The following is a 60,948-nucleotide window of genomic DNA, read 5'->3' on the forward strand; positions in this document are numbered from 1 at the left end:
CACACACACACCTCTCCGGCGTAGGACTAGGGGCGCTGTGTCCAACAATTTCCGAAACCAACAATCCGACATTCACACCCACTCCAAGCAGTGATTGGCCTGCAGCCACGGGAGGTGAGAAAGCAGCAATTTGAACTTCTCTCTCTCTCTCTCTCTCTCTCTCTCTCTCTCTCTCTCTCTCTCTCTCTCCAGCTCTTTAATTCTTTACACTTCTGTCATTTTTTATGTGAACAGCCAAGTACAACACTATCAATGCCCTCTAGGAGACACTGTCCAACAGACATGTTCAGTACATGTACAAATTAATTTTAAAGTGAACTGACCATACTGAATCACCACTGAAGTTTGTACCAGTTAGCATCTATGGCCCCGACCACGGCTCTGAAATAGCAGTAGTCTAACTGTGTGTAAATCCATGGCGGTGTCCGTGGTGCTGAAGTAGCAGACAGATTTGTAATTGCAATAATCTGAGTATCACCTTTCTGTCAGTTTCGTCTTGGATTTATAATATTCTCTAAACTATAGTACTAACTGAGTACGTTACTTGCTTGTTAGAAACCTTAAAAAGACTGTGAAACAATCATAATCTGATAACTCTGCTGTAACTAATAGGCTGCTGAGATATTAACCTTATGCACAGTGCTTGTATCATTTACTGACAGACATACATGAAGTGCATTTGAATGGTGAAGCGACCGTGATCTTTGAACTGAACTGAACAAAGTGATTCGAATCAGCAACGTAATTTTTGATTTCTACTTCTACTGTCTGAAAATGTGTTATCCCCAAATTTAAATGATATCTCGCCGCCCTCCTCTTCTACTCACTCCGCCTTACGGTGTGGCCGTTCGGAACAAACAGTTTTGATTTCCAACACATCTCGTGAACCGGTCCTGAACGAGACCCTGTGGTCAAATGGTCACATTTAACACAAGTGAATGTCTTTAGCTGCAGAGGAGGGGTCTGACAGGCAGATAATAGAACTGTGGGAACTTTGAAAGAGAAATGGATGACAGTTTGACCAGTTGAAATGTTCTGATTGTACTTGCATCAGATCTGCTGGCAGAGACTTCTAACGGTGCGGCTGACGACTTCGGCTACCAGCTTTCTGTGGTGTAATATCTTTGATATTTGACTGCTGTGGCTCACTTTTGTCAGCGCCTCCTTGTCAAACTGTCAAATTCTTAAGCTTTTCACATGAGCAGTGGAAATATATTCAACTTGTAATTCTGCTCATAAGACTGACAGGTTAATTAGTATTATCTTATTTAATTTGACTTAAACACAACTAAAATGCAGGTTCATTAAACTGAGATCTGTATCGTGGCCTATCCTCCCTGTATGGTGAGCTCAGGCAGTAGGTTTTAACAAAGGCAAGAAACAAACATTATTTAATGAACAATGCAGTTTTTCTTGATAAAATAGTCTGGGTTTTTTTTTTCTAACAATTCCACCCTGTCTTGGCAAAACACTGATTAATTCTGTGAACCTTGTTTAAGATTTTGCCCGGGGGTCTAGAAATGACTTTAATCCTCTTCCTTTAGTCTCTTTGAAAAACAAAACAAAGGGACTGATTTGCAGCCTTTGAGATGCAATCCTCCCAATCAACAACAGATTCCAGTGAGTATCCTGGCCTTTTTGATAGCATCTTTCCTCAGTAGAAAACAATAAAGTACTCCAGTTGTTTGATCAAAATGGCTGGTCAGAAACACATGCACACCCACAATTATTTCAGCCAAGGTTAGCATGGTAACAGACAGATTTCTGTGAGCTGCTTCCCTTCAAATGTGCTGTGCACTCCACATTTGTTTTAGACCCGTCATTTCTACTGGAAATGACCGGATTAACCGGACACACATTATCTGCTTGAATTTCAGTGCAATTATTCACATTGAAGACACAAACCAGGAAATAAAGTCTACATGCCGCCGTCATTGAAGGCGCCCTTATCACCCCGTTCAAACCAGCTCGAGCTGCAGAACCGGGACTTCTGCTGAGCACCCCCCTCCCGCTAAATGAAAGAGAAAAGGTTTTATCCGTCCTCACAATTAGAAGGAGACACTGAGCTGGGGTTTGGCTCTATTGCCTGAAGTTATTAGCTCATGGTAATTAAGTTTGCATTATTCTCTCCCCAACATCAAAATGATTTTTTACAGTGTCATTGTAGGCCGGGCGTTCGCTGGTCTGACTCGTGGAGATACCCGTGAGCCGACCCTGCGAGAGCATGAAGACATAGAGCCAGGAGGAGGAGGAGGAGGGGATGACATGGAGACATAGAGACTGTCCTCAGCAAAGTGAAAACCATGTCAATGACTTCAAAGGTCTGTCAGTGTCTCGGAAAGATTTTGATTGCAAGGGTTTGGGATTTGAATGGTTGAACCACTCGGAGAAGAGTTGAATAAAAGAGGAATTGTTTTATGGTGACTATGGCTCCTATATGGACTATGCATTATGTAAAATGTAATTTGACTTATATAATATATATTAATTATTGATAAGTAAGAAAAATAGCTCATGATGGCTTGTAGGTTACAGTATAAATGGTTTCTTATGCTTTAAAATTCAAATTCATTTTTGCTAAGAAATCAGTATTTATATCCAACCCAGTCGCTAGAAGAAAAAAATGTGTATGTTTCTGCAAACCACAGGATATGTTAAATGTCGACCTTTCTGAACCTAAAACTAATTTTCATAAATTTCAGCCATGTATCTCGCTTGCAGAAACTAACAATGCAACATGGTTAACATTGTGAAACGATTGGTTAGGTTTAGGCAACAAAACTACTTGGTTAAGGTTAGACAAAAGGATCATGGTTTGTGTTAAAATAATAAGGTCACAACGGAGCATAACAATGTAACAACCGTAACTAGCGTAAATAAATAACAACCGCCCTTAGTAGACTTTCTTACGTAACGTCATGTAAGAAGCGTAAAAGTCAACGTTTACTTTTGGTTTCACACAGGACATGAACAACAGTCTCCTGGCGCAATAGTCCTGTGTTTGTTGACCCATCCACCACCTCTCCCACCCAGCTTTAGTGGACTTTTACACCTGTTATACTCGTTATTATACCACGTAACTTTCAATAACGGTCACTCAGTATACTACGTCACTTGCTCTGACTGAATGCAAAAACGTCAATATTCAACGAATCTGTTTCCGTTTGCAGAAACGTACAACATTTTTTCCTGGTGACTCAGCTGATATATCCTTGATGTTTGCTTTAAGTTGTGTACTTATATGGTCAAACTTGTAATTAACAAAAAAGAGACAAACAGTTTCTGCAATGTGATTGATCCAATATCTGTGTGGGCGGGCACGACAAATTGTTTGTTATATCACTTAATTTCCAAACATCACACCGGCAGTTAATGAGATTGTTAGCCGTTCTTTAGTCCCATCTGTGATTTGAGCACTCCTTTTTTTTGTATTAACAGAAAACAATACTGAAAATAAAATAATAAAATGTTCTCTCATACAGCTACTTTTACTTAAAGAGGACCTATTATGCTTTTGTGTTTCCCTTTCCTTTAGTGTGTCATAAAGTTTTTTGTGCATGTAAAAGGTCTGCAAAGTTATAAAGCCCAAAGTCCACACCAGAGAATTACTCTCCACCACAGAAACACTGCTCCTGAACTGCCTGAAAAGCCTTGTTGAAGTCCCGCCTTTTTGTTCCGTAACATGGTGATGTCACAATGCAAAACATTTGCATAACGGCTAGTTTGGCACGCCCTAAAACAAAGCTAGTCAGAGCGGAGCTGAAGCGGAGTCCGAAGAGTTTGGATCGGTTGACCAATCACAACAGAGCGGGGCCAGCTGACCAATCAGAGCAGACTGCGCATTTTGGGAGTGGGGAGCAGGAGCTCCAACAGAAAGAGGGTGAAAAGAGGTGCTGCAGCACAGTATATGAGAAAAGTAAAGTATTTTTTTTAATATTAAAGTATGTAAACATGTTTAAGTAAAAACACCAAATACAAGTATGCACTTGAAAATAAGCATTATAGTTCCTCTCTAAATAAAAGATCTGAGTATGTATTCCACCACTACTTAAATATTATGACTGAAGGAGTAGAGAGGGGATGTTGATGTTGGCAGACAAAAAACAACAACAAAATGAAAATACATATTTTATCACTATCCATATATTGAAAATGTTCTATAATTCATCGCTTTACTCTTGCAACAGCAAAACTCTTTTTCCTGACAGCAACAATGGTATAAAACGCATATGTCTCACAAAAACAAACAAGCCCAGCACAGGAACATATGTACTGTAAAATGCACCGGAGCCGCCGTGGGACCGAACAGGCTCTACTCGTTCTGTCAGAGCGGCAGTGAGTCGGCTGAGAAGCCAGCTAAAATAAACACAGCCTTCTCTTCTCACAACTCTGGTAAAAGCTCATAGCCCTTTATTAATTCAGCGGCCTTTACTGCATTTTTGGATGACTCTAGGTTTGCCTGTCAGTATGTCTCAGAAAATAAATAAATTAAAAGCAGCTCTAGACGCTGATGACTGTAATGTAGCCTGAAATCCCTTTTTCATCCCCTTATCAGTGACTTTAGCTCCTGTTTCCACATGAATATATATATATATATATATATATAATCATAGTTTTCATTTGATAAAGACAACTGAACAGCTATTGGCTACATCTACCTCCACATTACTGGCTATAGAGCTACATGTCAGATTTGTTCCTGAAGTGTTATTGTAGAAAGCAGCATGCAGGATGGAAAAAAAAAACAGCAATTTAAAACTTAAGTGGGGCCCACAATTCATCTAAGCGTCTAATGCATCCTGATTTACCTCTGATGGATCGCCGTCTGAGTCGGTGTATGAACTGCAATCATACCTTTCACATTAATGCAGGTGAAACAAAATGAAACTGTCTTCCATATCCATCACTTTGAGCCAATCAACACCAGCGCAAGCCTTCGCCCGGGTAAGTGACACTCTTTGCTTCCTGTTTTGCTAAAAGCTAAGAACTTTGAGCAGCAGAAGCAAGACGGCAGTGTGATTTGGATTCAGAAAATGAAGATATTATGTGAATTTTGTCCTCTATGTACTGTAGCCTATAAAGGCTTTTGTCCATGTGGGAGCAGAAGCCAGATGCATAAGATTACAGTGGCCCAAAGGTCAGAGAAGCAGGCTTCTAGGGCCCCTCACTCATTACCCACCGGTGACGCACTCTTGTGCAAGAAACTTACTCCCACTCAGAAGCCAAGACTGAGACTGTGGTTGTACTGGGAATCGTCCAGGTGTGACCATTTGATTGAACAGCAGGCAATTTCATGCTAGCAGCATGGCTCTGGACATGTCGGTCTGTCAGTCGGTCCACCAGTTTGGGCCAAACTGAAATATCTCAACAACTGTTTGGTAGATTGCCATGAAGTTTACATCAGATATCTATGGTGCTCAGAAAATGTATCCCATTGACTGTAGTGATCCCCTGACTTTTCCTCAAGCGCCACCATGAGGTCAAAATTCCAATTTGTCTCGTCTTGTACTTGACGAAGTACCTGCAAAACGTATGTCATTCATATCAGCCTCATACTTTGTTTAATGCTAATTAGAATATGTTAGCATGCTGACATGCTAAACCGAGATGGTAAACATTATACCTGCTTAACATCAGCATGTTAGCATGCCAATTTTAGCCAATGTGTCTAATGCTGTATTCAAGACAACTCAGAGGTCGGAATTTTCCCAGTTGAAATTTCCAACTTCCGGCCTCCATGCGGTCCAGGTGCACGACGCCAAACAGAAACAAAAACCATGGCTGACCGTGACAAACTCATGTTACTTTGGCAAGTGTGCACACAATTGAATTCTCAGCAGTGCAGCCTCCCCATTTTTAACGTTATACCCAGTAACGTTTGTGCAGAGAAGATAACTTTCAGAAATTGTTTACCGTAACCGGTTACGTAATGTGACATATTTTGACATCAATTCACATGCAGAACATGTTTTACTATATAATAGGATGTATTATTTGAATTAAATATATTCAAATATACTTTACGTTGCCTTTTCGTTGATGATTTAACATTTACAATGATAGGTCAGGGTAGATGGATTTGCCCCGAGTTCCCAAGTAGGAACTTCCACTCTGAGTAGAGTACTATTGTAGTTTTTCTAGTAGGAGGTCAGAAATTTTTCGAGCTCCGAGTTGTCTGGAACGCAGCATATAGAGCTGGTAACGTGGCTGCAGACTACTGGTCTCATTATTTTCAGAACAGTCTTCAAAGGAATATTTTTCTATTAATAATTGTTTCAGTTTTACTCTATTTTTATTTTATAAAGTTTGGTGAAAATAATCTCAGTTGGGCTCAGAGACATTTCAAAACAATGTCAGTGTGCATCACCACTAAAGTTTTGTCAGATCCAGTCTTTTGGTGTTTTTAAAGCCCTTGTAGTTTTTAAAAATTTCTGACTCTGGCGCCCCCGAATGGACGCTTAAAATACTGCTCTACATTGTCATTTTCAGAATATTCTTTGAAGAAAACTTTTGTTTGGAGATGTATGTATAAAATTGTTGTCAATTTGTTTCAGAGAAAGCAATGTCACCCTGCATCATCTCAAATACACTTTCTGATTTTGGCACCCCCTAGTGGTAGAATGAAAAACACTGTTTCAAACAGCAAAGGATTTTCTCATTTTCTCAATGATTTGAAAGATACTATAATCACATAAAGATACTCACATGTGTTTTACATTTTTTTAATCGTTTTACTCATAGTGCTCCTTGTACAACTCTGTCTTCCAAAGATTGCGTTCCCATACAACTAAACTGCATTGTCAATTATGTTAGGATGTTTTCTCACGGATTACGGTTGCAGTTTTAAACACGGTTAATGTTGTGAATTGAAACAAACCCCAAAAAGCAACAAAGCTACTTGGTTATGTTTAGTAAAAGATCACGGTTTGGCTTAAAATAAGTATTTTAGTTACGTAACTGAAGTTACGCAATCCTTAACTCAACGTTAAAATGAGTCGACGTCGACCTCTCGTTTCAAAACGGGACACGAACAACGGTGCCTGCTGTTGGGACAATGCAGTTTCGTTGTCCGGGAACGTAGTTTTTAGGAGACAAGCTTGCCTTGTGAGACAAATAAATATTTATCTAAGTATGCAAATATAACATTCCTTATCAAAATAAGACCATCTGAGATATCATGAGTTAAAAATGTAAACTAAACAATTGGTGTCATTATCAAACACTCTGAATTCAGTCCAAAGACGAGAGCCATCGTCCTTCTAGGTCCATATCACATCTGACAGACAGACTTATGACAAACACACACATCATTAATTATTAGGTTTAAGGTTGTTAAGCTGCTGTATCACAGAGAATCCTAACAGATTAGTGTACCAGTTGTTTTGTTTCCTGTTCTGTCGAAATCCCTTTTGTCATTCACCTCAGCCTCCGCCTCACTCGACCTGCTGTCTCTCTGGCTCAGACTGACTTGGCTAAATTAGTCAGGCAGAGTTGGCTTCCCAGATGGATTATTGTGTGGATAGTCGTCTGTAGCCCTGAATGCATTTTAAAGCTCGACTTGTATCTTTTGATGCCATTGCTCCGTGGCCACAATCTGATCTTTAACTTGTTCCACAAATCTCGCCCACAAAAGTGCGCTGGCATTCTCCGACTACTTCACCGACTTCTTTTCAATACTGATCGTATCCTGTAACAATTACAGCTCGCTGGCTCTTCTACAAACGTTTGACTGTGTTGTATTGCTATTGAAATACATCTGACGTGCGGGCTGTGTTGTCATTCTGGCAATTTTCCATTCTCACTATCCAACAGCGACAACAATTGATAAGAAAAGGGCGACAGATAGTGATAACAGGATCCAATCTTAATCTGTTGAAATACTTTTGGCAGAAGCACAAAAGGGTCTGTGGCTCTTTAACAGTTCATTTGATATGGTTGAAAATCCCCTCCAGAGCTCAAAGCTGACAATGTGAACTCTTAACATCACAGTCACTGTCTCATTTCACAGTCAAAGTACGACGAGAATGAGGCCAAAAACCTCCCGATATGCTGCAGTCTGAATACTCAGAGCTGTGTGGGTGCCTGAATCCTTCCAGTTATTCAGCATGAAGTATAGAAGTGCTGAAAGAGAAGCTGACCTTAATCGTGTCAAACAATCAGCTGTCGTCAGTCATATCTGCCATTGTTTCTATGAATCCAATGAACGCAGCTCCATCCTGCTCTCAAGGACAAATTACAATACTAACATGTATTTATTAGCACACGTACGTCAGTGCAGGCATCTCGGAGGACGGCTCTTTCGCTTTAAGCTGTGCAGGTTTGAGAGTATTCTTGTCTTCCATTGTAAAGACACACAGGCTGTAGAGCTTGAGGAGCAGGTAGCTTTGGCAGCGTGCAGCGGTAGAGCTGAGTGGTTCAGGAGACAGGCATCCACCCAGGCATCATATTAGGGCTGGAGGATATGGAAGATCATATTGCATACATAAGATATATATTGTGAGGAAAACAATAGTACTAATCCAAGAAAACATACATCAGTTTGTTTTTTGTTGCAAAAATTATCAATTAACCAAATTTGTAAATAACATTTTTAAAACTAAGACAGACAAAAATAGTTTTAAGTTTACTTATATGTATCTAAGTACGCTTGTAATGTCAACACTGTCAACCAATTATGGTTATGAACAAACTGAAATTATGTGCAACACTATTCCTGGATATTTAGTGGTAGAAGAAGTGTTCAGATGTAAGTAAACATAACAATATAAAATGCTCCATTATAAGTAACTGTTACTTAGGTAACAGTATTATTAGAAAATGTACTTAAAGTACATACACAGAGAAATAAAACGTAATGTAGGAAAATGCTGTCCGTGAGTGTTATACTATTATATGTATTATGTTATTATGGATGCATTAATTTAATGCTTCAGCCTTTTGACTTTGTAGCAGGTCGAGTTTATTTGATCTATTCTATATACTGTTGGGTATAATTTCCATAAATAACATTTATACAAGTTATATGTTATCTATATAAAATATTAATTTGTTCATAGTAACTACTTCTGTCAAATACATGTGGTGGAGTTAAAAGTATATGTTCTTCTGAACTCAACTATGTACAATTACAATTACAGTTCTTGAGTAACTGCACTAAGTAACATTCTACTACTGGGAATCTATATTACAACAACTCATCTGTCCAATATTGAGATTTTTCTTCCTGCATTTTAATCCTTTTATGTTTATTTGCTTATAAATTTGCATATGCTACATTATTTGTTTTTTATCTGTTTTTCAGTTCATCATTTACTCACCCCTTTAAGAACATGATCAGTGCTGTTATCTGAGGGTCAGTGTCTTATCAGCTTTGTTTTACATCAGCCACTCTCAGCTAGACAACATGGATTGATCAGGCCTTGGAGTGTGTCCAGGCTACATGTATAATCTACGGATGATTTCTCTTAATCCACAACCATCATAAAACCCTGCCTGCAGCCTGTGCTGATATATATGCACATCTGTGATGCCCCCAGGAGACTTTCACAAATGACCCTGCCTCGTGCACCCTCCTCCCTCTTGGTGGTCCACCTCCCCGGGGAGAGGTGTCCTGAATGCCTGCTCGGTTCATCCTGACCTGCCAGGAGGCTGCGGGGGTCGTGGAAAGACAACTGTGTGACCTTCCTTGATGAGCACATACTGTGTACATCACTCCTAGCTGTGCCGTCAAGCCCTGATACTCTGTCATCCTCTCATCATCAGGCATCCTCTGGCCGCCTCTCCCAGGACACAGTCGGCTCACTTTTTAGTACCTGTGCTGATACTTTCGACAGCAGCACATTGTTTGCACTAAGCATGGTCACAGTGATGTGAATTTGAGCTGAAAATACTGCTATGCTTTGAACTGTCTGTCTTAAAATGCTCAGTTGACCCTCTCGACTGCGGCTTCTCCCCCTGCTCTGATGAAAGTGGAGCCACGCCATGCTGGTTGGAGTATCTTGCCTTCAGCACCTGGCTGTCACACCAGTGATGACTCTCTCCTCCCAGCGCTTACAGCTTAAGATGTCTTACAGGCTTTCTTTTTGGAGACACAGAGGGCATACTATTCGCTCAGCAGAAGAAGTTAAAGAGGCAGAGGAAGACAATATAGACCGAATAAGGAAGTTGACACAATGAGGCCTGCATGGCCAACACGTTCTCATCCCATCTCGTCACACACTGACACTTTGTCAGACCCCCCTCGGCGTCACTTTATCCGTCGCACTAAACATGTCCTTAACGACCCCACGGCGTCACATTTACGGTCAGAGTAAACACATGCTTAATGTTGTGAATTAAAGTGGCAGTAGGCAGTATATTCTTTGCATTGTTGGGCAAAAATTCCATAATAATTTTTCAGCATATTGTAATTCAAGTGTTCTGAGAGATAACTAGAGTTCTGCACCTCATCATGGCTCTGTTTTCAGGCTTTAAAAAATGTAGCCTGTGATGGGAGACTTCGGCCAATCACAGGTCATTTCAGAGAGAGAGTGTTCCTATTGAGCGTTCCTATTGGCTGCTCTCCGGCTGGTAGGCGGTGTTTGGTATTTCCTCAACTCGTCTCAACATGGCATTTTACAGCAAAACCGTGCACTACAAGATGTTTCTGAAAACATTTGAGGCGAGAAATAGGTATTACAGTAACAGAATATTGATTCATATTTGATCAATGCTGACTAGTTTGACCGTTTGATCGGAGTTCACGAGTGATTGACAGCTGCTCAGAGACGGCAACTGGACGGCAGACTCCATATCAGCTCTGACTGGTTGTTTTCCTCCTGTCTGTTAAATCCTGCAGATGCCGTTAGGAGCACCGGAGGACATCGGGGGATCATTATGTTTTTCAGATTACCTGTCTCATGCACTATTGACAAGATATAGTGACATTTTTTTTTTAAAATGTAATCATATTTGCTCCATTTCTACCCACTGCAGCTTTAAACAAAAACACTTGCTTAGTTTTAGGAAAAAACAACATGGTTGGGCTTATAACTACTACGTTTTTACAGTGCAAATGGGACTTGACGTTGTGAACACGGGACACGAAAATAACAGCTGATTGTAAAGTGTAATGCACGGGACACGAACAGCGGTCTCCTGGATGAAAGCCTTGTGTTTGTTGGACCCATCCACCTCCCACAGCACTTTCCCTGAGCGTTTACTGTTGCCGCAAATGGGTTTACATTGTAGTTAATGGAAAACCTGGTGCGTCTCATACCGCCGTGAAAGGGTGCCCGTTGTGCGGCGGTATTGAACACTGATGGCCGTGACAGAGCGTTAGTACTTGACGACATGGGAATGGGAACGGACTGGCCTGGCATATATCAGTTTTAGCACTTCCTCCTGGACCAGTTGTCAGTGGATAGCATCGGCATCATACAAATATACATTTAGCTGAATGCCGTATACTATCCACAAGATTGCTATGTGCTCTGGAGGGCCTCTTGTCCACAAGTAATCACAAAATTAACACAAAATGCAACTTTATCTTGTCCTCGTGTTCGATCAAGTGTAGACGGCAGGATTTTGCAGACAAATCCAGGTCTTGAACTCGCCTTGATTTTCCTCACTGCCACCAAATATGGGTGTAACACCAAAACTAATCATCACGATGGATGCTGCGCCCTTCAGGTTGCAGTCAAAGCATGGATTGGATGATGGATGGAATCAGTGAAAGCACTTCCCGTCTTCAACAGCAGAGAGCTTGTTTTGCTGAGGCTCATCTCCGCCCAGATGATGTGAATCTTGAGGTTCTAGATCACCAGTTTTCTGAGGCAACAGTCACTATAAAATGACTTTTTCATGAGCAGGTAACAACAATTCACAACAAATTCCCTCCAAAACTGTGTAAGTGCTCATATCAAAACATTGCTGCGGCACATTGCGAAACAGGCAAATGTGTAATTTAGCCTTTTATAGATCATTTTTTGCTGCATTTTCAACATTATTTCTAACCCTACATCTCTACTTTCAATTACATTTCGACCCTTTGCATGTGTGAGGAAGAAGTGTTAAAAGACGAGGCATTACCCACAAGCGTTTGAACATAAAGTCATCTTTCTTCATCGAGAGACAGGGGGGAAAAAATCACATACACATAAATAATGCATTGTTTTGAGTTGTTACAGAGCACTCAGCGAGAGGAGAGAAAAGCAAACGCGACATATTAGAAAGATTCCAGTTTGTACTTGTTCTTGCTCGGCTCTCACATCATGGAGACTATTTTCACACATCTGCTGCTGCACAAGAGGCTCCTGTCAGAGTTATGATACCAAACAAGTTCAAGCAAAACCGTTCCGAGGTACAGTACGATGAATGGTGTCCAAATATGCAGCTTGGTATTCACAAACAGAGACTCTTCCTTTTTCTCACATCGCCCGATGTGTTGCTTTTTCATCTGAATCAATACACCTTCAGAGCCGGCATGGTGTCAGTGTGCAAAACTACATGAAACAGAAAAATGCCATCGCTTATCCTTGATAGTTATGGCCTATTTCCTGTTTACTATCAGGGGCGGGTTTAGAAGCCTTTGGAAAATTAGTACAAATGTGTTAAGACTCAAATTTAAAGCCCTGGCTCCTGGCAATGATAAACTACATTATTAATAGTTACATTGTTTACTCTGCGTGATAAATGAATGCTAAATAACTGCAATTTGTAACATCAAATGCCATGGATAGATTATGAGATAACGGGCCCCTGGACACGGACATGTAAAAGGCCCCCACCCGTCCTATATAAGAGCAACACACCCAGACGGAAAGAGACAACATGGCTGTGTCCTCTGCAGTCGTTTTGTGTATCTTTTGTAGTCATTTTGTCTACCTTTGTAGTGATATTGCATCTCTTTGTCGCCGTTTTGCATCTCTTTCTGGTCATCTTGTGCCTCTTTCTGGTTGTTTTGCATTATTTTCTGTCTCTTTGTAGTCATATTGCATCTCTTTGTGGATATTTTGGGCCATTTTGTATCTCTTTGTAGTCGTTTTGTGTCTCTTTGTAGTCGTTTTGTGTCTCTTTGTACTCGTTTTGTGTCTCTTTGTACTCGTATTGTGTCTCTTTGTAGTCATCCTGTGTCTCTTTGTTGTTGTTTTGCATCTATTTTTAGTTGTTTTGCATCTTTGTGGTTGTTTTGTGTAATTTTGCATGTCTTTGCAGTTACTTTGCGTCACTTTGTGGTTGTTTTGCGTCATTTAGCATCTTTGTAGTTGTTTTGTGCCTCTTTGTGGTTGTTTTGCATCTCTTTGTTGTTTTGCGTCTCTCTGTGGTCCTTTTGAGTCGTTTTGTGTCTCTCTGTAGGTGTTCTGCAGCTTGTGCCCACCCCTCTCTTCATACACATCATGCCAACATATATCACTTTCTCTTCTTCATGAACAATTATGAAAAAAAGGATGAGTCTGTATATACTATGTCAGGTTTTGTCGTGGTCCAAACAGAAGTCTCTGCCTGTGTTGGGCAGAGCATTAAACATTTGTCTGGATTTCTAGTCACAGCAGTTTAAGCTCAGGGCAGGGAGCCGCAGCCACAGTGTTTATAATGGATGTGGTTTCATCCACATGCTATAAAGCCGATACTCACTCACTGGTTTATTGCAGCATTTGCTGCTTTCTCGAAGAGTGCATCGAATGAAGGAACACTCTGTGTGAGTTAGATTTGCTCAGTGACCCTCTTTATAACACTAATGTTCATTACTGGCTAATGTGAAACTTTGAAGTTCCCCAGATGGTGTTGGTTGTTATTATTCATGTTCAGTGTTCTGGCTTCATGACCTGTAAATAATACTCTAAACTGTGCTGTTTTCAAAGCTGGAACTACATATGGGAGTCGCTTTTTGAAATTTCCAACCGTCACTTTTACTGGCTGTTTTAAATAAACAACCACACTGCTGTTTTTTGGGATTTCTTTGGGGGAATTGTGTTTACAATTTCTAAAACTTAATATTATTCTGAGGCTGCTGAGAATAAACTAATGATTCCATGCTGAATCACGGCAGAAATCTGCAGTCACAAAACACCAGCGTGCAAACAACACAACATTTATACATTAATAAACAGAAGTGCACCAGCAAGCCAGCGTAGTGTAATAAAGGGAACACACTGCATTAATAAAGTAAGCTTAAATGAGCTGCATAATACAAATGAAACAATGACATTTCTTTAATAAAATGACAAGAGAAATGTTGAAAATTAGAATTTGGTGACAGTAAAAGTAAATTCCTGTTTTACACACATTTTGATGCTTAATGTCTGGCAAGACGAGGTGCAGCCTGCTTATTCACAGACACCCATTAAGCCTTGAACAACCACGTCTATAAGCACAACATTTAAAACTGTAGCACACACAAAAGAGCTATTTTGAAAATACGAGGTGACTTTCAGATTAATTGACCCGTAATGGCAGCAGCTAAATTGTAACTTCATCATAATTGCATGGTTTCACAGTCATATTGCACATAAAAGGAAATATTCAAGTGATGATCGTGCAAGAGATGTAAGGGGAGAACCACAAAAGTGGGAATAAAGAGATGTAAAATCAAGTGCTCACATTATATATTTGTGTGCATATCTGAAAAAGGCTCATCTCCTAAAAGTGTAATTCTACTAAATCCAAGAGTGTTTCCTACCTTCTAATAACATAAGTCCTGAGCTTTGCTTTCTTTGCCTAATAGAAATGGGACTTGGCTTTAATGTGAGAACCTCCCATTTAAAATTCCAGTAAAATTGAGATAGACCGAGTCTGCATATTTGGATTTTTCTGAAGAGGATAAAGGTTGAAGAGTGAGCACTCATTTCTTATCGGGGCTCGTTGGTCATGCTATCCGTTACCTTGGACCTGGTCCTGCCTGTTTAATGGATTACTGATAAATCAGATATGTTTTGGTTTGCGTATTTAGCTTATCACTCACTGCATATTTGAGCTGTGTGAGTGATATTTTTGGATTCCTCTGCACAGTAATTTGGGTGAATGAGAGAGTCTCTTTGGTATTCAGGTGTGGTTACGGTGGCTATTAGAGCAGCTTTACACCTCAGGAATCAGAAAGAGAGCTCCTGATCCTGACTGATCCTGTGCTCAGGGCAGGCATCAGCTACCATCCTTTCATAAGATATATTCATGTTAAGGATAATATTTGAAGATATAAATCTGCTTTGAGTGTCCTTAAACCTACAGTATCTTGTGCAAGGACCAACCTTCTCTCTTCTAGCTTTAACTAACTATACTTGTATCTGCCTTTTACTGGCTGTTCATGTTGTGTTACACAGATTCTGAGCTTTTCGACAGATATATAACAATTCACGGTCAGTAAATCTGGTTTATAGAAGCCTAAAACTGAACGAATTGCAAACGCCCTTGTGTCTATGGAGGACCAAACCTGCAAAAATAAAAAATAAATGAATAGATAAATAAATTACTTAAATGAATACATGTCATTAAATGTAGCAAAAATAGTATAAAAAATGAATGTAGTCATTAATTAATTAATCAAATGTGACATAAATTGATATTTCTGTTTTAATTTTCCTTCTTTATTTATTTATCTTTGTATTGATTCCTTTATTTCTTTACCTTTCTGTTTAAGTTTGCCTTTTATTTATTTATTTTGCTGTTTTTATTACATTTAAAATTTATGTATTTATTTATTTTTGCATTTATTTATTTTTGTTTTTGCATTTTTTTTAATTTTATATTTATTTTTAAATGTATTTATTTATATATTTATGCATTTATTAATTTCTGCACAATTTTCTCTTTGCATTTAACCCCTTATTTGTTCCCCCAAATTTGTTTAGTTCTGTATTTCTTTTTACATATCTTTATGCATTTCTGCTTCATTATGCAAATGAGGGGGCTGTCACTCAATATGTGTCATCATGGGGTCTATCAATTAATTAATGGCTACTATTGATATTATGTTTGGTATATTTAATGACATATTTATTTATTTATCAAGTCATTTATTTATGTATTCATTTATTTTTGATTTGGGCAGGTTTTTCGTCCCCCATATATTTCCTCTATGTCTCATCTCTATAAATACTGCACATCCATGCACCGAAGTGGAAATCAAATTTAGAATATCAAACTGGTTAACATGACAAAAGGAAACATAATTGAAATCAATAACATAAGCTATTAATAATTAACCCTTTATATTGGCAAAATGAAGCTTTAAGAAGTAAGCTATATTGGATATTGTATTGCGAGGCTGATACGTTTGCAACTGGTCAAATATATTGATTAACAACATTTCCTCATTATGTTAATAGAAAATATAAACCAGTAGGCATTACATTTCCTTTCAAACACATTTTCTGTTGCTAGTTAGTTGTGTAAAATATGGAATATCTAGGAGAAAATAACCTGATTCTGAAAATGTGCAGGACATAAATGAGTTTGACTTGGTGGCCTGTGTTCAGGCTGGCTGCTATAGATGCAGCCTGACAAATCCCCTGTGTAAATTATGCGCCACACAAAACAACACTGAGGTAAGTCAAAACTATAATGCTCGTGAAGACCATGTCTGATGAGCCAAACCAGTGAGTTGGTGAGTTGGATTTGTTCAGTCATCTCATTTTAACCCAAATGAATCTGTTTGCTTTCCAGCTCACAGACTCTTCATTCATTATGTCTGACCATCTGCTACATGAAACATGGCTGATTTCAACAGTGGGAGGACACCGATGATTAGTGTCGTACCCCACCTCGTTCATCCATCCATCCATTGTTTATACCTGCTTTTTCCTCTCTATTCAGGCTCCAAATGTGGCTGCATGCATTGGGAGAATTAAGGCCGGAAAAGCATCTGGGACGGGTCAGCAGTCTATCACACTTTCACACTCACATTCACACATGTGGGAAAGTTAGACACTGCTGCAGTCAGCCTGACCTGCATGTCTTTGGACTGCAGGAGGAAACCGGAGCACCCAGAGGAAAAGCCTTGTGAAGTCAAGTCAAGTTTATTTGTGCGGCTCAATATCACATAAAATGTCTCAATGGGCTTTACGGGCTCACAACAGCAACTGTTCCCGACCCTGCCCGAGCCCTCTAAAGCAGACGAGGGAAAACTCTGTAAAAAAAGATAACCAGTGAAGAAAAGAGGAGGAGAAACAAGTCAATGAGAGATTTCCCCCTTCCACTGACAGCTGGGTGCAATGTGAGGTATGACAGAAAAATTGTAATAGAAATATAAATGCAACAATGAAAACCCAACATGTGGGTTATATCATGTTTATAGTGTGGATGCTCTCTTTGTGCTACGTAGTCTTTACATAATGACGTCATGACCACCCACATACTTAGACACCTAGTGGTAAAAGACCGTAATTATAAAGTTGATTGCCCCCCCCCACAGTGCAGTGATTGAGCATTCACCTGTGGGATTATGCCCATTTGTAAAGTTGATTTATGAGGCTTTTTCTTCCTCATGAATCAGTTCATCATGTAATTTTCTGGCTGCGTGACAATAAAATAATCTGAAAAGTCCTTTTAAATTGTCCGATCTGGGTGTTAACGGGTTCTCAGTTTATATGGCACCGAACATTCACCATAAATGTTATGATTTCGAATTGCGGCAGTGACTTTAAAACATAGTAGTTGAGTTTTAATTAGAGTTCACATTGTATTCCAGACTGCATTACATCCTAAATTCATCACGTTTATCTGTATTATTATTAAATTGTTTGGTATCATTGAATAAGTTAGAAAAGTCGTGTGCACATTTTTTTTATTGCAATACAAGGGGTACCCGCACACATGGGGAAAATCTGTATATAAAGATTATTTGTAATATTTCACATCTGTCAAATGCAATTTTACTCATTACATGTTACATATGTTTTTTTTCATCTCTCTTGTTGCCCCGTAGTGTCTTGTATAATTATACCCACTTGTTTGATACGTCTATTAATATAGATATTCTTCCTTTTAATATCGGACTTGCACATTAATGTAATTACATGATTATGATGTCACTGGTCATTTTTCTATATACTAAAGCTGCCTACACATGATGAGCGGTCAAATTGCTCTGCACTGGATGTGTCATTTTGACTTTTGACCCCATTGACATCCCCATTATAGTTCCTCAGAAGTGGTCAGAACAGCAGGATGAATATTTCCTGTCTTTATATGAAACCTTGGTTCGGGGTTAAACTCTAAGTCCTGATTAGCTTGGTGGCTGTTCTTATGAACAACTATAAACAGCAGCATTAGATTCAAATATCATCTGGATGTTAATGTCCCGCTGTGTAATGAATGCTGTTGTTTACACAGCTGGAGGTAATATAGTAAATGGAAGAGGAAATAAGAACTGGAGGAAAGCAGTTTAGTGTATGGACCTGTGGTATTTATTCACTTTGTGTTTAGTATCTTACTGTATGTGTGCATCGAGTGCATATGGATAAAAATAGCAGTGTTGTGCTGCCAAATATCATAAAAAAAAACAAAGTAGTTTAACTTGTGTTCAGTGTCATGACAACAGAGCTAGCAGATATTTATCTGGACACAAATCTCATTATGAAAAAGTAGGGAGAAGAAAACACAATTAAATTAGCCTGCAAAAACGGTTTCATATCAACAAAGGAAGGACACAATCTGTATCGTCATTTTAACAGAATCATAGTGTTAATATAGCTTTTAACTTATATTCTTGCTTTATTATGTATGGCACTACATGCACTTAACAGCCTGTGAGTGCATGCAGAAGATATTAAAGGGAACATATCATGAAAAACTCACTTTTTCAGTGCTTGTGCTCGTACATTTAGGTATCTGGAGTGTCTACCAACCTACAAACTGTGAAATAAGACAACCCTGTCAGTTTTCTGTGGGCTGCTTGGATCAGAAAATATGTGATTCAACAAGCCATTCAGATTTGGCTCCCCTTCCTATGTCACATGCAGGCTCATTAGAATATATTGCCCACGGCTTGAGAACTACCTTTACAAAGGATCAACATCGGGACCTTCGTTTGGTTTTGGGTATCAAAACGGACCCCAAGCTGGCAAAATTCCTATTGGACAGGTAAGCAAACATGACTGCCAAGCATGTGAAATAGATAGTGATATTGTGGTTTTAGGTACCAATCACGTTTAGTGTCGCCACTGTTTTGACCGACGCTCGGTCGCGTCTATGTAGTGCAAGCAAAAGCGCGAGCAACGGGATGTTGACTGTCGTTGACTTAACGGCCACAGGTGTCACTGTTAACAAGCTATTTCCGATTCTTACATAGAGCCCCTTTAAAGCATGTAAACAGGTTTTAGTAGAAACCAAAAATACAAGTATGAACTTAGAAATGAGAATAACATGTCCCCTTTAACTCTTTCTTTGACCTCTGCTAGATATTATGTAATACCAGTTGTTTCTACAATGCCATTAAATAATATATATATATATATATTTGATGATGATGATGATGTGACATTATTGCATAGCAGGCTGGGGACTACTGTAGGATGAAAGGCAGAGCATCAGTTATGTCCTAATTTAGGTCACAGCTATGCCTATAGCTGGAAGCAGCAGTGTGCTAATTACATTCAATTATTCTGATCACACCTGTAATATTCTCCTTTGATTAAAAAAACATCTGCAGCTACTGAAAAAAAATACCCTTCCCGACTTGCCTTTATCAGCACCTGCATGACCCATAGGAGTCTTGCAATTATGCAGGCTGTCAGGTACAGTCAGGGCACGAGGGACTACATGTACAAAATGATTGAGATGGCCTCACACGGAGCCCCGCGGACGTCGACTGCTCTGGGTGTAGGAATACAGGTGGAGGTGGAAGTATTCCGGCACGTACAACACATGGTGCACGTCGAACAGCACCACAGCACAACGACTAACTACACATTGAAAGTCTAAAGGCCCAAAAATTTGATGCAATTAGAAAGTTAAGTTGATCTGTTCAGGCACCCGTGGATCAGTGCGACAGACACAGCAACCCGTCTCACGGCAAGGCGTATAAATAGCACAACATTACACGGACATTCTGCGAGTCATGAGTACGCATTTTAGCCTTTTCAAGTGTCATTTGTACGCCACACAAACGTCTGCAGTTAGGTTAGGCAAGAAAACCACTAACTTAGGTTCAGGCAAGAAAAAACACTTAGTTATAGGTTAAAGGAAAACAATATGGTTGGGCTTAAAATAAGTACGTAAACTAAGTAAAATACATATGGAAACAATGTAACCCAACTACATAAAAAAACATTCAATTTTACAGGTCCACAAATTTCATGATAATTAGGAGATAATTAGAAAGTAACCTATTTGAAATTTCTTAAGAATTACTGCCAAATTACCCCAATATTAACATCAAAATGTATGGAAAATGACTTTATTATAAACATTATTTAGGGCCCCTATAGGCTTGAGAAGCGTCGTTGCTCTTCATCGGAGGTGGAAAACCAAAACTAATAGAAGATACTTCTGATCAGGCACAAATCTCCCCATTGTGTGACTTATTGTCTACACAAATGTAACCTGGTAGCTAATGTCATGATTCAAGGAGTTTTTTAAGAAATTTCAAATAAGTTATTTGATAAATATTGTCTATTTACCAGCAGACATGGAAATAAAGCATATCTATTAACTTTGTATTCTTTTCCTGGAAATGTATTAAATAAATGACAAGCTATTTATCACTGCTTATTGGGAAATAGCGGAATATAATTATTAAATAATGTTTATAATAGATATAAAATAATAATAATAAAAGACCAGTGTTTAGCTAAAAGTAATTCCAAAAAAATTTCAGGTAGGTTGTTTTCTAATTATCACCTAATTACCATGAAATTTGCGAACCTGTAAAATTAAGTGTTACCCGAAAAACACGTCACAAACGTCATCCACCTCCACACCCGCCCATCATAAGTGGTCTTTCTTGCTTTTTATACTACGTCACTAACTCTTACCGTAGCATTTATACGTGGATACATTTACATTGCAGTCAGTACAGGACATACGGCGTACAAATGACAAAATCAAGAAAGGCTTTCTTACTGTGCACTAAACGCCTTACGTATTATGTTGCCATTTATACGCCTTTTCGTGCAAACAGGCTGGGCGCGGATCAGACAAATATCCCTAGATGAGATTCATCTTGCTTGTTTATTCGAAGGAGCAGAATGAGGTGCCAGAACTAGAAATTACCTCAAATTACATTTGCGTCTTTTCAAAGAATCACAACCACTTAAGATAAAGGTAGAAGAGATCTCAGTGAGAGCACGATTGTTTCAGCAGTCAGCTCTGGAAGAGATCTACAGCCACTCATCTCTCATCTGAGGAAGACACTCCTCCAACAAAGCATGTCTAATTTGAAAAAAGAATGAAGTGGGGGGGAAAAAAGCGTTTTCAATGAGCCAGGAAATGTAATGCATCTGGCCCAGCAGCTTTGATGGGAGTCTATCAACTCCAATATTAAAGCGAGGATTTGAGTGGCCATTCATGTGTTGTGCTCTCGAGCTGGGAGAGAACACAGTCGTTCTATTACATGGGTTAGCACTTCTACAGAGATCACCTGAGACCTGCTGGACATTTTCCCTCCACGTCCTCTCCCCACCTTGTCACTGCTGTGCCGAGTGAAGTGAAGTCAAACAAATGGCACTTACAGTATATGCAGATGAGACAAGCCTGGAAATGGCCAAAGTATTGTTTGTTATTTGATTCACTTCAGAGCATCGAGACGCAAATTGTGGAGCTCTTTCATGGTCAGTGAATGGGCGACTGATTTGTAGACATGGTAACAGCACAAGGGTTGATTTGTATCACAAAAATACGGGAATTATTTCTGGTAACTATAATAAAATGAAGCAAATGATAATGTCTAATGTTGCCTCTTTATGACTTATTTTACCCTTCTTTGGATAACAAGGTTGTTCATAATCACTGCTTGTATCACAGTCTGGATTCTATATTGTTTCCCGTTTTGTTTAGATTTGATTAGGAAATGAGCTTATTCGCTTTCTTGCCGAGAGTTAGATGAGAAGATTGATACCACTCTCCCAATACGTATGTGCGTTAAATATGTAGCAGGAGCCACAGTCGGTTAGCTTAGCTTAGCAGAAAGACTGGAAACAGGGAAAAACAGCTATAGCCTCATTTTGTCCAACAAAGTCCACACCCAAATTCAAAGTTTTATCAGTCATATTTATGGTCAATAGCAGCTCAAAGTCACTGCTCAAAGATTAACCTTTAAGAAAGTGACACAATAGGTTTAATGATTAGTAAATAGGACATTTAAAGGCAACTAAAAACACGTGGATTCAAGCTCTGCATCACCATACTGTACTTTCTTGAAACTATCTTTCTAACTCACAAACAGAAATGGCAATCGGGATAGACCAAGCATGCAAACATGATGGCAGCAGTCTGGCACTTCATAAGTGCAAGTGTCAAAGGGCGTTTAGGTGCAGTGAAGAGCATGCAGCAGCCAGAGCTTCTCGAAACGGGCAGCAGCAGTGTCCGCTCGCCAGCGGTGAGAAATGGAGGACATCTTGCCAGGGTTATGACTTCAAACATGTAACGCTCTCAGCAGCTCCAGGCCAAGGGAACAGATTGCTCCAATTACAGCAAGCCTCACGCACCAGAGTCCCCTTGACACATGCAACGGTCTATTGGAGTGGACTTAGGGTAGTGGTATGTTGCTCTGGCGCACTGGGGGCCCTCGCATCCCACTGCCAATCTGTATTCTGTTTGAACCCGCAGACATCTCCTTTTACCCCTGCTTTCGTTTCAAATTCTGTTCAGACTGGGTGTTTTTGGCTGCCAACACAGGTGATTGGCACCTTCTCTCTGAATTTATAACAAAATCAATTCTCTAACAGCATCCCTGAGCACATCAATCTAAGAGAGATGCTTTCTACCCCCTCATTTTCAGCTTCACAGGCGCAGAGTGGTTATAGATGAATCCCTCAGTATACTTACCCGCATCGGCTCTGAGAGCTGTGGCAGAGCGCGTAGCTTTAATTGGCAGCGTCAAGTAATGCACAACATGTTAGGAGCAAGCAGCATTGGGAATCACCTTGTTAATTGAGGGCCGCAGTTGAGCGATTGACTAATTGATCAAGGCCCTTACTGAGGTAGATAATTCATGGCGGCAACACGGCGGGAGGAGGAGCCTTGTCAGATATGATTCATGTGTCTCTTGGAGGAGAGTCGGTCTCTGCGGTCTCTTTTGTTCCGTGGGCCCGGCGTGAAGGGGATTGTATCATCAGCACCTCCGCCCAGCCGCTCGCTTCTCCCTCTAAATCAGAATTAAAAAGGTGAGGTTGGTGTTGATAGGTTGCCACATATGATACAGTGTTGTATGTCTGTATGCTTCCCCAGATGGTTGCTGCACTCCCCGAACGCCATCAAGATACAGGGAAGATGTATGGCTGTGTTGTAATGAAAGCATGAAGGGACCCCAAGTCATGGAGGAAATGTCTCCATCACACAGGTAGAGAGGTAATCATGCCCTTGTGTACTGTACTCTGGGTAGAAAATGAAATGTATGGCTACAGTGCAAAGCTTATAAATTGAAGGAGAGGCTGAAAAACCTGATCTGTGGACTGAGATGGTGCACTATATGTTGTGGTGTAAATAATATCTGAGTGTCTTTATGTGAGAATATTCAAGGTGTGGATGTGGTATGGACAGGATGATGAGAAGGACATACACTGTAAAAAAAAAACAGCTTTTTACAGCTTGTTTCAAGAAATTTTACATTTTTTGTCTTTATTTCAAAATGACAGAATTGTTTTTTAAAAATGACATGTTTCATTTGTGATTTATATGTAAATGGTCTTAGATTTATAGTAGTTTTTGTAATCACAATCGTAATTATCTGTATTTAAGCTTTTCTTGATCATTTTTAAAGATAATTATTCAGTTTTTTAGAGGATTATGACTCTATTTTAACAATTCATTTATGTTAGAATTGTTGTATGTTTAAATTTTGTAAAAATACAGATTTGTTTTGAAAAACTTCTGAGTTAATGTAAGTTTGGGCTTTTGCAACATAAAATTACATGTTTCATTTGTGAATTATATGTAAATGGTCTTAGATTTACGGTGTATGACTATTCTAACAATAAATTTATGTTAAAAGTAAAATCTTTCTTGTAAAATTACAGTAATAAAGGCTAATTATATAAAGATAATTACTGTTTTTTTTTTACAGTTTATTTATGTTAATTAACGGACAGTATTTTAACAGACATTTTCTGGTGCCCCTGCTGCCGGAAAATTTCCGTTATTTTACACTTTTTTTACAGTGTAGGAATGCAGAGTAGATATTTCTGTGGTCTTTGTTGAAACTCTACACACACAAAACAAAAATACAAAATATCATACATTTCTTGCAAAAGCAAACTCTTCATTCAAAACTATTAACTCTTCTGAGAATGGTATTTTTGCATCACAACTTTATACACAAACACCAAATAAATAGCTCTTCACAACTGCAGAGTGCAAAACACTATTAATGCACAAATGCAATGTGTTTATTCTCAATACTCATAACAGTATCAGACACTTTGACTGAAGATGACATATATGACGTACAGTATGTTGCACACCTCCTCCTCTAACGCTCTCCACAATTGGCCTCCATCGTTGTTCACACCAAAGAACTATAACCTGAATCCTATTTAGTGTTCAAGCTCTGATTTCTAATTGGTTCCAGGTGTTTTCACAGGTGCATTCTGGGTGATTGATAATTGAGTGAAGGTATTTCAATGGCAGCAAACAACACACAGGCTTTTAGTTTTGAAGGATGTGTCTGATGTAGAATAGTCTGTGTAGATATTTGCACAAAGTGTGTTTCAGAATTTCAAACTTCAAACTCATGGTTCAGCATACATGGTCAGTAGATACTCAGCTACATGAGTTAGTGGTTTCAATAATTGTGCCATGTCTTGTTAATTGCAAAAAAACTGTAAGTTGAAAACTATTTTAAGAATGCATCAAGGGGAAAACACAGTATGTTTTGATAAACTTAGAAGAAATCAAAGAATCAAGTCGGTGTTTTTTTCAGCTGTGCATCATTCTTCTGTTTCTCGGCAGCAGCAGCGTCTATTGTTTATTGTTTTTTTTTCCCAGAACTGAGCTCATCACTTCCAGCTCGTATCAAACAGGGAGGATCTCCCAATTTAATTTAGTTTCTCAGTGTGAGTGTCTCAGGGGAATTCAATATTATAATATATTTTTGCATGGTGGTAATTTAGGGGTGATTCCTTATATTGACTTGGTGCAAAAATTATAGGTGGAACCTGTGTGCATTATTATAATTTTGGTAACACTTCATTTTACAGGTCTGCAAATTTCATGGTAATTAGGTGATAATTAGCAAGTATTTGAAATTTCTTTGGAATTACTGCCAAACTACCCCAATATTTACCTCAAAATTTAGCAAAAATTACTTTATTATAAACATTATTTAATGATTTATATTATATTATATTTACCTTATTTTTATTTTAAACTTATTCTCTATATTGAGGAATATGTTTTTCCAGCACAATTATGTTTATTTATGTATACTGTATAAGTGTGAAATCTATGGTTTGTATATATGTGTGCATTTCTTCTCTGCACTGCTAAAGAATGACTTGAGCTGAACAGCTATATTTATTTTAACGATTTCACACAATAGATGGATACACAATATTTCTATGTTTTACTGTAAAGCATTAGCATCCGGATCAGCGGGGCATATCAGGGGAAAGGCTTGAGTTCGTTACACCAGTTACACCAGATAGACTCTAGTCTATCCCAGCTCAAACACAAGCTTGTGAGTCTTGCCAAGTTTGCCTGCAGCATAATCTTCCACATCCTACAAGTGAAGGATTCATCTCAGTGTTTTTAACAGCGGAAAATATGGCAACTGGAAATGTTTTCTGTGGCCAGACAGAGAATCAAAGGGTCTTCCCACACACATTTTAACTGTTTTTGATGGATTAAGTCCACAAAGTCTGTTATTGATTACTGCAGAACTGCTAAATCCTCTTTACTGTGCTGCAAATAAAGGTGTGTTGGGAATTATGTTGACTTGTGGTGAGGAAAATCATATCCTGATCATCAGGACGGTTGGGTTTTGAATAATGCAAAGTTGATATTATGTCATAATATATGAAAGTTGCTGATGGTTGAATAATTTTAAAATGACTACAGCCATTTCAAACAAGACTGCAGTTTCCTAGGTTACCAGTAATACAGTGTTGTTGTTTTAGGTAGCAGGGAATAGATCACAATTTGTTTTTGATGAGGAGCAAAAAAAAAAGGTAAAATCTGCCAAAGGAAATCTGTAAAAGTCGGCTGTGTTGGGTGAAAAAAATAAGTGCAGGAAAGAAACTGGCAACGACTGGCCACAATGTGTCTGTCCTTGTCGAAAATGTCCCTTATGAAGGGTGGCGCATACACACACGAACCCACACACACAATAGACGGGATATTAAAATAGAAACATGGAAATGCTTCCCTGTAAATTCCAGCACAAAAACAACAAACATCCAACTTATTCAGGGCATATTAAAGATTTATTCAGCGAGGTCAAAGTGTCACAATGTGAACACAGAACTCGGATGATGGATCAGCACCCATTTGACAGCTGGAGGTGATAAGAGCCCTTGGGCATGTTCAGAGATGTTTCTGTGTGTTTGTTCATTGGAGAGGCAGCTGGTTGAAGGACTGAGTTACTTTGCGCTGCTTCATTTGTGTTTTTGGCTCCAGCTCCTGCAAAAACACTCTTGATACGATGCAAGGAAAGTAATGTATGTTTTAAAGGGGGCTTTGAAATGATAATGACTGTCATTAAAAACAATGGAAAATATGGCGGCCTTTCCCCCCCATATAGAGCATCTCCGTCGCACACATGCAGAACTGAACGGAGAGCCAATGAACGCTCATTGTTCAGAGAGGAAATCATCAATCAGCTCCTGAGGTTTCCGAAATCAATACGGTGCGATGACACTTTGGCAGCGCTCTGCATACGTCCGCCCAAAGGCTGCTGGGACAAAAACAACTGCCACGATGCATCTTCCTCTCTCCCCTCCTTATTCACAGAGGCAGTTTGTTTGGGACAGAAACGGCGGCAGGTCACAGGTGCCACCAAAATTAACCATCTTCTTCCTTCCACTGCAAACAAGTGCGAACATTTACCCTCCCATACACTGACATAACAGCTCTGTGGATGCATCCACCCGGCGCGTTAGATTTCAACTTGCACACAATTGAAGAATAGACTCCTTTTCTCAAGTAGAGGTGACTGCTGACCCGGTTTGAAGCCGGTAACGTGTGCCAAGGTCAGACACCCACAGCTTTTATTTGTTCACAAACCGCCAAAAGGCATTCTTGACTCAGGTGTATTCACTGTTATGTGTTGTTTTGTGCGTGTTCATTTTCAAATCTGAATGTCTCTCTGGTCTTCTGTCACCTTTGTGAGCCGGTGCAGTACAAAGAAAAGAATAAAAGGATCCTTTCTTGTACCTGTAATAGGTACAAAAACATAGATTTACATCTCGTTTTTGAAAACATCTCTTTTTCCAACTTTATGGGGAGACACCCCAGGTGAATAGGGTACAAAATTAACTTATAGAAATCGCCATGAAATTTCCCCAGTTGGTTACATTAAGAAATGTTTTTGTATTACAAGTTTTCTGAAAATGCATTTTTAAATTTGCAAATGAGGCATTATTTTATTAAATATGTACCATTTTGCATAACTTTCCAGAATATAAATCTGAACATCGGATGAAGCCAGGTTCAAAACTTTTGTTTCATTTTGTTGACATATTAAAGTCAAAGGTTTTTATCGAGGGCATTTTGGATATCTATTTTTATCACTCCATAAATCAGAAAATACTGTCAACAGCCATAAAAAATCCATTTCCGCCATGTTTTTAGGGATAAAATGTGCTATAAATCAGGCTATGAATGATATATGAACAACCCCCTCTGTAAAGACCTTCAGAATATAGATAGGAAAGAAACTGGGAAGTTTGGTGGATGTAAGTGCTACTGAAGTGGAGATTTCTGGCTCACAGTATGAGGAAAAACCTCAGTTTGAGAAAACTGCCTTTAAAGATATGTATTGTAAGATTCCATACATTTTGCGAGACATTACAGGTGAATAGGGCAAACACCTTTAACTAATATATATCACCATTAAACTTCTCCAGTTGATTACTTACATTTAGATAATTATTTTTTGTATTACAAGTTTTCTGAAATTGTATGTTTAAATATGCAAATGAGGCGTTATCTAATGCTAACGTTTGGCGAATTTAGGAGATGTCTAAAGACGCAAATAGACAAAGTAGTAAAATAAACACCTAAATGTGTATTTTGGATGGATTTTTTTTCCACTAGTCTGAAAGAAAACGTGTTATGGAAGCGAAATGGTCCAAAATCTCAAAATTGACCAGTGCATGAAAAACAATGTTGTTGCCTCTAGTGTCTCCCTTTAAATTCAACAAATATGGCAACAGGACAAATAGATTTAAAACTATATTCTACATACATTTTCTTTAGCAAATTTCCCTTCTTTCAATAAGGAGTTCTCTATTGACCATGTTTATATCTGCATCAGACACCTATTTATTTACCTGAAGTAATCATCTGCTTTATATTAGAGAGTGAAAGCAACTTCTGTGAGTCACTCAGTAGAGCACATAATTATAATGTTGTGTCTCTTGCCAGGATTTTGAAGTCTTAATCTCTGTTTTACAGCCTCTCTCTCTGTAACGTTTGGGACGTCATTCATACATCTGACCTGATGAAAAGCCTTTGGAGTCAAAACACTGTCAACAAAAGAAAGCATGAGATACGCGACTATCTCTGCTTCCTCTTTGCATACTAAATTATTAAGCCGTGATGGGGGGAGGACTTTGCTGCCACAATACTGCTCTCTGCTGGTTAATGGACCTCTTATGTGAGGCTGACCTTTGAACTGTTTACAGCTGGAGAGATTTCTATTTGGTAAAAGGCAACAATTTTTTTTTGCAATTCACAAAAAGATCTCTTTTAATTCCAGTTCAAATCCCTGGATGAGTGCGCACCGTTATCCTATTATTAAAAATGCATATACTGTATTTTTGCATATGTATGAAGAGAGATTAATCATCAAACCAGCGTCATTAATTATTATTTTTTTCCCTGTACCTCAGAAGTGCAGCACGCCAGGCATGCTGTGTTGGAGGCACATTTAGAAATGTTCCTTCGTCTCCTCATGTAGGTTTATGGCACAGATCATCCACCTTGTGACTTGCAGAGTTGCAGACTGTCAGGGGGGGGGCAGTTTTAGTAATGATTCACAGGATCCCCAGCTGCAGGGGCCTCTTGAACATTTGGAGTAATATCACTTTGTTCAGATCCTACAGTCGTGTATGTATATGAGCTCTATACACTCGCACCTTGTCAGGAGCTTAGAGTTTCCTGCGGAGCCCCTGGAGCTGACCACCCACCTCTTTTTAGCCTTGTTAAAGAACCAAAGGGAAATCATATTTCAAGATGGATACCCTCTCTCTTCATCTGCACTATGCTTATTACTGCATCCAAGGAAGATCAAAGCTACCTAAACTACCCTCAGAGCTCGCAGCCCCCTGAAGATTCTTCACAGTAACGAGATGAAGACTGCCTCCACTTTTATCTTCACCTTGCTTAGCAAGTGACTCATATTTGTCTCCTTTTTTTTTTTTTTTTTGGCTGGAATTGCCATGCTCTTCTTACATGCTCTGGAGGTAGATTATTCAAACAGGCAAACACGTTCATTATTTCTTTTTTATTCGCCACCAAAGGATGAAAACGTACACTGCCAGGTATTGATTTATGTATCGGCATTACCCAAAATGTGCAGCAATAATCAAATGTGACCAGTATCAAGCGGCGACTGAGGCAGCAGAGTAACCTAGGGGACCCTCTCCCTCTCTGTCTATCCTGAAACAGCTGTTTGAGCTCTAATTAAAGGGAAGTAGCAGGTGTCACCTGTGCCCCAACTGCAGGGGCACACCTGGTTGCATTAATTTGATCCAAAGTGGTTTTGACGGACTGCCTGCACTCTGGCGTCCCACATTAAGCCACTGGAACTGAGCACCTGCTTGGAGCGGGCAGGCGAGAGCGCTCCACTAACACCGCTCTGCGGAGGTACGCCAAGCTGGCGAGCACCATGTTCTTCGCAGTGACCCAGGGGACGGCTCCGTCATCCCTAACCCTGACTTACCAGCAAACATCTGTAAGCGAGCAGACCTGCGACGCCGACCTGTAGTCACACCGAGCCGGGGGCCGGGTGTGCCCAAGATAATTGTCTGTGGAAACCTCCCCGAGGCTGTAAAGGCAGCTTGTTTCAGATCTCCTGATGATTTCACAGGACATTTAACTTTACTCCTCTCATTTGTTACCTCTTCGGGGCATTTCCAAATATCCATTACCAGCTTCCCAAGGAATGTAGCAACCCTTAACCTCCACTAGCTTTTATGTATGCATAAATTGCCTTGGGGATAAATGTGACACTGCATTTGGAGGTACTGGCGTGTGTTTGCGTGCAAGCTTAAGCAAACAGATGACCTTCAAAACTGAGCAAAAAGAAAATGGCCAGATTGTGGAATTGCCGATGCAGTGTTGTGTCTTCTCTCTCTGACACTTCAATTGCCTAATGAAATTTACATCAGCCAAGAATGAAGCTGCAGCGGTTTGAATGGGTCCCGACTCGGGTCATGCTGCACTCTCTGTTGCAACAGTTTCTTTGTGCCTTGACAATACATTAATTTCATGAGTCAACAGGCTACGACTGGCAGTTTGTGTCGAGCTAAACAGTGTTTAATTGGATTCTGATCCATGGCAACGCCACCGGAGGCTTGTTTCCATCTTTTATTTCAGCAGCACCTGGAGCGTAATGGTGGTGATTACATCCCTGCTGTGGTGTCCCAGCGGTTCAGCCTACGCAGGCCCCTGGGATTACGCTGCTAACAGTCACGGTCCATGCTGCCCTGCTGCCCTGTTTGGCTGCTGGCAGACCCTGAGCTGCTGCTGCTGCTGCTGCTGCTACTGCTGCTGCTGAGAGGTTTTATTACAGCACGGCTGAGACGAGCCCGGGTTCAAAAGGAATTATAATACGAACCAAATTAATTGTTCACTATACAAACTCAGATACAGTCAAGAGATTCAAAACAACGGATCAAGGCAGACTCGTATTTGTAGAGGCGTAAAATGAAAACTGTTCACTTCAAAGTAGGCTAAATTAATGCTTCAGTTGGTAGTGTTTTTCAAAAACATATTTTGTTATATTTATTGAAATTTCCATTACATCCTGACAGCAATCAATAAATCAAATGCTCCAAGAAAAAAAGAAAAAAAATCCGGTATCTGTGGCTCTCTCGCGGGACTGTATTAAACCCGTCCAATCATTTCATTTGGTGAGGACTAACAATCACCATGTTCATTGTTTACGTTTATTTAATGATGATTTTGGGGGAGTGGCTTTGGAGGGAGGCCTGAAGGGACGGACTGTCAGTGTTGCCGAATTGGCGACTTTCTCTCTCGATTTAAAGACATTTGGAGTTAGTGCTGCTAGCTACTTTCACTGGAAAAGAGTTGGCAACACTGGACTGGGTTTATTCACATCTAGCGTATTCTTGCTGGTTTCTCAAGATTACCAACCCCAGCTTTAAATTTACTTTGAGAGAACTTTTAACGCAATCAATTCACTTTTGATCAAAAATAAACATCTTTTTTTCAGTGAGAAAAGAGCTGGGCCAATTAGAAATAAACAAAAATGCTGATTTTCTCAGTGGGTCAGAGTGGGTTGAATGGTGAGATTGAAAGTTAATTCTCGGCGCACGGAACTTACATTGGAGCGTTTTCCATGACAAACACAAAACGGCGTTGCACGTCGTCAGTATAAGGGCAGCTGGTTAAGTCGGCATGGATGCAGACTCGCTGTTGGAGGGTTTTATAACCCACTTCCTCTTCCCGCTGATTGGTTTGGGATGGCACTTTAAATGGCGCACTCTCCACGCGAACGCACAGGTCCTCTTGGCTTTCCATACTTTAAGCCCGTGGACCAATTTGTGCGTCACGGCTGATGTGATCCCATCACAAGATGGTCTCTAGTTTCAACTGAATGTCTTTCGAAAACATGTTTTTGATTTCCCATTGGCTCACAAAAATAATTTGATTTGCAAAATAGTGTCGTTGAAGACGACGTAATCATCAGAGTATTAAATTGTTGAGAATTGATTCTCATGTAAAAAAAAAAAAATGATTAAATTAAAGTACTAACTTGATATTTTGGGAAATACCCCTATTTGCTGATACCACTCTTTATATGAGAATGGAATCAATCTCCTCATCTAACTCTCAGCAAGAAAGCAAATAAGGATATTTCCGAAAAATGTTAAAGTATTTCTTTAAAATATAAAACCTCTCATTTAAGGAGATGTAAAAACTCTGAAAGGAAATCCACCATCTTGAAGTTAACAAAAAAAGAAAAATTCTCCGTTGGTCAGAGTGGGTTGAAGGAGTTTAGAAAACCTTTTCTTAATTTGTCAGCTCACCAAAATCCTTTAATTTCATTGGCAAAGATCCAATCATCAGGGTTTAAAATAGTTGACAATTGATTCTCATGTAAAAGACACAAATTTAAGATAAATAAAAACAACATCTTCAGAGCGACACCAGCTAACGAGGCCCTGGGAGGATCAGATAGAGCGATCTCCATCCCCTTCCATGTAAACCTGTGAAAGGTCACTGACCCCTGCCGATTGAGATTTGGGAGAACGGCGTGCGCATGAAGTCAGCTCTGACAGCACTGGGAGGAATAACATCGCTGGGCCTCTGACCTTCAGTGTTGCCCCACACCGTCTTACAACCACAGTCAGACACATCTGAATAATACATCAGTCTCTCCTGCTGGGACCACCCCCACCGCTCACGCAAGCACAGGTACACAAAACAGCATTCACACAGCATCCCATACAATAATGAACACTGTGTTTGACCAGCTGGGGTGCCTCATACAGTGTGTTTAGAAAGGGACTTATGTTATCCAAGGGCTTTTTTTTCACCGTAATGGGTTGGCACAGTTGTTGTTTTGCCTCAAACTGTGTTGTAATTGATTGTTATTAGTATTTCTTGTTATGTAACACACAATTATTTATTCTTAATTCAGTTTCCTATGCAAGTAAAACCTTCATCTAATCAAACACTCTGGAAGTTTCATCTGCTCTCCATCCTGTCCTTTATTATTTTTATTTTATTTTAGTCCCCTTTTATTCCAGAAGCAATAGCAAAGGCTTAAAAGAGAGGAAAAAAGCAACACACTGCAGTTTTGGCCTCAGTAGTAATTTCTCACCTCCATGCGAGTAAGTGAACAATAGCTCGAGCCACGAGAATTCTGCTGTTTACACAGTGAGAATGAACAGAAATGCATGAAACATTTTAAAATCCCCTGTGATTCCTGGAAGAGCGGGCTGTCTCTTCTCTTGTCTCCATCTGCTTTACATACAGGAACAGCACCGCGGTTTGCGCTGAGATTATTTGAATTTCATAGAGTGTTTGACATTTGATAATAGTGCCGTGTGTTTATAGATTCTAGACTTTCCCTGCCGAAGGTTTCCTATCATGTTTGTTCAGGCTCCCCCCACCCCTCAAAAAAAGCAATTGAATATACGGAAAACTCAAATATCTCTGTGTGACATCAAAAAGGCAAACCCAATTATTGTTTTAGCTTCGCGTGAGGAGATACATATCAATCAGCCTTCTAGGAATATCTGTATTTACATAAAACATTCTGAGTAGCAGGAGCAATGAGAAGAGGGGGGGATACAAATGTTTGTGTAACAATTGTACCATCATTTATTATTATGATGGGAGAATTGTTGTCTCAATGCCACATAATGACTGGACTCTGTTGTTCACCTGATTTATTTAACATGTCTCTATAAATGTCTATGTAAATCAGGCTGTGCTGTCACAGGAGCACTGTCTTATTTTAATTGACTGAGCTTTACTGCAGCTGGTTGATGATCTAAAACAGAAAGACAGATGTTTGTGCCGCTACAAGGCTGAGAGGTTGTGTGGACAGATGTGACCGTGTAGGAGCAGAGTGTAGGAGGATGCATGCACAGTATGGTAATGGCAACATATGACAAACAGGTGTGTGTGAACAGTGTATAGGGTCTCCTACATAATGTATTCTCTTCAACACCTCACCTCTCAGTTTTATAGTTTCTGTCTCAACCAGATGCCATTTTTTTCTGTTTTAGTCTGTAATAATCTTGCACATGTTGAATTTTGCACATATATTTGCACATTTACTACCTCAATTATTTTTTATTAAAGAAAAAACATTGTAACTTGCACACTTGATTTTTTTTTTTTGCTAGTTGTAATAGTAACCGTATATTTTTATAGTGTATTTCAATATTCTGTTTTCCCAATTTGGGATCAATAAAGTACATAAAAGTACTACATTTTACAGATTAAGAGTACAATATGCAGAGGTTACTACCCTCTACTGGAGTACAGAGCGGATGCAGATTGTGCTATAAAAATAAATTAAACATAAAACGTTATTTCATCCTTGAAATTGCTTAAATTGTAATAACGCTGAGATCACGTATTTGTGCAAGTATATAGTGGGTTATTCAATGTTTATAATTTAGATTTTTTTTATGCTAGTTGAAATAGTAACCGTGTATTTATAGTGTATTTCAATATTCTTTATATTTTGTATTCTATGGATATATTGCTTTAGTGTTGACATGTACATTTTATGTACTGTTCCTGTGCTTTGCTTGGATAATCTGCTGCTGTAACACAATCATTTTCCCAATTTGGGATCAATAAAGTACATCAAAGTACCACATTTTACAGATTAAGAGTATGCAGAGGTTACTACCCTCTACTGGAGTACAGAGTGAATGCAGATCGTGCTATAAAAATTAATGAAAAACATAAAACCAGTGGCGGCTGGTGGAAATTTTTCTCGGTAGAGCTGTGCCACATCCATTCAATTTCAGCAAACATCCCGGTATGATTTAATGCAAAAAAGTGAAAGTATCAAAAACACATTACTACTTTTCAGTTAAATAATCAACAATTATTTTATTCCAACAGGAGCAGTAAAGAATGCTTAGAGAAACACAACAGTAATGCATGTACTCAGTGGTGGAAAGTAACTAAGTACGTTTACTCAAGTATTTTTTTTAATTTTGAGGTACTTGTACTTTACTTGAGTATTTCCATGTTCTGATACTTTCTACTTCTACTCCACTACATCTCAGAGGGAAATATTGTACTTTTTCCTCCACAACATTGATTTAATAACTTTAGTTACCTTACAAATTCAGATTATTAATACAAAATGTAATCAACGAATATAAATGATGTATTATTATTATATATTAAACTACCCAGCAGTATATAAAGTTGTAAAATGAGCTTCACCTTAACCGGCTGCAACATTAAAGTGATGAACACATTAATGCATCAAAATCCAATAATATACATTATTCTGCACAATGTGTACTTTTATGTTTGGTACTTTGGTACGTTTTATGATAAAACGTCATTTCATCCTTGAAATTGCTTAAAGATCCCATATCATGCTCATTTTCAGGTTCGTACTTGTATTTTGTGTTTCTACTAGAACATGTTTACATACTTTAAAGGTAAAAAAAAAACTGTATTTACCTCATACTGTCGACCTGAATATACCTGTATTTACTCTCTGTCTGAAACGCTCCGTTTTAGCGCATTTTGACGGAATTGCAACAGAATTGCATTAACATTGCGTTGCAACAGTTTGGGTCCATGTGTACTTCCTGTCAGCTGATGACATTCACATACACTGCAACCAGGAAATAAACTGGGACACATTTAGAATGTTTTGCATTTAAAATTGTGTCAAGGATCTAAATATTGTATATTCATGACATCACGAATGGGCAGAAATCCAAACGGCTTGTTTCAATTCAGAGTTTCTGAATACGGGCTGTGTGAATTTCCCTGTGGATTGAGTGTTTTGATACTTCCACAGTATTTATATATAGGACTTAAGCCTGCTTTATAAAACAAAAAAACATGAAAATCTCACTTTTTTATAATATGGGACCTTTAAGTTGCAATAACGCTGTGAGCTCACATATTTGTGCAGCATTTTAAGAAGCTTTTTTTTTTTTCCTTCTTTTTTTTGGACACCATGAACGTCTCGCGGAACCAATGTTCTCCGCAGCCAGAGTTCCCTGCCGGTATGTTTTTGTCGTCTCACAGGCAGTAAAGTAGTAGCATGGTTTCTGTCCTCGTGACAGTCTCCTGTTTTAAAGATGTTATTGGATTAAAGGTGTAAATGTCGTGATTACAGGTAAATATAACATGTAACGGATTGAATGTCGCTTTAACTAGTAAGTTAGTGTCAATAGTTCTTTACAAAAAGTGAATATAAATGTGTACGTTTTGTGTTAAATATTGTTTATTGTGCACAATTTAAGACTATACAACATAACAAAAGAAATAAATGAATAATATTAAGTGCAGGAAGAGGCAAAAAAAAAACACCAGGCTTATCTGAAGCCTCCACCTAGAGATAAGATTAATATAAAGAAATAATATGACTACGTAATAGTGATAACAAAACAATTAGGACAAGATATATATAATAACAACAATAACAATACAGTAAATATATATTAAAAAAAATAAAAGTGTGTGTGTTAGATAAATCAACTCAAATGTTATTGTTAAGTTTCACATTAATGTAGCAAATCATTTATATGTTCTAGCTGTTTTCTCTGAATGTCATATTCACATCGTTCCTCGTGTTGTCTAATATATTACAGCTGTTTGTTTACTTTACATGGTGAAGACTTTGGGGATGTTTTACCAGCAATCTGACAATAGTTTGTTACAAAAAGTGAATATAAATTTGTACGTTTTGCATTAAATTTTGTTTATTTGTTTATTTATTTTGCACAATTTAAGACTATACAACATAACAAAAGAAATAAATGAGTAATATACAGTGCAGGAAGAGGCAAAAAACAACACTGGGCTTATCTGAAGCCTCCACCCAGAGACAAGATTAATATAAAGAAATAATATGACTACATCATAGTGATAACAAACAATTAGGACAATATATATATAAATATATATTGTCCTAATTGTTTTGTTTTCACTATATATATATATAAATAAATGTGTGTATATATATATATGTGTATATATATATATAAATATATATATATATACACACATATATATATACACACATATATATATATATATATATATATATATATATACACACACACATTTATATATATATATAAATGTATATATATATATATATTTATAGATATATATAATAACAACAATAACAAAACAGTAAATATATATAAAAAAGACAAGTGTGTGTGTTGCGTGGAAGTTTATGGTTAGTGTTTGTGAGGAGGATATTGATTTAAATATCTATAAAGACTTCTGGGTAATTGTAACCAAACAACATTGTGAGTGGGAAAAAATAAAAAAACATAAAAACAGATACATGGACAACATGGGGAAAAGCAATTACAAAACAGCAATTAAATGACCCTTTAAGCGACTTTTGAAACATTTGACAGATGAACAGTTTATCGATAGATGTGAAAAGCTAGTCCATAATTTTCTTCCTCTAAATCTTATTGAAAATTGACCTCTACTAGTGAGACGTTTAGGAGGATACTGACAGGTTGAGTAAGAATGCACCTGAGAATTTGTTTTAAAATAGGTCTTGAACTGCTAGGGATTATTTGAACTGCTCAGGAATATTATAATAAATATAGTCTACATAATTAAATGGTGTCCATTATTAAATGTTTTTGGTTTGCTTAAGGATTCAGAATCAAACACAATATATTTAGCAAATCTTCATGTGTTCATGTCTCATATTTAACTGGCATTTGGGTGTTCAAATATATCTTTTTTTAATTAAAGGCATTATGATCCAGCCTCACAGCTAAGCTGACATCAGGTCCTTCTTCAGTGCATCTCTTTATGTTTTATTTTATATATTTATTTTGTGAGATTGAGGAGTAAACATGAGAAAAAATCTTCATAATGTTCATTTATCATATTTAACTGGCATTTGTGTGTTTAAATATATCTTTTTAATTGAAGTTATTATGATCCAGCTTCACAGTAAAGCTGACATCAGGTCCTTCAGTGCATCTCTTTATGTTTTATTTTATATATTTATTATTTTGTGAGATTGAGGAGTAAACATGAGCAAAGAGTGGAAACACGGTCGTCTAAAAATGATCCCAATTTCTGAGATTTTTTAGAAAAATATCATTATCTTCCTCCCATTATGCGAGGTGCACTTTTAGTGAAGGTTCACTCTTCCCATCCTCCTTAATGACTTCCATAATAATATTTGACAGTAGGGCTAACATCCTAAATAATTGGAGTCTCAGCTTGTTTTGTTTTTGCAAAATGTGTGGAAATCAAAGGTTGCACACATGTTTCAGCTGGTGTGACTGTGCAGAATACCAGACTCATATGAGTCCTTTCGGAGGGCACTGCACGGTCACAACTGTCCTGACGCTGGAGATTACTTCAGGTTATGTGACATATTAAATGCAACCGTTCAGTTTAGTTCTGTTCAGTCACAGTCCGACTCAAAGTTCACAAGGCCGTGTTTCTGTACTTAATGAATCAGGTGCACAAAGTTGGCTGCCTCGTACTTTTGGCATCATCTCCAGCTTCACAGAGCAATCCAAACACGGATGGAGTCACATGGAGGCAGAGTTGGCGGTTACAGATACCATGTGACAGAGTGTGTCATCACTGTGCGTGTGTCACACTCGCAGTTCTGGCTCATGATGCCCTCACCTGCGTTTTGTCGTTGCCAATTTTTGAAATTAGGTGTGTATACATCTGTTTCACTGCAGCAAAGAGGCTGACGAATAGAAAAAGCAAGTGTCCCGTGTATGTGTGTAATGATGGTGGGCAGTTTTAGCTAATTGTGGACCCATGACCTGCTGAAATTAAATGACAACCTTTGCCTCCGATAATTACAGTGAATTTTTGAAGTAGTCTCTGAACAGTACACATGTAAATTTAAATGTGCATCATCATTAGGGATTCAGTCTAAACTGTCCTAACTCACCTCCACTGTCTGTCCCACAGCATAAATACAGACCTTCTCATCAATGGCCACGCTGTGGTCAAAGATCTCCGCTGTCCTGCCTCATAATGAGGAACAGTTTCCACTGCAGTTCAGCGACAAAGTGGAGTCAAGTGTGGTGGAAATGCTGCAACGGTCCAGGCGGCAGCTGTACAGCGACACCACGAGCGCCAGCCGGATGATCCATGCTCAGATCATTTTGGATTTTTCATGGGAGAAACTCAACACGGGAACATGGCGCCATGTGGACAAAGAATGGAGACGCGTTTATTCGTACGGCTGCCTGTTCAAAGTGGCCGCTCTGTGTCGCGAAGATCCGTCAGCAGATGAGCTCCTGCAGGCTGTGAGGACTTGTGACATGGGTTTACTCATGGGTGCAGCCATCATGGATAATATACTTCAGGTTGTTGTTCGGATTCTGCAAGGTGAAGTCAGGAAATCCACTAAAGAAGAAGAAGAAAGTGAACCCACTGAGGTCAAGGTCAGTCCCAGGTCATTTTAGCTAAAACACACATTATTCTATGTGAGTTCGTCACTTTAGTTTATCATAAGTTATTTGACTTAATGCAACTTCTTAGTATTGTTTTCCTGGAATTCTTTGAGGCTTACAACGAATTGCTGAAGCACATTTATTATCAAATTTACAAAAATAAAAGGAAGGAAATCAGTCATTATCATAAATAAGATGTGTACTGCTGGTTTAATTTAGGTGATCACCAAGCACACCTTTGTCATCAAAACTATGCATGCAAAACTACATAGAAAGGTCGTTTTATGCGGTGCAGCCACAACTTAAATTCTTCATTCAAAGTTTGCAACAAACAATAAACTGGAATAACTAGAATAAGCTTCTCTGAAGTTTTAGACAAGTACCTCCATCAGACGTCGCTGAAGATAAAGGGCAACAAACACTCAAATGTCAGATCACTTTGTTTTGATGCCATCGAAGTGGATAGTTTAGTCTAAGATTAGCTGGGTTTTTCTGAACTACATCTTTGTTTCTCTTTGCCTTTTTACAAAACCTCAATATTTAAAAAAGCATTTATTCAAACACCTTAACTATCCATGTCTATTTACAGTTATGGTTAGTGACTTCTCTCCACCTACCTACATTTTAAGTGTAGTTAATTTGCCAAAAAAAAAAGAGACAAAATGCATATTAAACAAAGATAAGATGAATTCGATTGATGGCTTTATTATTTTTTTTATTTTCAAAATTACTTTAGATATCACGATGATATCGTTATTGTGAATTCTTTTGTCCACGATAATCATGTAATGATAAGTGATAAGGTGACAGCCTTATCACAGACACACTGTTTTTCTTATTATTTTCCCTTAAACTTAAATTTCCCTTAATTTTAGAATTGAATTAAAGACTGTTTGTTTTGGTTTCATTAACAGAGAATAAAGATCGAGTGCCCAAATGTTCCTGTGATCAACGAAGAGTTGGCCATTCCCAGAGTAAAGTGCCCTTCGCTGGAAAGCTTCAACACAAACTACCTGCTCCCCCTCAAACCAGTGATTTTAGAGGGGATCATTGAGCACTGGCCCGCCCTCAACCAACACCCCTGGAGGTTTGTTTTTATTTTGTGTATGTTCTTATTCAATCAAAGGTTCTCCAGACGATATTCATCACGTAAACATAGCGCCCACCCTCCGGTTCCCCCTCAGGTAAACACTGTTAGCTCTGTCAGTACAGTTGTTGTTGTTAGCACTATTAGTTGCGAGCCGCTGTTTGTTTTGTCCAGATGACATGTCAGTTGTTTTCTATTATGAACCCATTTATCATTAGTAATATGTTAAACTCATTTAGTCAAACTCTCTGCAAAACGTCTGCCAGAAAATTATAGATTCGTTTTATAATCATAGTCACAAGGTTCATTTGGAAAACAACTCTCTGTGTTAGTACAAGCATGTAGACCTCCATCATGGTTAAACGCTATAACCAATCATGTGTTCAGTCTAGCCATGTACTCAGACTGATTTACACTTGTGACTCCAGTTGAGGTCATTTATCTATAGCTGTCAGGACAGAAAACCTGCAGGACTCTGGGACTGAAGCACCACCGAGCATGTGACATCATCAGTTCATCACCAGGCACCGTGAAGCATAGTGTAAATTTCAGTCTTAATTGCCTTTAAAATGTGGGAACAATATAAACTGAATTTAAGGTTGGTTTATTTGTCAAAACATCCCCGAGTACTGACTCTGTCTGCCACCAGAGTCTGATAGAACTGCCTCTCCGTTTAAGATTATCCTTCACTGTCCTCCCTCTCACTGCTGACTCCTGACAGCTGACTATTCACTCTGACATCTGACATACGGCTCCTGGCATCTGACTCTCAGCTGATGGTGGAGGGAGGACATCGAGAACGTGCACTCATGACATGATTTTTGAGCTTTGCTAGAATCCTGTATAAACCAGATTTTGTAAAATGATGCTGTTGTATTTACAGATGCATTTCATTTTCTCCCTCCTGCAAAGCATAGAATACTTGAGGTGCGTCGCTGGCTGTCGGACCGTTCCCGTGGAGGTGGGGTCCAGGTACACGGACGAGGAGTGGTCACAGACGCTGCTTACGGTCAATGAATTCATCGATAGATACATTTTGAATAAAGTAAGTGCGTCCTCATCAGGTCTTGCTGCAGAATTGTTAACATAGATCTCTGTGATTTCTAACACGGTGTTTTGATTCTCATTTGCTCACCCAGGATGAAGTAAAAGGTTTGGGTTATCTCGCTCAGCACCAGCTTTTTGATCAGGTATGATATTGTCTTTTCTGACTACATGATTATGGAAATAATAATCTATGAAGACCATGAAGAATTGAATTCTCCTTATTCCCAGCTGTCATCCTCCCACCACATCGCTTTGAACAGTATTGATTTTTTAGTCCTAATTTCAGCATACAAGTCAATAAAATGTCTGGATTGAACTTTACAAAAAGGGCACCTTGTCAAGCTAAAAGTTATGTATTTTGCGCCGTTTGATGGATCAGAATGAGGCCAAACGCCGATTTTACACATTATTTCCTCATCCTTCAGGAATCACCTATAATCAGCAAATCATTGTGTTAATTATATGTATCTAGAAAATGACTACAATGTCATATTATAAGTGAAAGAGACAAATTTTAGGTTTTCCTTTAGATAACGAAAACATCTTAATTACAATCTGGGATCTTTTCTTATGAATGATTATTTAGAATAAAGAAGAATAAGAATAATGACCAAACATAATATAATGTGCAGCGAATTCCGAAGTACATGATGTCACTGTACCATGAACTGAATCAGCTGAGGCTGATGGGAATGTTATTAGTTTTGCAGGCATTAGGGAATAAATAAAAACATATCTCTAGGTTTATCTGTATGTCAGGATTTTAAAAAGTTACTGTATATATTGTTTTATTTTATTTTTCATTTAATTCTACTCTAATTTAAATGTTGTAAAGATGTTCTATGTGTGTGTAACGTGAAGGGCAGCGCCAGTACTCCCTTTATTCACATGTTGGTGTGTTTATCGGCCGGTATCAGCAATCACTATTACACTCTGAATATTTACAGTGAATTAAAGATATTAGAAGATATTGGGTTTTGGGGTCCTCCCCCAAAAAAATATCGAAGTTTTTTTACTTTAAACTACTCAATTTCATTTTGGATTATTATTACTAAATAATCATTTTATTATTTACACATATCACAGCCTTCGTCAGAACATTTAATTCCTCTTGATATGTTTGCCCTGAAAAATCATATTCTGTGAATCAAAGAGAGTCTGAAAACTTGTTAAATAAATTTTCATTAACTATATTTATTCACAAATTTAAAAAAAAAAAGTTATGAAAAACAGTTCACTAATTATTAAATTGCGGAGACCATGGAAGTTAGTTTTTCGCTGCATAATAAGTTAATATATTGTAATTTTAGTCGCATATTGTTTTTTTTTCATAATTTTATAATAGGTCTGAGGAAAATGTTGATATTTCAGTCTGGACAGTGGTGGACAGACTAACAGACCAATATTGTCGTCCCTAGAGCCATGCTTGGCTTCAGAGTGTCTAAAAACACTGAAAATACCATGAGCAAATGCAAAGTAAAAACAAAAAAATAATTTGTATTTTATGTTACTTGCTGGGAAACGTTGGCAAATGTTCTGGTTAGAAACAACATAATTTAATCAGTAAGTCTTAAATGTCCTCCTGATGTGATTTTGCTTGTTTGATGTTGCCGTAGATACCAGAATTGAAGGAAGACATCCGCCCTCCTGATTATTGCTGCCTCGGTGAAGGAGACGAAGAGGACATTACTGTGAACGCATGGTTCGGGCCCGGAGGTACAGTATCTCCTCTTCACCAAGACCCTCAGCAGAACTTCCTGGCTCAGGTGACGACATCAAGGCTGTTTTATGCATCCAGTTAGTGTCAAAGATCTGTCACATGATCGCAGTTTGTTAACCTCTTGGGATTTCCCCCCTCCCCCGTATTTATACATCAGGTGGTGGGAAGCAAATACATTCGCCTATATTCCCCAGAGGACACAGACAAGCTGTACCCTCATCAATCACAGCTCCTTCACAATACCAGTCAGGTGGGATTGACAGTCCATAGAGACAGTACACGTTGAGCCTGCAAATGCATGCAGCATTTCCAATTTCTGACTGTTTCCATGCAGGTGGAGGTGGAGAATCCAGACACGGAGCGCTTCCCGGAGTTTGCAGACGCTCCGTATCTGGAATGCGTTTTACATCCTGGAGACGTGCTGTTCATCCCAGTCCAACACTGGCATTATGTCCGATCCTTGGAGCTCAGCTTCTCTGTCAGCTTCTGGTGGTCATGACTGCAGATCCATAATAAAAAGTTATTTTTTTTTTACAGTACAATTTGAGTTAAGCTTGTTTTCTGCTTGGAAATCAATTTGGAGTTTTTAAACTAATTTAGGGCTAATTGTCATAAATCTTAGGACAACCACTGCTCACACAAACCTTTGATCCGTGAGCAATGAACACACACTGCTGAGTGATTAGTTTAATTGTGCTGATGATGATTGCAACAGCATCTATTGTGTGGAAAGCGAACAGCAGGGAAAGAAAAAAAACAAATGAGCAGTTAAAAATGTTTGTGCTCATTTCCTCCTGCATATAATTACAGAGAGTTGTTAGTCATCTCATTTGATAGGATATGTTCGTCTTTTCAAATTGGCATATTTAATTGTGTTCTCAACCTTATTCCTACAACTATCCTCAGATGTATGATTTCCATAATTCATGGAAATGAGGCAAGTCTTCAAATTTAATAACCCAGTGAGCTACAGGTATAAAGATGTGGTAATAAACACGGCTCTCTGGTTAAACTGACAGTCGGAGGCAATCAGGCAGGTCACAGATGAAAATTAATAAATTAAATGAATTAATCCCCTGGGCACAGACAGACTTTGAAATTAAAACTGTCTCTTTGGTTAAGTACCCTGACAGTCGAGCACCAAAAACACAACACCTGACTACAAAGACAGCATTTCACATCTCAGACCTCTTAACAAGCCCCCAGTCGTGTTTCCCGTAGGTCCATTTCAATAAAAACCCTCTCATTAGAAGCATGAAGTATGTGAGGATGTGACAAAATGAAGTAGATCAACACTGATGTACACATTTGATCTGCTTTTCAACCAAAGTCACAGTCAGCTGAAGTAGTGTTCTGGGAAATCAAGGCTGTAAAAAGCAGAATACTGCTGAGGAGGTGAAGGCTTGTGTGGGATTTTGTTTTAGTAAACACAAGAAAATGATTTTTTGAGAATTTTGAGTATAAACAAAGAAAGTACAGTCTAAAACATGAGAAAACAAATGTGCAATTTGCAGCAAACGTAAAACAAATAGTCTATGAGGAGTCATTTTGTGACTGAAATTGGAATCGCTGTTTCTCTAAGTGCCTTTAAATACGTGCTCATGTACATGTACGTATTTTAATTATGAATAGTTAATAGGTTTACTCATCTTGACAGCTTCCATGCTGCAGATTTGGGCTGCTTAGCCGACTAATCGGTCGTTTTTGGTCTTTAGTCAATTAGCCGTTTTTTATGCTTTTTTCATGCTGAATGACTTATTTCCAAGAAACTTATGAGCACATCTCTGGTAAACAAAAGATTTAAAGAGGTGCTTTCTGTGATTCTTTGTGGAGAAACTCAGTTTTAGAGATCTGTCGATTAAATCAACTAACTCGATAAGTCGAGTGTTATTCGACTAAAAGATGATTTGGTCGAGGACAGCCCTGCAGCAGATCAAATGTGTTTTTATTTATTTTAGGGCTGTCACACGATTAAAATATTTAATCGTGATTAATCGCATGATTGTCCATAGTTAATTGCGATTAATCACATTTTAGAAGTATAAAGTAGCAGGAAATTGTAATAATTATGTTAAGTACATGTACCTCAGAATAGTACTGAAGTGTTCTTGAGTAAATGTTTAGTTACTTTTAACCTTGTCTACTCCATGCAGCGTAGTTTTATACTAAGGCTGTCAATTGATTAAAATATTAAATCGCGATTAATCGCATGATCGTCCATAGTTAATCGTGATTAATCACATTTTTCCATCTGTTCAAAATGTACCTTAAAGGGAGATTTGTCAAGTATTTAATACTTTTATCAACATGGGAGTGAACAAATATGCTTAATTTCTGCAAATGTATCTATATATTACTGGTAATTAATTAAAAACACAAAACAATGACAAATATTGTCCAGAAACCCTCACAGGTACTGCATTTAGCATAAAAAATATGCTCAAATCATAACATGGCAAACTGCAGCCCAACAGGCAACAACAGCTGTCAGTGTGTCAGTGTGCTGACTTGACTATGACTTGCCCCAAACTGCATGTGATTATCATAAAGTGGGCATGTCTGTAAAGGGGAGACTCGTGGGTACCCATAGAACCCATTTACATTCACATATCTTGAGGTCAGAGGTCAAGGGACGCCTATGAAAATGGCAATGCCAGTTTTTTCTCGCCAAAATTTAGTGTAAGTTTGGAGCGTTATTTAGCCTCCTTTGCGACAATCTAGTGTGACATGGTTGGTTTTTAAAACGATTTTGCGTTAACGTGTTATCACGTTTGCTTTGACAGTCCTTATTAATTTTTTTATTTGTCAATAGTACAATATAAGTGAGCAACATGAAAACAGGCAGTGCTTTACAAGTGTGCTAGAAATGGTACAATACAGGTGACAAACACAAAACATAAGACACAGCACAAGACAAGCCGGCGAACTAGACTCAAACTCACCGATGCAAGAGACAAGAGAGTAAGCGGCAACATGGACAGCTACAATAACGTCAACGAGAGGAAAGAAAGAAAGAAAAATAGGTGTGTGTGTGCTTGTATATGGGTTTTCGATATAAAAGATATAGCAGGGAGAGAAAGAAGGGAGCACAGAAATAACCAAAAGAAGAAGTTTTTAGTCTTTATTTATGTCGTGATTTTCATTTGAGAGTCATTGTGGAATAAATAATAGCTGATGCATTAAACATTGCCAGTGTTCAGGTAATAGACTCATCCAAACCTGGTTACTTTCCTTATACGAGATTATCTAAACCAATAATATGAACCCTGCCTCTTTAATTCTGTGAGTAAACGCTGTGTACTTCACTTAGCCCATCAGCGCTTTGTTGTTGTCAAGTATGTGGCACAATTGACTTAAGATCACACAAAACTGCTTACTCTCATTATAATGCAATCAATACTCAATTACCAGTGAAGTAATGTGGGACCTCTGGGCCTATAACCCTCTTTCTCTCTCTCCTCCTGCTCCTCTTTTGATTAATGGCCTCATGGATTTTCAAATAAATCTGGCAAATCAGGATTAAAACCAGTAGATTTATCTTGTTTTGTGGTACAATAAACTGGATGTACACTGTTATGGTGAGTAAACCCCCCCCCCCCAGCACTTGGATCTGAAAGGTGTAACAAAAAAAAGAACAGTTCCTTCTAAAGGAACATTTAATCCGTTCTGTAACTCAGTTCAGTCAAGGAGCATAAAGTTCAAGTGTGGGCCCTCAATTTGTCTGATTTACAGGTTATAAGCATCTTAATCAATAAGCGTGACCTCAGTAATATTCCTCTGCATTAATGTTTATGTATAGATCGAACCTTTTATGTCAGTGTTTCAGTGGCCTTGACTGTGTTTTACATCTACGTCATGTGTTTATTACAAAACACTACATAACACAGTAAATCTTTAAGCTCGCCATTTTCGATTAAATCACTTAAAAACTTTATTCATCATAATGCAAACACCGACAATATGAACAATTTACAAAAACGGAGTTAAGAACAATGATTGTCAGGCATTAATTAGTTAGCATATACTCTGAAACATGACAGGAACAATATTTCATTATATTCTCATCTATTTTTTATCAAACTGTCAATTAAGCTGACTAACTATGAACAGCTCTAACAGTTTTAGATGCATAACATATTTTCAACAATATGACACTGCCTTTAATAACAAACCTGAGCTGAAAGCAATGCAAATAAGTATAAGTGGTTATTTTTGCAATGCTACAGTAAGACAAACCGTGCAGCGGTGCAGGAGAGAAATAATGTTAATGGTTAGTGATGATACTGTGTAGTGTCGGGTTATTAGAACAGACGGTGCAAAGTACAATCCAGACTGATCGATAACGTGTTATGCTTTTCAGATGTTTACTTAAGGCAACAGTTTCAGCTTTTTTGAGTGTGAATGATATCCAAAATATATATGACCTACAGTGCATTATAATAAAAGAGATTAACCCCTCATGAGATAAAAGATAAAGAATTGGGGTTTTGTTCTGATGCTCAAACTTCATCCTATAAAACTGAAATTAATGTCTTTTTAATATTCCTGCAGATCGACAGAGACGTTCTGCGTCCTCTCCACCACGAAGAAGCAGAGCGTCCCAGTGAAGCCCAGGATGACCATCAGCAGCAGCTGCCACTTCAACACCAGGTAGCCGCTGTAGAAGAACGCCACCGCTGCAAAAACAGACTGACAGAGGAGAATAGATCTTAAGATTCTTTTAAGTTCAACAGACAAGATCCATGATCGCTGACTAGGAAGTTCATTGTACAAGTTTCATAATTGAACTTTAATTGCAGCGATGTACCGATTACGATTTTTTTAAGAGTCCAATGTGCCGTTTCCGATTGTTTTTGTCTTACAACTTTAACCCTTTCACAATGTGTTTTCTGTTCATGGGAGTTAATTGTAACATTTTGGTCTTCTAGAAATGTCTTATTCAGCGTTGGGTTGTACTTATCTCCACCCTCTCGTGTCACTTGTGGTTGCCAAAGACGGCCAACTACGGCCAAAAAGCAGAACTCAAAGCTTCAAAACCATTGTCCACAAACCAATGGGTGAAGTCACGGTGACTACATCCACTTCTTATATACAGTCTATGTGCAAAACTAGGGGGCGTCATCATGAAACCAAAAAATATCAAATACAATTCCTCCCTTGTGGTTTCAGATTCTTTCTCAAAGAAAACAGGACTTGTGATTCACAGAGCACACACGTGGGCTGTAACAGACAAAAAGAATATGCAATTTAATTTCAGCTGAATTTAAAATACCACAATGTCTAGGGTTTATTTCTTGTTAGAGACCAATTTTGCAGCCAAGACAGCGGGGGGATTAAGTGGCGTGTGTGGGTCTTGTTCTTTTCCTTTTTAATGGCTTCAGGTGAATTTATTTCATACTTGACGAGACAACATTTTAACCCAGCTTTGCTCAGCTCTGCTAACAATGCCTGAGAATTGGCAACTTGGGATTACCTGGATGAATTTGAAGATGGCAAAGGCGGGCGTGCTGTGTTCAGCATAAACACAGCCTAATATGCTGTAGAGCTGCGTGTTGAAACAACTGTCCCCCAGTCCGAGCAAGAAGCTGCACAGCAGGGCGATGGATACGCTGAGGGAGAAAATATAGCTCTTATTAAAACTAAACAGAATAGTGTTCACTCTTCTGTGTTGTTAAATTGTTAGAGAAATGACCTACCTCGGCGCTAGATATGGTTTACTCTGGGTGGTGGTATTAAAGACGATGGGGGCATCATCTGGGATGTTGAGGAAAATCAAATAGATAGCGACGAAATGGACAACCATTCCCAGAAACACCACGGAGGTCCGTCTGAAGCGATTGTTCTTACACAGCAATCCAAACAAGCCTCCACCTGATGAACATATTTAGGAATTCAGTGACTTTCAATCACCTAAAAACGAGCTCTGATTGAGGAACGTCGACTTACCCACAATCTCTCCGAAGCCTACCACAATCCCAGAGATCCCAATCAAGCCTTTAGCTGCCACCCCGAACTGTGTAGTCGCCCCGATACACGTCCCATACACTCCGCTGTAGAAAGATAGCTCCAGGCCTGCAGAATAAGGAGGGCAACGCTGTAGCTGCAAGCCTTTTCACTGGAGGTTTAGATACTTATTACATTAATGCATTCCCCATGCGACTTACCGCTGTACGCCATGCAGGGACTCAGGAGCAGTATAGTTTTACTCTTCAGGAGTTGCAGGATGGTTTCTAAACGGGAGAAGACACAACACACCGATTTGAATTGCTAATAAATGCATATTATATGCCTAACAAGTGGATTGAGTTCAGATAGAAATGTAGATGTTAAGGTACAATTACCCTCTGACAATTTAAGTCCAATGCAGATAAACAATGAGAACATATTCTGTCTCAATAAGGCACAAAAAAAAACCAATCTAAATGCAGGTGGAAAAACACCCAAGGGAGAATTTCACCCAGGCGGTTAGTGAAATTCAGATTTCAGGTTTGTTTATATGCCTGGATGGCCTCTCTTGACATGAATCAGTGCGCATCCTCGATAAAACGTGATACCTTTGCGGCAGGTGTGCACACGTCAAGATACACGCAAGACAAAGAGCAATCTGATCATCCAAACAACTTCAGGCTGCACTGAAGGCGGCCGCAATCGCAGCACAGATTCCTGTCGACAAACAGAGATATAATCTGAAACAGGCCGTTTCTGCGTACTCTCTTTTGTTGCTAGAAGATTTTTATCCACATTAAAAAAAAAAAATTTCACTTGAAGAAAAACAAAACTGCCCGCTAGTTTCAGACTAAGAGCAGTGAAGTGTGGAGGTTACCTGAAGTATGCCAAATAACATTTCTGTAACGTGTTTAGTGCTCGTTTCTGTAATATTTTGTGAAAAATCTCAGATGATACAAATTAATACCGTAAGGAAGTAAACACAGTATCATTTGAAATCATCTGAAATACAATATTTTCTGGATTTATAAGCAGATATGGAATATAATATTCATAGCTAAATTTTCATTAGTGTATAATCACCTGAAACTAAGTATCGTTGTGTTTTCGATAGCTTAGAATGAGCCCTTCATATCTACATAGAGAGCGGCTCCTCTTCATGGAGTGTGTTTCTACAGTCGCCCAGAACAGACAAACCAAACCCTGGCTCTAGAGAGAGCCTTTCATGTTTTTACGTTACCTGAAGGTCACAGTAGTTCTCCAACACGCTTGAGAAACTGTGTTAACGTGAGCCGCCGAGTGCAAAACCGTGGTACCGCCAGCCGCCGCCTGACTTCCGTTGCTCCTTAAGTAGTGTTATTATGGGAACGGCGTTATCACAGTTTTACACTCGGCGGCTCACGTTACTGCAGTCTTGGAAATGGAGGAGTGAGCAGAGGGGTACTCGGTTGGTTGCAATCTGCAACCACACCACTAGATGCCACCAAATCCTACACACTGTCCCTTTAAATCCATACTACGTACTAATTCTAGACAGTAAGTACTGCTTCATAATGAAATATTGCTTTAGCAGGTAGTATACAAGGAAATCAACATACTTTCCATTTCATACAAAAAGGAGATGATACAATACAAACACAAACTACTTCACAAATAGACATCAAAATGTATTTTTCTGATTTAACACAGTTTTGGTTTTCAGAGATTTTTCTGGAGTTGTCTCCCCAGCACCCACAATCTGTTCAAATGTTTCCCAGCTGTGAGCAGCTCCTCAATGCCTTTTGTGTATTGCATCATGGGAGAATAGTGTGCATCAACAGTGCACTCAAAAATCAGGTTTATTATGCATACTATCTGGTTGTATACTTCAATTTGCCCCTTTTCCAACATGATATAAACCTGTTTAGAATGAGTATAGTATGGATTTATACGGATGTATATATATATAATACAACTTACTGAATTCCAACTTGGCATCCTGCACAGCAGTGTTCGCTCTGTCTTTATACCTAAACAACAGAAAACAAATCAATTTTAACTTTGACAAAGCTGAAATGAATCAATAGAGATAAACTGCACACACAAACAATGTCATAACTTCCTTCAAGTGACAAACAGGTAAAGTGATTTGCAAATCAAGGACACTTTAGCTGCATAAAAATCACAAGGATTCCTGAGAATCACAACACACAGTGTTTTTCTCAGTAAATGATGGCTCGCTATAGGAGCCTTTGTTATGCTGTTGGAATCAGTAAAACTCAGCCAATAAGCAAGGATCAAATAGCTGCATCTAGGAGATACTTGAAACACTTTCTAAACACAAACAGGCAGACTTAGAGGCTTAGAGAATAAGTGTTGTCCAGAATTAGCACACTAACAACATTTCTAAATGATCTACTAATTTCAGTCTCATCACGTTTTTCACAAAGCTGATTTTCTTAGTGTTAAAATGCGTCAGGGGCGAGTACTTTTCCCGTGACTTTCAGGGGTCTTTGATGCCAGCTATCTCATGATTTGAGGCCAGACTTCGTCCAGATTCAAGCCATAAAAATGTAAATAATGTTGAGGGCCGTGCACGGAGAATTTTTGTTCTTTAACCGCCGTCACCCTTCAAAGAGAAAGTCTCTGTCCCAGCTGCCCCCAAATCGGCCTGATTGCACTGTACTTGTGTAAAGTGTGATGATTAGGCTCGACTTTGTCAAAATTGCAATGATCTGCGGAAAAATGGTCTGTCATTTTTGTGAAGGACAAGAGTGATTTAAAACTACTGCAGTGGGAAGTCATGTTGCAAAATTCAAGGTATGTTATTTGAAGAAATATATATTTGTAAGTGGTTTGGTTATAGTTTAACATGGTCAACTGGATAAAAGGTAAATTTACTTTTTTGTCATGTTCACTCTAATATATTTGTGTTTGTATGCATAAAACAGTCACTTTTTATTCATCACTTGAGCTTCGTATCCTCTTTGTCCTTTTTCCAAGTAGTGGTTCAGACATTTTTTATATATCCTGAGTGATTTTGACTTCAGTGAAAAAGGTGTAATTATCTTAAGTATGTTCATTTACATCACGCGTGTTGAGAGCAGCGACTGCCCTTCCTCTTCAGAGAGCATCTCCTCGTCCTGATGGCTCTTTCTCAACACCAGGAAGCTGAGTGTGCCGAGTATGGAGGCGACCAACAGGGACAGAAAAATGTTTTTCCTGCTGCTGTCTGAAAGAGGAAGATTAAAATAAACCGCTTAATTAAAATACACAAGATATATTAACAACATTAAGCCAGGAGCACATTCAGAATAACCAATCACTCACATAATCCTCTTGGTATTTTGCTTTCATCATCATCATAGATTTTGCTATTATAGTCACGTCAGTACTTACTCCAGTTTAACCCTACCTGATATCTCTGTTCTTCCATTCCAGTCAAAGTAAATGTAGAGATTGCCAAACAGCATGCTGTATGTAAGATAAAACAGGTAAACCAAGTGAGTTTACAAACAAAAAAAAGTTTCAATCATCCATTTTTTTCACATTAAACCTTTTTTTTTTAAACTCTTTGGGTAATTTGACAAAACAATTCCACCTCAAGGTCCATTTAGTAGCTGTTCTGGAGCTTTCAATCATATATCATGTGATCTTCATCAGTGGACAGAATTTGCTCCGCGTCATAGAATTATACATTTTGAGATTTACGATTTTTTTCGAGCACTTTAAGGATGAAGATCATGCAATATGATTGAAAGTCCAGAACAGCTACTATTATATAACTATAGAACAAAGTTACATTTTGTTCTATAAAGCTAAAATGCGATATCATGGGAAGGCGTATAAATAGCACGACATTACAAGGATATAACTTAGTTAGGTTTAGGAAAAACATCATAGTTGGGCTTAAAATAAGTACGTAAACTGAGTAAAAATACGTACAGAAACAACGTAACGTCCAGAAAACACGTCACAAACATCGAAACAAGTCAAAAACGTCACTTCAAAATGACTCAACACTAGTCTTGGACAAGAACACCGGTCTCGAACACCGGTCTCCTGGTTGAAAGTTGTGTGTTTGTTGGACCCATTCACCTCCCCATAAGCAGTCTCCCTCGCTTTGTATTCTACGTCACTAGCTCTGAGCGTAGCATATTCACGCAGACGTGTTTACATTGCAGTCAATACAGACTACATGGCGTACAAATGACACACAAAAGCAAGAACGGCGTTCTTATTCACTTTACACTCAAAATGACTCGCAAATTATTATTGTCATTCATACACCATTAGTGCGACCGGGGCGAGTCACCACTTGGACCAATCAGGGACCAGATAAATCATTCAATAACATTCAAACATTTAGTTGTAATGCCCTTTGTGCAATTTGTTGTGTCCAAGAAGTTTCGTGTGAATCAAACCCCTGGTGGTGTAGGACTCTGGAGCTTTCACAGCTTAAATGTCGACCTTTAGTTAAAGTGATCCCATTAGTGTAATTAAAAAACACTGGCTGTAAGAGTGCTATCTGAAATGTCATCTGAGAAATCATGTTTGACAGACAGAAAAAGCAAATTACAAGGACTGGACTTTTTTGTTGTTGTTTGGATCAAATGCTGACTTTCTAAACACAATAATCTGCATTTCTGCCTTTGAGGGTGCTTCTCTTATTTTTTGGTGAGCTGTTTATTTGCCTTTCATGGTGAACAGGGCAGTCCTATAAAATGCTGTGATCTATTTATGTCTTTAATTACATATCACCTAAACTAAAAAATGTAGATGAGCAATTAGTCCTTCCCGAAGCCTCAGCGAGGGATAACAGAGGGTTATTCATAAAAGATAACAGTAACTGCATTCTGTGTGTGTGAAGAAGTGATTCATAAGTTTACTGTGGCAGGGATCACCACTGCAGAGGCAGATTAGCATTGCCCTATTGTGAGCTTTGGAGCAGGTGACAGCCAATGTAATTATTATACTAATTCAATTTGCATATTTTAACAAATACAAATTAGTTGTCCAAGCCAGTGTGCAGGAGCAGCGGGCCGAATACAAGAGATGAAAAAGCCAAAACTCTCACCTGCAGGAAGCTGTTTAAAGAGGTTTGGATGTTTTTTTTTATATTTTGCAGAGAAACTAATGACTCACTAACAGCGGTTTGTAACACGATTTATTAAATATATTCTAAAATAAAGCATACAATAATATCCTGTCAGGCTAAAAATACTGGCCTGACAGTATTTGTGGCTGGTGCAGCGTAACAGTATCTTTGATCAACTGGAATAGTTGCATCAAACAAAAACAGGAGAAAAACATGGTGATGAATTGTGTTTTATGCACTGAATGTATTGATAGGAAGACACAATATAATGCAGGCTACATAATAACAACCCTGGGTTGGTTTAGGAAGCAAATTAGCAGGAGGATTTCTTTTTTTACAAATTTATATTTAATTCACTAAAGGCCGTAGTTAAAGCTGCAGTGGGTAGAAATGGAGCAAATATGATTAAAAAAAGTTATTTTTATAAAACAGTCACTATATCCTGACAATCATGTGCCTCTTTGTCCTCCGGTGCTTTTAAAGGCATCTGCAAGATTTCACAGACCGGAGGAAAACAACCAATCAGAGCTGATCTGGAGTCTGCCGTCAAGCTGCCGTCTCTGAGCAATCACTCGCGAACTCCGATCAAACGGTCAAACTAGTCAATGCTGATCAAATATCAATCAATATTCTGTTACTGTAAAGCCTATTTCTTGCCTCAAATGTTTTCAGAAACATCTTGTAGTGTACTATTTAGCTGTAAAATTAAAAAGTTTGAGACCCAGCAGCCATGTTGAGAAAATACCAAGCACCGCCCACCAGCCGGAGCACAGCCAATAGGAACGCTCTCTCTCTGAAATGACCTGTGATTGGCCAAAGTCTCCCATCACGGGCTAGATTTTCTAAAGCCTGAAAAAAGAGCCATGATGAGGGGCAGAATTCTCTCAGAACACTTGTATTACAATATGCTGAAAGGTTATTATGGGATTTTTGCCCAATGATGCCAAAAAGAATTCGGCCTATAATCATTTTCAGAGAATCACATCCAAGTATTAAAATGTAGTGTAGTTTAAATGAATGTATCTATTACCACTGAATGGACTGAAAACTGGAGAGTGTAACTGTGTCAGTAGCTGCATACCTGCACTGTAGGAGAGCCCAGAACATCCCTGTGTTCCTGTTGATGGTGGAAGCGTCTGAGTTCTCCACCAGAAAGTGTCCTTGAGCCGTCCAGAGCACTGTAGGAAAGAGAGTTAGACTGGTCATTTGAGACAGAAACATTTAACCAGTCAGTTAATTGCAGATGCAAAGTGAAATATTATCTCTCTGTGTTGGTAAGTAATGCCTCTAACCACACATTAGCTCCGGGACATGATACAAATTCATCACAGGCTGCATTAAAAAAACAGCCCCAAATCATTTCTCTTAATTTTCCCAGTAAACGCTCAGCAGAGCTTTCTCAGGATTTTCACTAACATCTGCGAGCGAGCTCAAAGCACTGCGCACTATTTACAGAAACAGCTCCTAACCCATTTAAGGTCTAATTTGGGATATACTGTTTACTCGCATCAACACATCCCAGTCATGATAATCCCTGTATGCATGATTAAACACTAGTTGGAACACAGAAACGGAGCTTTAATAGGCTGCAAAAAAACAACAAGTTGAAGTATTTATGTGTACTTTTTTTTGTAAATGGGATGTGATTCAGAATGTGCCAAAAATGTAAACCTGCATTCTCTCTGAATAAAAACTGGCATATACTGTAAATACACTGTAAACTAGAGCTGAAATGATTAGTTGATTACAGTGATGTAATGTAACGAAATAATACTTCATTACAGTACTTAAGACTTTTACTCAAGTTATATTCTAATAGGTGACTTTAACTTCTACTAAAGTCATTTTCTGGTTAGATATCTGTACTTTTACTCAAGTGTGGCTTTCAGGGACTTCATCCAACACTGGTTATCAATATTTTGATAATTGTCTAATTGTTTCTGACATTTGTCAAGTCAAAAATGCCAAATATTTCCCTGTTTCAATTTCTCAAATGTGAGGATTTAATGCTTGTCTTTGTCATATCTGGTAGTTTTGGGGTTTTGGAGACAAAAGAAGACATTTGACAATGTCACCCTGAGCTCTGGGAAATTATAATGAGCACTTTTCATAATTTTCTGGCATTTTATAGACAAAACGATTTATCAAGAAAATAACCATGGGATAAGTCGATAATGAAACTGATCGCTTGTTGCAACCCTACTGGAAGCAAAAGATAAAACTCCAGATGTTAAATTAGAGTAAATGTAACTAATATTAGTAATAGAGCGGCAACAACGAATCAATTAATCAATTAGTTGTCCCCTATTAAATTAATCGGCAACTATTTTGATAATCGATTAATCAGTTTGAGTAATTTTTTTTAGAAAAAAGGGTCAAAATTCCAGCTTTCCTTTCTCCTCTATGACAGTAAACTGAATATATTTGAGTTGTTGACGAAACGAGACATTTGAGGACGTCATCTTGGGCTTTGGGAAACACTGATCGACATTTTTCACCATTTTCTGACATTTTATAGACCAAACAACTAATCGATCAATCGAGAAAATAATAAACAGATTATAGTTGCGGCCCTAATTAGTACAAATATAATAACTTGATTATTTTTTCTCGACATTATAACCCAGGTTTCAGGTCTGCAAGGTATACGGGGAAAGACATTGAAAATAGACAAAGCTCCAAAACCAAAAGTCGTCTTAAATGACTGTAATGTGCTCAAATTTTTCCCTTTAAAATTTACTAATCAACGCCTCGACTATAATCTGCATGCTTTTGCAAACATTTCCAGAAGTTACAGTCATAGCTTCAACATTATTGTAACCAAATGTAAAAATTTCACATGTGGTAGAGGAACTTACTGGCTGCTCCCATGCCGATCAGCACAGAGGTCAGGTAAAAGGACCATGTTGAAGGGATGATGAACACAGCAATGTACCCACTGCACAGTAGAGAGAATGTATAGAACAGTAATGAGCAACATGTCTGTCAACATATACATCCTGATCCTGTATGTAATTACCATGACAATGTTTACCTGTAAAGTAGGCCACTCAGAAACATGGTTATCTTCGGTCCAATTACTGCAACCACTGTTGGTGCGAGTAAATTGGAGAAGGAAAAGACCCCATAGATGATTCCAAGACTGTGAAGGAGGGGAAAGAGGATTCAAGTTGTACTTAAATATGTACTTGAATGTGTTTTTCTCCATCCTGAGTTGAGGATGTGACCTACCTGTGGTACCCACTCCCAGTGAAACTCTCATTCTGCAGGCTTTTCACTACAGTTTGCTGAAAATAAGATGAAAAGCACAAAGGGTTAGACAGGACAAAATGGATCATACACTGTAAACAATTGCTGTTAATTTACAGCAGGATTTCAACAGTATTAACCTGTTATTGCTAAAAACAGTGCTTTACTGTTAATACAAAAGAAAACCTGTTAAATTATGCTCATAGGCCATTTTTTAACTGAACTATAATGCATTCTTAAAAAACATCACTTTACTGCTGATCAACTGTCTAAAGTATCATCAGTAACAGTTTCATGCAGTATTTTTTAATTCTGGGACCTGATCTGCTCATGTGAGGCTTGTACATTGTACATGATTGTAAAATCAGTGAATTAGCTCTGTTCTTCACTCACATGTTGTTCTGGTTTGCATTCTGTGCTTGTAGCCAGCTATAGACACACATTTTGGGAATAGTGTGAACAAGTCTATTATAGCCTTTTTCCTAACAAGTGCCTTTAATTGTATTTAGTGTGACTATTCCTATGTCTGTAACCTGCTAAGTCTATTCATCTAGGCAAAAAATAATGTTTATTAAAATGTATGTAAAAAAATACAACCTAAATAGTGCATTAAAACAAATCAGTAAGATAATGTAAAAGAAAGGTGAAAAACAGCTATATAATGTATCTTTAAACAGTTCAAACTGTTTTTTTCATTAACAGAACAAAGCTGTAAATTTCAGCGACAGTATAATAATGTTAATTGTACAGTAACATAAAGGCAACCCTGCTGCCAGCTCTTTACTGTTATTTTACTGGGAAATTCTTAACAGTGTAATTATGTCCTCAAGTTTGATCATTTCACTGAACATTGAAGGAAATTGGAAACACGAGGTGCGCCTGACATACAGCTCTGACTGGCTGGTTTCCCACTCTAGACATCTGAACTGGGATTTTTTTTTAATAACAAAACCAAAAAGCATTCATTTTATGGTTTATTGTTCTCCACACAAAGGTATTTAGTAATTATTCGAGATAAATTATACAAATTAAACATTTTTTTTTATGTGTTGCAGGAATATATCTCCAATTGCACACAACATTGAATGTGTTTTTACAGAGTCAAAGGACAGGAAATCTGCTGCGTGCATTAAAATCTCAGGTCAGTTCTTCTGCATGCTTTCTGATAATACATTTTTTAAAAGCAACAACAACAACAACAACAAACAGATGTGAATTTACAGTCTAATAACTGCATCATAAACTTACTTCAACGTTTCCACAGGTAGTGAAGGCTGTAAAAATGAACAAAAATCCCACACCCAGGATCACTACGTTGAAAGTCCTTCTGTCTGCCATTGTGTGTTTTCTTTCTTTACTTAACTCGTCCTAGTAGCAACAATACATTTTAAACTTGGTAATGTTGTGCTGTGGCCTCATTTGAACTAGGAAAGAGTCCCAAACAGATGCATTAACGATAAATCCATTTGCACCAAAGTCGCGCAACTATAAGTATCCTTTACTAACTGTTTAGTTCCAGTTTAATGCGCAAACAGCAGCAGTTCTAGTGTAGAGTCTTATGGGACACACACAGCAACAGTGTAGAAGGGCACTTCCCTTCTATCATAAGTACGCATGACAACTTGTGACTTCAATTACAAGCACTTTTTTTGTAGTCTTCCTTGTTCTTCGACTTCTCGCCATGGTTTTCCTCTCTCTCTCTCTCTCTCTCTCCTGCTGCTTCTTCTTCTTCTTGTCTAATTTGTTGCAGTCATTTACTCTCACTTATCTTTGCTGCCTTCCAGAGGAAACCAGGAGGAATATTCTCCCATGAAAAGCAAAAACAGTCCTTTGACATTGAGCTGTTACTGTCAGTGGTGGAAAGTAACTAAGTAGCCTAAATGTAACCTACTCACGTACTTTCAACAACTTTTACTTTACTTGAGTACTTCCATTTTCTTTTTTTATTATACATACTTGTACACACATAACATGACCATACCAAGAAGAAAAGGAAAAATACATAACTAGATAATAAGAAAAGGAAAAAAAAAGGGTCAGGGAGTGCAGAGCAATATTGTTACAAAAAACATTTTAACTTATATTACCGACTGACAGCAGTCGCACAAACATATCCATTCCACATTGCATGTCATTTCAGCATAGACATCATTTATTTATGGACAGTCAGACTCCACAAGAGTGTGTGTCTCGACAAAATGCAGTGTGTTCAGGAATGACCTGATTGAAGTCCAAGGACTTTCAAGCCCACTGTCCAGTTTTTTTTTCAGTGGCGGCTGCTTGTTCCATTGAGACCAAGTCCAATTGTCCAAACTGAAACAGTTTAGGTTTCCTCACTTTTTGGAAAGTGTGGAAAGTGAGTACTTCCATTTTCTGCTTCTTTATAGGCTACTTCTGCTCCACTACAATTCAGAGGAAAATATTGTACTTTTTACTCCTTATGTTATACCTTTAGTTGGTAGTTACTTAGCAGATTCAGAATATTAATACAAAATGTGATCAACAAATAATGATGTATTATTATACATTAAAGGTCCCATATTATAAAAAAGTTAGATTTTCATGGTTTTTTTATTATAAAGCAGGCTTAAATCCTATATAAATACTGTCAAAGTATCGAAACATTCGATCCACAGGGAAATACACACAGCCCGTATTCAGAAACTCTGCATTTGAAACAAGCTGTCAGGATTTCTGCCCATTCGTGATGTCACGAATATACAATATTTAGACCCTTGACACAATTTTAAACGTAAACATTCTAAATGTGTCCCAGTTTATTTCCTGGTTGCAGTGTATGTGAATGTCATCAGCTGACAGGAAGTACACATGGGCCCAAGCTGTTGCCTAGCAACGCATTCTGTTGCAATTCCGTCAAAATGCGCTAAAACGGAGCGTTTCAGACAGAGGGTGAATACAGGCATATTCAAACCAACAATATGAGGAAAATAAAGGGATTTTTGAACATTACAGCATGTAAACATGTTCTAGTAGAAACACAAAATACAAGTATGAACCTGAAAATGAGCAAAATATGGGACCTTTAAAGCTGCAGTAGGCAGAAAGTTTTCAGCATATTGTAATTCAAGTCTTCTGAGAGAAAACTAGACTGCTGCACCTCCTCATGGCTCTGTTTTCAGGCTTTGGAAAATTTAGC

General features: G+C 38.4%; 2 protein-coding genes across 4 annotated transcripts; one reads left to right on the forward strand and one right to left on the reverse strand.

The window, feature by feature from the left end:
* Positions 1-36,233: 36,233 nt before the first annotated feature.
* On the forward strand, positions 36,234-44,061 carry kdm8 (lysine (K)-specific demethylase 8). 3 transcript variants are annotated; one of them, XM_037793607.1, is made up of 8 exons: positions 36,234-36,373; positions 39,178-39,656; positions 40,580-40,752; positions 41,665-41,797; positions 41,892-41,942; positions 43,416-43,565; positions 43,677-43,769; positions 43,854-44,061. In XM_037793607.1, the coding sequence occupies exons 2-8, from the start codon at positions 39,201-39,203 to the stop codon at positions 44,016-44,018; spliced, it is 1,221 nt and encodes a 406-aa protein (XP_037649535.1). In that variant the 5' UTR covers positions 36,234-36,373; positions 39,178-39,200; the 3' UTR covers positions 44,019-44,061. The 3 variants fall into 3 exon arrangements, with proteins under 3 accessions (XP_037649535.1, XP_037649537.1, XP_037649536.1); XM_037793609.1 differs by having other exon boundaries at positions 43,416-43,515; XM_037793608.1 differs by having other exon boundaries at positions 39,178-39,650.
* A 2,565-nt stretch (positions 44,062-46,626) lies between these two features.
* Positions 46,627-59,512, reverse strand: LOC119502317 (UNC93-like protein MFSD11). Its single transcript, XM_037793208.1, has 13 exons — positions 59,040-59,512; positions 57,774-57,829; positions 57,577-57,684; positions 57,401-57,480; positions 55,624-55,720; positions 52,860-52,918; positions 52,532-52,676; positions 51,425-51,474; positions 49,684-49,749; positions 49,466-49,591; positions 49,216-49,390; positions 48,993-49,128; positions 46,627-48,208 (listed from the first exon to the last, which is right to left on the reverse strand). Exons 1-13 carry the CDS (start codon positions 59,127-59,129, stop codon positions 48,056-48,058), a joined length of 1,341 nt encoding a protein of 446 aa, XP_037649136.1. The 5' UTR covers positions 59,130-59,512; the 3' UTR covers positions 46,627-48,055.
* Between the last annotated feature and the right edge of the window lie 1,436 nt (positions 59,513-60,948).

The sequence above is a fragment of the Sebastes umbrosus genome, chromosome 14 (assembly GCF_015220745.1).
Source record: "Sebastes umbrosus isolate fSebUmb1 chromosome 14, fSebUmb1.pri, whole genome shotgun sequence".
NCBI lineage: Eukaryota > Metazoa > Chordata > Actinopteri > Perciformes > Sebastidae > Sebastes > Sebastes umbrosus.

What these genes read in the sequence shown, in the direction of transcription:
- kdm8 (XM_037793607.1), top strand. Translation starts at nt 39,201, where the DNA reads ATGGCCACGCTGTGGTCAAAGATCTCCGCTGTCCTGCCTCATAATGAG. An exon ending in AGCACCAGCTTTTTGATCAG is followed by an intron (nt 41,943 to 43,415) that starts GTATGATATTGT and finishes ATGTTGCCGTAG; the next exon opens with ATACCAGAATTGAAGGAAGA. An exon ending in TCCTTCACAATACCAGTCAG is followed by an intron (nt 43,770 to 43,853) that starts GTGGGATTGACA and finishes GTTTCCATGCAG; the next exon opens with GTGGAGGTGGAGAATCCAGA.
- LOC119502317 (XM_037793208.1), bottom strand. Translation starts at nt 59,129, where the DNA reads ATGGCAGACAGAAGGACTTTCAACGTAGTGATCCTGGGTGTGGGATTT. An exon ending in CTGAGTGGCCTACTTTACAG is followed by an intron (nt 57,481 to 57,576) that starts GTAAACATTGTC and finishes TCTACTGTGCAG; the next exon opens with TGGGTACATTGCTGTGTTCA. An exon ending in AGGCTTCGGAGAGATTGTGG is followed by an intron (nt 49,391 to 49,465) that starts GTAAGTCGACGT and finishes TATGTTCATCAG; the next exon opens with GTGGAGGCTTGTTTGGATTG.